General features: G+C 42.3%; 1 protein-coding gene across 2 annotated transcripts; it reads left to right on the top strand.

Moving 5' to 3' along the window:
- The first annotated feature begins 20507 nt into the window (after positions 1-20507).
- LOC138761506 (derlin-2-like) lies at positions 20508-69658 on the top strand. 2 transcript variants are annotated; one of them, XM_069933743.1, is made up of 7 exons: positions 20513-20742; positions 45700-45765; positions 51939-52012; positions 62692-62785; positions 65445-65640; positions 67973-68063; positions 69403-69658. In XM_069933743.1, the coding sequence occupies exons 1-7, from the start codon at positions 20650-20652 to the stop codon at positions 69536-69538; spliced, it is 750 nt and encodes a 249-aa protein (XP_069789844.1). In that variant the 5' UTR covers positions 20513-20649; the 3' UTR covers positions 69539-69658. The 2 variants fall into 2 exon arrangements, with proteins under 2 accessions (XP_069789845.1, XP_069789844.1); XM_069933744.1 differs by lacking the exon at positions 67973-68063 and having other exon boundaries at positions 20508-20742.
- Positions 69659-72089: the final 2431 nt, after the last annotated feature.

The raw sequence follows: 72089 nt of genomic DNA, 5'->3' as shown, positions 1-72089 counted from the left end.
AATGGTGGGTGTGGATAGCACATTCATACTCATCATCAAATGTTAATTTGTAATAAACCTCATTTGCCACTTACCAGTCTGCTTTCCTTTACTTATCTGACCACAGTTTCCTCCCCACTCATGAAAACAGCTCAATACCCCAACTCATTAATGCTGACTCGAATACCTACTTGAGATAGTCTCATTAGCCTGTGTTTGGGCAAATTCCCTTTCAACCATTCCTATGCACTTACCTGGAATTACAATGTTGTAGCCATTGCAGAAACTTGATTCAAGATTCCAGATTATTTTATTTAATGAAACAGAAAATGTTATATTACACAAATTTTTCTTTAGTCTACAAATAGTAAGGCAAAGATTTGCCATCAGCAGAAATTGCCCAGAACCCTTTATAGCCAGAGAAAAAGAAAATGCAAAAGTACCCCCCAGAGTTACTGAGTGTCCGTGGTTTCACCTCCAGCGCTCCCACAGTCTCTACAGCCTTCAGTGTAAACCATCAGCAAGCTGAGCTTCAGGTGCACACCACTGAAACAATCATTAACCCTCCAGAACCCTTCTCATCTCAGTTCCAAAACCTACCTCTTCAGCCAGTCTTTACCAGTTTGCAGCCAGGTGTGAGTCCTTTGTTGCCAGCAGCCTGAGGCCTATGTAGGTTCCTTGCCTCAAGTCATGAACAGCCCACCTGTGTGTTCTTCAGCCTCAGAGCCCCTTGCTGACCCTCCACCATGTTCACCATCTACGTCTCCTCTGCTTCTCCTTCTCAAACTGCCCTGCACCAGTCCTCTGTTTCCCCGGAGTCTGCAACCCCTTGTGGCAATTGCCGAACATGGGCACCACCACCTTTGGTCCAGAACCCATACTTGTGGGATTTTAAAATAAACCACAGTGGGCTCCTTTAATGGGCTATTTAAAGCCTGCACAGAGCAGACAGCAGTCAGACTGGGTGGTTGGAGCACTGTGACATCACTCCCCACTCTCTGTGAGTCTGCACCAGCAGCTTCCCAGAGATGCAAGGACAGGGGTTGACATGTTTCAAAGGGGTAGGGAGGGAGGGGAAAGAGTGGGGGGGGGGGGGGAAGTGGTCCTGATAATTAAGGATGGTATAACCACTGCCCAAGAGGAGGCATCTGTGGGTGGAAACCAAAAACAGAAAGGTAGCAATCACACTGGAGTATTTTATAGGCCCCCCAAATAGCTGCCAGGTTACTGTAGAACAGATAATTAGCCAAATTTTGGAAAAGTACAAAAATAACAGGGTTGTTATCACAGGAGACTTCAACATCCCAAATATTGACTGGTAAAATCTTCAGATGGGGTAGAAGTTGTCAGGTGTGGACAAGCCAATTAGAGGAGATGCCTTTCTGAATCTAATAGTGGGCAATGGACTTTGTCAGGTGACAAAACATCTTGTTTGGTGAGCATTTTGGAGACAGTGACCACAACTCCCTGATCTTTATCATTGTTATGGACAAGGATCGAAGGAGACAAAATGGAAAATTTTTAATTGGGGAAGGGAATAATTACCATAGGATTAGGCAGGTATGCAGGAGAGTCCATTGCGTACAGATATTCTCAGGGGAAATGCATTGCAGGCAGGAATGAGGAGGGACTACATGTGTGGGGTTTTCAATAGGTTTGTTCCACTGATTATGGAAAAGTTGGTAGGGTAAAGGGGCCATAGTTGACAATAGAGGTGGTATTGCTAGTCATGAGGAAGAAGGGAACCTGCATAAGGTTTAAGAAGCAAAAATTAGGAGGGCTCATGAGAATCATATGGTTACCAGGAAGGAGCTTGGGGGGAGGGGGGCAAGAAAGACATTGCAAGTAGGACGAAAGAAAACCCTATGGTGTTCTGTACAAACATGAACAAAAGAATGATAAGACTGGGAGTTAGGCTTGGTTAGGGATAAAGGGGAAACACCTGCCAGAAGGCAAGTCCTAAATCAGTAGTTTACTTCAGTGTTCACTTTGGAAGTGGGGCCTTAGTGAATGTGAGGTCATTGTAGAACAGATTAATGTGCCATGTTCACCATGTCAAGGTTAAGAAAGAAGTGCTGGATCTTCTTAAAAATATTCAGCTAGTTAAGACCTCGGAACCAGATGGAATGTACCCCAGGTTATTTGCAGGAAGCAGGGGAAGAGATTGCTGGGGTTTTGCTGATGATCTTTGCATCCTCCCCCTGGCCACAGGAGAGGTGCCAGAGGAGAATGGCAAATGTATTCCCCTTTTTTAAGAAAGGAAAGAGGGAATTACAGACCAGTGAGTCTCACTGGTCAAACTATTGGAGAGGACCCTTGGGGACAGGATGTACAAGCATTTCGAGGAGGATAGTCAGCATTGGCTTTGAGAGGTAGGTTGAGCCTGAGGAACTTAATTCAGTTTTTCAAGGAGGCAACAAAGGAAATTGATGAAGCTAAGGTAGTGGATGTAATGATCCTGGACCTTGGTAAGGCATTTAATCAGATCCCCCAGCAATAGACTCATTCAGAAAGTAATGAGTCATGGGATCTAAGGAACCTTAGCTACTTGGATTCAGAATTGGCTTGTCTACAAAAGACAGAGGGAACATGTTCTCCCTGGATGTCAGTGACCAGTGATGTTCTGTGGGTATCTGTACTGGAACCACTGCTCTTTGAGTGTGTTTTTTTTAATTAATGACTTGGATGGATAAGTAGAGGGATGGGTCAATAAATTAGTAAATGATGCAAAGGTTGGAGGTGTTATGGATAGTGTGGAAGGTTGCTGTGGGTTACAAAAGAATACAAAGTTAGGCGGCAAAGTGGCAGAAGGAGTTCAATTTGGATTAGTGTGAAATGGTGCATTGTAGCAGGTTGTGCGCGAACACAGTGAAAAGACTGAGACAACAGGCTCTGAGCTCGTTTAACACAACTGATTTACTTTGAAGTTCGCGCTGTGAACTTTAAGGCTGTCCCTGACCCATTCCCTGCATTCCAGAATTGCATCACGTTGACATCAGTGCTCAGACGTTCTCTTGGTCTGGACCAGAAGAGAAGGGCCTGTGATGCCATCTTTGCCGCAGTTGCCCCGCTGACTGCGTGTTACAAGCGGGGCTGGTTCGCCGCTACAACTACGTGCGTCACCACACAAACCCCCCCAGAACTGGCACCAATGGTCTCACGATGCATCGAGGGTGAGGTTTGCTGCCAGTGGCTGACCCCTATGTACCGGTGGGGGAACCTGTACTGGTGTGACAAGTCCACATGGGCCTGTTCCAGTGTGAACAGTTACTCCTTGCCCCTGATGTCGACTGTAAAGGTGGATGCGTTTCTTCAGAGCACTTTGTAGGGTCCCTCGAAGGGATGCTGGAGGGGTTTCCTGTGTCTGCCCCTTTGAACAAACACATAGGTGCAGGAGGTTAAGTCTGCAGGGTAGTTGAAAGGTGGCTGACAATGTCACGGTGGTGGAGCAAGCGAGCCCAATTTGTTTCGAAGTCTCTTCAGTACGACAGCAGTGTTGGCAGCTTGATCTGGTGCTGAAGGGAGGAACTGGCCCAGGTCTGCAAGGGTCTCGCCATAAATTAGCTCAGCTTAGGAGACTTGGAGGTTGTCCTTAGGTGCTCTGTGTATCCCAAGGAGGACCCAGGGTAATTTATCTACCCAGTTGGGCCTCTCGAGCCATACCATCAGCACTGATTTCAGGCGGCAATGGAAATGCTTGACTAGTCCGTTGGATAAAGGGTGGTAGGCTGTGGTGTAGTTGGGTGCCCAGGAATTTGGAAAGCTCTTTCCACAGGATGGAGGTGAATTGGGCTCCTCGGTCGGTCGTTATGTGCACTGAGACACCAAAATGGGAGACCTAGATGGAGAGGATAACGCTGGCACATGTGTCGGTGATGGCGTCCAGGATGGGGACGGCTTCTGGCCATCAAGTGAATCTTTCCACCATTGTGAGCAGGTAGCGCGACCCTCAGGAGACTGGCAAGGGGCCATCTATGTCAAGGTGGATGTGCTGGAACCTGCGAGTTGAAGTATCAAACTGCTGGCTTGATGTGTCATTGGACATTTGCATTCTGGCAGTCCATGCATGTTTTTGCCCACTCTGTAACCTGCTTGCAGGGACCAGGCCAGATGAAATGGGAGGATATCATCTGCACTGTCATTCAGGAGGGATGGGACAAACCGTGTATGGTGTTAAAAACTGTTCTATGCCATTGGGCAGGGACTAGAGTTCAGGGTTGGTCCGTGGAGATGTTGCAGAGGATAGTTGCACCACTGGTGTCCAGAGGAAGGTCCTGGAACTGTGGACATATGACCGCCGTCCTGAAGCTGTGTGTTTCTGGATTGTCCTGCTGGGCTTGAGCCAGGTCACTATAGTCAACATTATAGCCCTGCGACAAGGCGTGGACCGTTAGCCTGGAGAGTGCAGCAGTGACAACGTTCTGTTTGCCCAAGAGGTGACAGATGGAGGTGGTGAATTCTGAGACGTAGGATAAGTGCTGCTGTTAACTAATGTACCATGGAGGACTTGGAGAAGGCAAATGTCAATGACTTATGGTCCCTGTAGACCGTGAATGGCGGCCCCTCCAAGAAATGGCGAACAGCAAGGTAGAGGGCGAGCAGCTCTCTGTCGAACACACTATACTTCAGTTCAGGTGGTCACAGGTGGCAACTGAAGAAAGTGAGTAAAAGAATCTACATGTGTCATCAACAAACTGTTCCAAGACACACCTACCATCGTGTTGGATGCATCGACTGTGAGGACCATTGATACGTCCATGCTAGGACCAGCATTGTTGTGTTAGCCATGGCCTCTTGATTTTTTTGAAGGCGACCTGGGCCTCATCTGTCCATGAGTTCCTTCACGAAGCCCAAGCGAAGAGTGGGCAGATGATGTTGGCGCCCGCATGGGTGCACCGGTTGTAAAAATTCCCATGCCCATGAATTCTTGTAGTCCCTTCAGAGTCTTTGGTTTGGCAAACTGCTGTTTGGCCTCCGCCTTGTCGGGCAGAGGAGTGGTGCCATCTTTGGTAATTTTGTGGCCCAAAAAGTCTATTTCTTTGAGGCTGAACTGGCACTTCGGCGGGTTAAGGGTGAGGCGGAACTCAGCAAGTCGGTTAAAAAGCTGGCAGAACTCAGCAAGTCGGTTAAAAAGCTGGCGAAACTGAGAAATGTGCTCCTCAGGAGTCTTGCTTGCTACCAGGATATAATTGAGATAGATGAAAAGAAAAGGCAAGTCTGCCAACTGTGCTGGAATGTCTTGACTGCATTCTTCAAGCCGAAGGGCATGCGGAGAAGCTCAAAAATGCCAAAAGGGGTGATGATGGCCGTCCTTTGGACATTGGGTGAAAAGGGATCTGACAGTATTCCCCGGATTAGGTCGACCTTAGAGAAAAGATGTGTGCCATGGAGGTTCGCTCTGAAATCCTGGATGTGGGGAATCGGGTAGCAGTTTGCTATTGTCACGTCGTTGAGACATCTGTAGTCTCCACAGGGTCTCCAACTGCCATTGGATTTGGGCACTATGGAGAGGTGAGGCCCATGGACTGTTTGAACAGTGGACGATCCAGAGTTCTTCCATGAGTTTAAACTCTCCCTTGGTGAGGTTGAGTTTGTTAGGAGCTAGACACCAGGCTCACAAATGCAAGGGAGGGCCTGTGGTCGCGATGTGGTACTGGACGCCATGCTTTGGCATGATGGTGGTGAACTGGGGACGCAGGATGGAGGGAGAGCTAGCGAGGAGGTGACTGTATTGGCTGTGAGGAGTCTCCACGGAGGCGAGCTGGGTGGATGGCACATTGGAAGTGCCAAGGTGCACCATCTGAAAAGTCTCTGCATGGACTACTCATCTGCCCTGGAAGTCTACCAATAGAGAGTATACATGTAGGAAATCTGCACCAAACAGAAGCTTGTCCACAGAAACCAGCATGAATGACCAATTGAAAGTGATCTCGCTGAAACGCACAGGAATTCACCTCTTGCCAAAAGTTTTAATGGTGCTATTGTTGGCTACACACAAAATTTTTGTGGGGCTGTGAGGCCTCATGCGTGTCTCAAGTGACCTAGGGGAAATGACGCTCATCTCTGCACCCGTATCCACGAGGAACCTGCAGCCCAAGATCCTGTCCCAGAAGTGGAGTAGGCTGTTCAATCAGCCAGTCCCTTCATACTACGGTGTCCTCTCTTTGCCACTGTTGATCCAGACTGCTCTCATGTCCCCTGCCTTTGTGACCTCTACTGTTTACTGCAACTGCTCCATGTCTGCTCATTGTCCCATTCCCCTTGTCCATTCTCCAGTCTCGTGACTCAGTGACTTCCCCTTTGTCCATTCAATGGTGCTGAGCCTTTTCTCTGTCTCATCTCACCTGACGCTCACTCATCACAGTAACCATTCACATTTCACCATCTTCCTTCACTGTCTCCTGTATCCTCCAATTTCTCTCTGCCTCTCAGTTTCTAAAGTTATCTGTTCTTCATATTCAACATTGGCCTTTGTCCCCAAAATGATATTTTTGCCCAAAGCAGGCCCCTTACCTACTCATTGGTATGACCACTCACCCCCACATTTTGTTATCCCTTGGGTTTTGTTCCCACACAATCTCCTCTCTCAGTGTCTTCACTGGCACCTTGACCTCTCTCTCTCTGGCACCTTTGTTGCAGCTTCTCGCTGTTGATAGTCACTTGCCTGTGCTCTGAACCATCTTTTTTTTTGATTATTTTCTTTTTCTTTCATAGAAAGGCATTTCAAAATTGTCCATTTTCAAAATATATATAAACTTTTTCTTACAAAACAAAACAACCCCTTCACAGTATAAATCCGTACACCATCAGAGCTAACAGTTGGGTTTAAAAAAGAAAGTCTTCATTGGGGAGGTCACTTTTATTTTTATAATAGTACCTTTTTAATTTATACTTGGGCCTCTAAATAATCCAAATATGGTTGCCGTATTTTTTATAAATATTTTATATTTGTTCTTTAAATTGTATAGGATTTTTTTTCCATAGGCGTACAACTGTTCATCTGTCTTCCATCGTGCTATCTGTAGAGAGGAGTCAGATTTCCAAGTAATCGCAATACATTTCTTAGCCACAGCTAAAGCTATTTCAACAAATGAAATTTGGAATTTAGTTAGTTTATTATTTATTTCAATAAAGTTGCCCAAAAGATAAAGCTCCGGGTCATCCACGAAGGCCACCCGTTATCCTTGTTAGTATTTCAGTAGTATCCTGCCAGAAAGGTCTCACCTTCGCACACAGCCACATAGGATATACAAATGTTCCTATTTCTATTCTACATCTAAAACATATCTCTAGTATTTCCAACTTTGATCTATGTAGTTTCTGTCATGTGAGATATAACTGGTGGAGAAAATTATATTTAACAATTCCGTATTTTGCATTTATAATTGACATCATGGTGAATCTGTGGAATCCTCTGCCCAGTGAAACAGTAGAGACTGCTTCATTAAATGTATTTAAGACATACATAGGATAGATTTTTGAATAGAGAGGGAGTTAAGAGTTGGATTTGTAGAACTCCACAGCATTGAAACAGGTCCTTCGGCCCATCTTGTCTGTATTATTATTCTCCCCAGTTCCATTGATTTGTGCTTGGATCTTCATGCCCTACCTATCCATATTTTTGTTAAATGTCAAAATTGAGCCTTCATTCACCACTTCAACTGGCAGTCCAGTTCACACTCTCTCTACTCTGCAAGACGAACTTTCCCCCTAATGTTCCCTTCAAACATTTCACTTTTCATCCTTAAACCAGTCATTTCGTTCTTGTCTCAAATAACCTCAATGGAAAAAGCCTGCTTGAATTTACTCCTTATAATTTTATCAAAACTCTCCTTGTTGACGCTTCTGGGAATAAAGTCCTAACCTATTTACCTTTCCCTTTAACTCCTCAAATCCTGGCCACATCCTTGTAAATCTTCTCTGCACTCTTTCAATCTTATGGGGAGCCGGGTAGTTAAGTGGGGCTGAGTTCAGGGACAGATCATCCATAATCTTGTTGAATAATGGAGCAGGCTCTTGTGCTCCTATTTCTTATTTTAATTTTTGTGTTTCAATTAAACCTCTACCTGCTCCTGACGGCTAAAGCTCCAACATCCCATGAGAAACAAAAACTGAGGAGTCACGTGATGGAGTAGTGGCCAGTAGGGGAACTCCAGCCCTCTCCAGAAAAGTTAAAAAAAGATAGAGAAAAAGCAAAGGCACAAACTTAAAAACCAAAACAAAGTGAAAGTAAAAGTGTGGAGAAAATGGCAGCGAAGAAAGAAAAACCAAAAACAACGGGAAGAAAAGAAGAAGGAAAGACGTCGGAAGAAGAAGGTGAAGGCCTTACCTGTACGAAGAGGCCCGCCACGGAGAGAGAAGCCCGCTCCCGCAGGTCAGTGGAAGTCCCGGGCTCGGGACTAAAAATATGGCTCGCAGAGCCGAGTAAAAGTGCGCAACTGCGCATGCGCAACTCCTCGCGCGTGCGCATGAAAAAAAAACACTGACGGGAGGGGGGAACAGCTGCGGAGTCAATCTCCACAGCTGAGAGAGACACCTGCAGCACAGCAGCAGGTGCAGAACACAGACAATAACGACAACAAGAAAGAAGAGGGTAAAAAGAAAACAAGGAAACAACAGATGGTCAATCCAGAGGAAGAAGAAGAAGAACAGAAAGAAGTGGAAGAAGAAGAGAAAGGCAAGACAATGGATGTATCTTTTTTTAAAGAATATATGGAATCAGTGAAAAAATGGCAATTACAAGAATTTAATGAGATAAAAAGAATTAAGAATGCAGAAGAAAAAATGAATAAAATGGAAATGGCCATATCAGAGTTAGCAAAAAAAGTGGAAAATATGGAAAAATGAGAAACAATTGTAGAAATGGAAGTAGAAGACTTCAAAGAGAAATTAGAAGAATCTAATAAAAAAGTTAAAGAGACACAGGAGCTGTTAGCTCAGAAGATAGATATAATAGAAAACTATAATAGAAGAAATAATATAAAGATAGTGGGCCTTAAGGAAGATGAAGAAGGCAAGAATATGAGAGAATTTATAAAAGATTGGATCCCCAGGGTCCTGGGAAGACCAGAATTACAGGAAGAAATGGAAATAGAGAGGGCACATAGAACTTTAGCCCCGAAATCACAACCGCAGCAAAAACCAAGATCCATTTTAGTAAAATTCTTAAGATATACAACAAGAGAAAATATATTGGAGAAAGCAATGAAGAAAGTAAGAGAGGACAAAAAGCCACTGGAATATAAAGGTCAAAAAATTTTTTCTATCCAGACATAAGTTTTGAACTCCTGAAGAAGAGGAAGGAGTTCAATACAGCGAAAAAGATCTTATGGAAAAAAGGATATAAGTTTATGTTAAGGTACCCAGCGGTACTTAAAATAGTTATTCCAGGGCAACAAAACAGACTATTCTCGGATCCAGAGGAAGCAAGGAAATTTGCAGAACAACTACAAAACAAGCAGAGAGATGAAGACAAGTAATAAGAGTAAAAATGACCACGATCTATATGTATGTGTGCAAAGGGGTATATGTGTGTGTATATATATATATATATATATATATATATAGTGTACATATATATAGTGTCCATATTTAGAGGAAAATATATAGTATAGATAAGAATTAATAAGGGAGGAAAATGGAATAGAGGGAATAAGGAGGGAATTAAAAGAGTGACCTTTGTTACATATGAAAATTGAAATCTTTTCTGAGGGGGGCTGGGTGGGGAGGAGTTACGGTCACTGCAAAATCAGCTGATGTTTGCGAGTGAATTCGCAAATCCAAATGGAGAGGGGAGATGTGGTTGTCCGACAAGGGATAAAGGGCAACTCAGGAGGGGGAGGGGAGAATGGGGTTAAAGAAGTTTTAAATAGGAGAATAGGGAAAATGTTTGATGTTTTAGAAATGTTGTCTTATGAAGTGTTCAAAACAAGAAAGCAGAAATGGATATGAAGGAAAGGTGATGATGGAGAAACGGAAAGGGAAGATAAACAAAGTATAAAATGGCTACGCTGAACTATATGACTTTAAATATTAACGGAATACATAACCAAATTAAAAGGAAGAAACTGCTAAATTTACTGAAAAAAGAAAAAATTGATATAGCATTTGTGCAAGAAACACATTTAACTGAATTGGAGCACAAGAAATTAAAGAGAGATTGGGTAGGACACGTAACAGCAGCATCGTATAATTCAAAAGCAAGAGGAGTAGCTATATTAATTAGTAAAAATGTGCCAATTAAAATAGAAGAGGAAATAATAGATCCAGCAGGGAGATATGTAATGATAAAATGTCAGATATATTCGGAGTTTTGGAATCTACTCAATGTATATTCACCTAACGAAGAAGATCAAAAGTTTATGCAAGATATTTTTTTGAAGATAGCAGATACGCAAGGGAACATATTAATAGGAGGGGATTTCAACCTGAATTTGAATTCAAATATGGACAAAACTGGGAAAAAAATTAACAGAAAGAACAAAGTAACCAAATTTATAATTAAATCAATGGAAGAAATGCAACTTTTGGATATATGGAGGAAACAACACCCAAATGAAAAGGAATATTCATATTACTCGGGTAGACATAAAACATACTCAAGAATAGACCTATTCCTGTTATCAGCTCGTATGCAAGATAGAGTAAGAAAAACAGAATATAAAGCTAGAATATTATCGGACCATTCACCCTTAATATTGACAATAAAGTTAGAGGACATACCTCAAAGAATGTATAGATGGAGATTAAACTCCATGTTACTCAAAAGGCAGGATTTTAGAGAATTCATTGAAAGACAAATTAAAATGTAGTTTGAAATAAATACGGAATCAGTGAAAGATATGTTTATACTATGGGATGCAATGAAAGCGTTCATTAGAGGGCAAATAATAAGTTATGTAACCAAGATGAAGAAGGACTATAATCAGGAAACAGAGCAGTTGGAAAGGGAAATAGTAAATATAGAAAAAGAATTAGCAATGAAGGAAGATACAACTAAAAGAAGAGAATTGGCAGATAATAAAATAAAATATGAAACACTACAAACATATAAGGTGGAGAAGAATATAATGAAGACAAAACAGAAATATTATGAACTAGGGGCAAAAAACGCACAAAATTCTAGCATGACAGCTTAAGACAGAACAAGCTAAGAAAATGGTATTGGCATCAAGGAAAAAAGACAAACAAATCACATATAATCCATAGGAGATCAAGGAAAACTTTAGAGAATTCTATGAACAATTATACCAAACTGAAAACAAAGGGAAAGAAGGGAAAATAGATGAATTTCTAACTAAAATTGAACTACCAAAACTACAAATAGAGGAACAAAATAAATTTACAGAACCATTTGAAATTGTAGAAATACAAGAGATAATAAAAAAATTACCAAATAATAAAACACCAGGAGAGGATGGATTCCCAATAGAATTCTATAAAACATTTAAAGATTTATTAATTCCTCCCCTCCTGGAAGTAATCAACCAGATTGATAAAACACAAAGCTTACCAGATTCATGTAAAACAGCAATAATTACAGTAATACTAAAGCAAGGAAAAGATTCACTCGCACCAGCGTCATATAGACTAATATCATTACTTAACACAGATTATAAGATAATAGCTAAACTATTAGCAAACAGATTAGCAGAGTATGTACCGAAAATGGTAAATCTAGACCAAACTGGATTTATTAAAAAAAGACGCACAACAGACAATATTTGTAAATTTATTAAACTTAATTCATGCAGTAGAAGGGAGTAAAGCGCCAACAATAGCAGTTGCTTTAGACGCAGAGAAGGCCTTTGACAGAGTAGAATGGAATTATTTATTCAAAGTATTGCAAAAATTCAGTTTACCAGAGAAGTATATTAATTGGATTAAAGCATTATATAAGGGGCCATTGGCAAAAGTGACAGTAAATGGATATATATCAAAGCAATTTAACTTAAGCAGGTCAACACGGCAGGGATGCCCACTATCACCCTTATTGTTCGCGTTAGCTATAGAACCACTAGCAGAATTGATAAGAACAGAAAATAAAATAAAAGGGATAAAAATAAAAGATAAGGAATATAAAATCAGTTTATTTGCAGATGACGTTATAGTATACTTCTTTCTTCTTTTCTTTGGCTTGGCTTCGCGGACGGAGATTTATGGAGGGGGTAAAAAGTCCACGTCAGCTGCAGGCTCGTTTGTGGCTGACAAGTCCGATGCGGGACAGGCAGACACGATTGCAGCGGTTGCAGGGGAAAATTGGTTGGTTGGGGTTGGGTGTTGGGTTTTTCCTCCTTTGCCTTTTGTCAGTGAGGTAGGCTCTGCGGTCTTCTTCAAAGGGGGTTGCTGCCCGCCAAACTGTGAGGCGCCAAGATGCACGGTTTGAGGCGATATCAGCCCACTGGCGGTGGTCAATGTGGCAGGCACCAAGAGATTTCTTTAGGCAGTCCTTGTACCTTTTCTTTGATGCACCTCTGTCACGGTGGCCAGTGGAGAGCTCGCCATATAACACGATCTTGGGAAGGCGATGGTCCTCCATTCTGGAGACGTGACCCATCCAGCGCAGCTGGATCTTCAGCTATACTTAACAGAACCAGAAATATCAATAAAAGAATTACATAAGAAATTGAAGGAATATGGAGAAGCGTCGGGTTACAAGATTAACGTAAATAAAAGTGAAGCAATGCCAATGAATAATGCGGATTTCTCAAAATTTAAGAAGGAATCACCATTCAGATGGCAAATGCAAGCAATAAGATACCTAGGTATACAAATAAATAAAAATCTCGGCTAACTATATAAACTCAATTATTATCCACTAATGAAAAAATTACAAGACGATTTAGAGCATTGGAAAGATTTACCATTAACACTAATAGGAAGGATAAACTGTATTAAAATGAACATTTTCCCAAGAATATTATACCTATTTCAGGCATTGCCAATACACTTGACAGAGAAATTCTTCAAGGAGTTAAAGAAAATAATAAGGAAATTCTTATGGAAAGGGGGGAAACCGAGGATAGCACTAGATAAATTAACAGAATGGTATAAACAAGGAGGCTTACAACTGCCAAACTTTAAAAATTATTATAGAGCCGCACAATTAAGATACCTATCAGATTTTTATCAAACAAGGGAAAAGCCAGATTGGACGAGATTAGAATTAGATAAAATAGGGGAAAAGATACCTGAACACATATTATATAAATGGGATGAAAATTTGGTACAACATAGAACTTCTCCAGTATTACATCATCTACTCAATATTTGGAAAAAGATTCATGTAGAAAGGAATAAAACAAATTATCAATTACCAAAACTAATATTGACGCAAAATAAGTTACTCCCTTTTACAATAGATAACCTTTCCTTTAGAGAATGGGAGAAAAAAGGGATCAAAAGAATAGAAAATTGTTTTTCAGGAAATAGATTATTATCCTTCGAACAAATGAAAGATAAATACAATATAACTCAAGATACAGTGCTGGCATATTACCAATTGAGATCCTACTTGAAGGACAAATTAGGAAGCAGTCTGAGTTTACCAGAGGGAAGTAACTTTGAATATGTGATTACAGATACAATGATAATCAAAAGATTTATAACAAATATGTATATTAAACTGCAAGAAAAGGAGAATGAAGAAACAAATGGTAAAACTAAACAAAAATGGGAACAAGATTTAAATATAAAGATAAAAAAGGAAACATGGGAGAAGTTATGTTCTGGAACGATGAGAAATACAATAAATACGAGGTTACGTATGATACAATATAACTGGATACACAGGCTATACATTACACCATAAAAGTTAAAGAAATGGGACCCAACAGTATCTGATAGATGTTTTCGATGTAAAAAAGAAATGGGAACAACAATTCATGCAATCTGGACATGTGAGAGAGTAGATAAATTTTGGGATGATCTCAATCAGATATTAAATAAAATAACAAAACAATATACCAAAGAATCCAGAGATCTTTCTCCTAAGTAACATAAAAAACAAAGAATTTGGAATTGATTTGGAGGATGCACAAAAAAGATTTGTTAAGATAGCCCTAGCCGTAGCAAAAAAATGTATTATGTCAACTTGGAAATTGGAAGATAATTTGAAAATGCAACAATGGTATATAGAAATGAATAAATGTATTCCATTAGAAAAAATAACATATAGTTTAAGAAATAATATTGAAATATTTGAACAAATTTGGGAGCCTTTCATGAAACACAATAGAGAAAACCTACCGGGGACATTCACTACCTAAATTAACGAAAGGAGAAGGAAATGAAAAGAATTGACTCAGTGGAATTTCTTGTTTATTTTTTTGAATGACAACATTGTTTGACTGGTTTAATGTATCCTAGATTTTGTACTTTAAATGGACGGGGGGGGGGGAAGGTAGGGAGGGTGGGATGGGAGGAGGGAGGGGGGGTAGAAAATGGCACTGTATATATTTGAAAAGGAAAAAGTATGTATCATGGTTAATGTGGTTTATGGTGTGAAAAATAAAAAAAATTTAAAAAAGAGAAACAAAAACTACAGATGCTGGATTTTTTTTATACAGGCCATTTCGGCCCATGAATCTGCGCCGCCCAATTAATCTACGCCATGCTGAGGGCACTCTCTCACTCTCTCTCTCACATATATATACATATACACACATACACCATGTCTAGCATGTTTGGTTGTGTTCAATAAAGTCTTTTATTTGGTTTACCTCACCCGCTGACTCGACTCATTATTAAGCACACAATCAAGAACGTCCCGAGCCTGAAGCCTTCCAATTGTAAATTGGTTGCAGTGAGTAACCACAACCATCTTTTGTGCAATTGTCACAATGGCAGGTGGATTCAGGTGGTCTGACCCACTTGCATTTGATGGAAATGTGGCAGAGAACTGGCGCATTTTTGAACGTAAATATGACAGGCCATAGTGTGAAGAACCCAAGATAGATAAGAAGAAGTCTCGTTGGGCTAAAGGCCTTGAGCAAACAGCTCTTCTCAAAGAACTGTTTGGTTGTGAGTTGAGCCAGCAAGGTGGACCCACAATGCTTGGCAGGAGATTGGAGATTGGACACAATCAAGGGACTGCAGGCCTCATTAGCTAACTTAAAGGTTAATGGAAATGAAACAGATGAATGAACGTTGCAAAGTCCCACTGGTGTTATACCAAGAGAAATGCAGAAGATAGAAAGTCAATCAGTGGTATCTGAAAGCTAAGATGTGAATTCTGATGATAGTATTTCCAAGGTTATGAGCACAGGAAGATCTTCAAAGTCTTCAAAGGCATCTAGTGCAAGTACAGCTTTGCGTGCTTCAAGCATATCAGCTATGCATGCTGAGGCGTAAGCAGACTTGGCTACTGTCTGTGCACAATGTGAGTGGTTTGAGAAAAGACATGCTTTAGAAGATATGGAAGCTGAAATGAAGAATCAGCAAGAAGAAGAAAGTAGATCATTGAAGAGAGAAAAGACTAGATCTTGAGGAACAATGTGCTATGAATATGGCCAAAGTAAAAGGATTATCTCAGGCTTCTGCAACATCTATCACTCAAAATGAAATAGCCAAAGGGCTCGCACCTAACATTCCAGCAGATCAATGGGTTCCGCAGCCAGAAGAAATGACTAGATGCAAGCAAGGAGCCACGGGTAGCACTGCTAGTGCTCAAATGACAATGACCAACCCTATGCACAGGGCTAGCGACATTCAATCTCTTCCGAGCGCGCACAATATATGAATCTTCCCGAAAGGAGAGTAATTCAAAAAAGTTCAACTGTCCGAGTTGATCATACTCAACAATTGATGTTTCTTCGTGTTGCTAAAGAACTAGCAACAAGTCAAGGATTTTCACCAATGCCATCACTTACATCCCAAGGATCCCCATCAATGCCATCAGTTACAATTCAAGGTCCTACACTTATTGTACCAGTTCAAGTTCCATATGCTCCATTCACAACAAGACAACCAGTCACAAGTTATTTTGGACAAGACAATATATTATCACTCATAGCAAAACAAAATGAAATTTCTGCTATGTTAGCGCAGCAACAAGGGTCATATGGTTTCCCTAAAAAGGAAATTCTAGTTTTTGATGGAGATCCATTGCAATATCTGACATTCATGAAATCTTTTGAACATCACATTGAAAGTAATATTAAAAAGACTAAAGATTGGCTGTATTACCTGGAGCAGTAAACTGGAGGACAGGTGAAGGAGTTAGTCAAACATTGCCAATATATGAATCCAGACCAAGGTTTTAAAAGGGCAAAATAATTATTGCATCATCATTATGGCAATGAACATAAAATCACAAGGCCCACATAGTCAAGATTCTTTCTTGGCCAGCAATAAAATTAGAGGACACAAATGCTTTACAGGCCTATGCACTCTTTCTGAGAGGATGATGTAATTCAACGGGAATTAGTATAGATTTGCAGGAATTGAATTTGCTTGAGAATTTGTTGATTATTGTAAATAAATTGTCTTATAAGCTGAAGGATTTATGGAGAACCAAAATTGCAGAGCTTAAGATTCATCCCGGAAAGGATGCCACTTTTGAGGATGTTGTACAATTCTTGAAATGGCATATGCATGTTTACACCATACCAGCATTTGGAAATATTGAGGATATTTCAATAAAGATGTAAAGAAGTCTAAATCGTCGTCTCAACAGAAACTGAAGAGAAGGACCTTCATTACTGATGTGTCAGATACAAGCACAAGGTAAAAAAGGAAAAGGAAGATCAGACTGTTCAGGAAAGCTGTTTGTATTGCGAGGATGAACATGCTTTAGTAAAATGTTCATGAATGGAGAAAAAGTCGCATGATGAGAAATTAACCTTTTTAAAGAAGAATGGAATATGTTTTAGCAGCTTGTGTAAAGGACATTTCAGCAAAACTTGTAATAAGCGACTCAATTCTGATTATATGCAGTTTAAACCATCCCAAGTTACTGCATACTCAACGAAGTAAAAATGTTAAACATTCTGAATCCAAGACTAACTTGACAGTTAAAGAGGATGCTTCAGCTTTGGTTCAGACAAACAGTCTGACTGGGGCCAATGACAAAGTTCTTTCAATAGTTCCTGTGCAAGTTAAAGCTAAAAAAGCTTCATACTGAAGACCTACGCATTTCTTGATCCAGGAAGTTCCACCTCATTTTGTACTGTTGAATTAATGAATAAACTTAATCTTCATGGTAAAAGATCATTGATTTTGTTGAAGACAATGATGAAAAAAGCCAACACTTTCGCAATCTCAAGAAGAATGGTCTCAAAATCCAGAAGTTAAAAAAATTTTCAGTGGAAGACCCAGAAATCCAAAACACTAACATGAATACTACTCAAATATCTAATGAGAATGATCTGAAGGTGCTCGACAGGGCACAGAAGGTAAGCCTGCAGCTCAACCCCTGAAGTGCAGGTTCTGTCTAAATCAAGTCAGCTATGTGGGCCACGTGTTCATCAGTAATGGCCTTCCAAAACGAGGGCCATCAGTGAAATGCAGGTGCCAACGGACGTGGCTGCTCTACAACAGTTCCTGGGCATGGTGAACTACTTGGGCAAGTTCATCCCCAACTCCAGTGAACTGACGGCTCCGTTCAGGCAATTGACCCATAGAGATGTTGAATGGAGCTGTCATGAACAACAAAATGCCTTCAATGCCCTAAAGAAACACACATCCTGCCCTCCAGTCCTCACCTATTATTACATACATAGACTGGTGATGCTGACCTGTGACACCTCACAATATGGTCTAAGGCAGCATGCTTTCAGGATGGAAGATCAGTGGCGTACATTTCCGGGTCACTTACAGATACAGAAATGTGTCACTTACAGACATGGAAACGAGGTATGCTCAGATTGAAAAAGAGCTACTGGCAGTATTTTTCACCTGCTCAAAATTCAATGATTATACGGGCCACTTACCTCTGGTGACCATCATAAATGCCAAGGCAATTCATGCAGCACTGGCGAGACTGCAGCATATGATATTCAGGCTCCAGAAATACCATATTACCCTAGTACACAAATGCAGCAAGGAAATGTATTTAGCCAATGCTTTATCATGGGCTCCCAGAAAATGCACTGCCCAGCAGATTGAGGTAGAGAACAGTTTCGATGTGATGACAGTAACCCATACGTCCTCGGTCCAGCTGGACAAAATAAGAAAACATGGCAGAAGACACAACCCTAAACACCCTGGGCACCTTCATTAAAGGCGGCTGGCTGGCTGGCCAAGCAGCATAGGCTATCACCAGTGGTGCAGCCCTTCTCTCCTTACCATGACGAACTGCTTATTGATGAAGGGATAATCATAAAGGGCAGTCATCCGCAACACACTTGACAATATATACGTGGAGATCCTGCACAGAGGGCACACTGGTGCAGAAGTGATGAAACGCAGAGCGAGGGACATCGTCTTCTGGCCAGGTATGACAGAGAACATAGATGAAGAGGTACCAAGCCACACCAGCAGAAAGAGCCACTGCAGCTATCCTGGTCAACCGTGGCTACCGACATCTTTGAATGGCGAAGCCAACAGTACCTGGTACTAATAGACCAGCTCTGGGACGCAATCTCTGCGGCTGTCATCACCAAACTAAAATGGCACTTATCGATACATGAGGCAACTCGTACACTTCTCTCGGACAATGGCAGACAGTTCACCAGCCAGAAGTTCTGCAACTTTGCAACAGCATGGGACTTCGCCCACATAACCAGCAGCCCAGAATACTCAGAATCAAATGGGATGGTTGAAAGAGCAGTGAGAATTCCCACAGAGAGAAGATAGACATCTTCCTCAGTCTACTGAACTTAAGAAATGTCCCTCGTGACACTACCCTGGGCTTGCTGGTGCAATGGTTAATGTCAAGACAGACCAGGGCTACCCTACCAGTGGTAAGGAGACTTCTGGAGCCCCAACCAAGGGACCCACAAGACATCATTGCAAAACAGAAAGCTGGCACAAAAGAAGTTACGATAAAACCAGCCGGCCGCTTGTGTCAAGTCGTAAGGATGCAGACTCCACAAGATTACAACCGCCTGGAAATGAGCTTCCAGGAACCCTTTTCTCACCTAGTTCAGTTAAGGGGGCACCCCCATCCCAGATAAATTCATATTTTTAGAGTGGGAACATGACCTCGGGATCAATGAGAGCCTCCCCACAGGGAGACAATGGACGATGCCCCTGAGACTTTGGACAGTAGAGACAATCAGGACAAGACACCCAAGCCCGCACATCAGCAGAGGGCTATTACAAAACACGCACTGGGCACATCTGTAAGCCCAACCCAAAAATACTGGGACTGAACTGGATTGAATGTATATATTGTTGTACTAGTGGAAGTTATATATATTCATTGTGATGTGTAGAGGGTAGCTCAAGAAAGGGGATGTAGACAGCCTCTGCCATTGGCTGCTCTGTGCCTGCTGCAATTGAATTGCAGCCACCATACTTGCAACTGCTCAAGCACCGCAAAGGCATATTAGTTAAATCGAGTATTGGCAGGGAGCAGACACCACGTTGAAGGCTCTCGCGCTCTCTCTCATGTCTAGCATGTTTGGTTGTGTTCAGTAAAGCTTTGTTTACCCGCTGACTCAACTCGTTATTAAGCACGCAATAGAGAACACCCCTCTCCCTCCATGAACCCCTCAGGGCAGGGGCGACTGACAGGGTCCATCAGGGCAAGGCTGGAAGAGCCATCGGGGAGGCCGGGCAGGGCGTGACAGCCCTGCCGGCCACTCCGGCACCCCACCGGGCCACTTCGGTCTTCAGGGCTGCTCGTTGGCGCCAGCAGTTCAATACACAGAATCCCCATGCAATTGGAACCGTTCTGGGAAATGCAGAGCGGTTCCAGCTGCATGGGGAATTATGGGTAGGGAAGATGGCCATTTCTCTGCCACATATTTATGACAGGCGGCACAATGGCAACAGTCATCATGCCTACAACGGATCTACTGGAGGAACCATTTAGGGCTGCTCCGTAAACAGATAAATTTAAAATTTTTATCCACTTTTGAAGCGGAGACCTGGCATAAAAAAAGCCTTTTGGCAAATAGTCTTGTTAAAGAGTCCTGACCTTAAATGTTGACTGGATATTGCCTGATCCTGTGTGTTCCTCCAGCATCTCATTGTTTGACTCCCCAGTATTTCCACACTGGTCACCATCTTTCTTTGACTGTCTTTACTATCACCTCCCTCTCAGTCCCCTCACTGACCACTGTGACCCCACTGTGGGTCCCTTCACTGACCACTGACGCAACTCATTGAGACCCCTCCTCTTCAGTGAGGACTGAGACCCCTCTCTCGGTCCTACCACTGACCTCTCCCTCACAGCCCCTCGCTGACTACTGAGACCCTGGTCTCGGTCCCAATTGGTGACCGTTCCCTCGCCATCACGATTCACTGCAAGCCCTTGCCCTTGCATGCAAGTCCTTGCAGTTCGCTTCCTCGTTTGCTGCGAACTGACGTGCTGTTGTTCCTATTGGTCGAATAGGATGATTATGTGTGGCCCCATTGGTTAGTCAGTGGATACGTGGCCCCAGCCAAGGACCGGCCCCTGAAACTCCGCCGTTTGAGAAGTAGCTGAGAAGATCCTTCCTGTGCGATTGAAGGAGCGCCGCGTCAGTCGAGCGTGAAGCCGAGTGAGCGGCAGGGTGTGTCGCCATGGCGTACCAGAGCCTGCTGCAGGAGTATCGGCAGATACCGGTCATAACGCGAGCCTACACTACTGCCTGTGTGCTGACCACTGCGGCCGTGGTAAGGATGCACCGTTCGTGACCTCGCTGTCGCCGGATGCGTGTTGTGCTCTCTCCACGAGAACAGAAAGAGCCTGGGGTGCTCAGCAGCAATGGTGGCGAGGACCCTTTTCGTCGGCGCCGGCTGTAGATACTGGCGTGACACAGTGTAGAGCGTAGCTCCTTGGGTCCAAGCTCCCGAAACATCTTAACCCTTCGGATTCCGGCCAGTTTTAACCATTCCTATATACTCCGGACTGGTCCATGGGTAAACTACAGTACGAACCAGCTGGGTATTGTTACATAGTCCAGAGGACCCCAAAAACTAGCAGCAAGAGATATGCACCACGCACAGGGTTATTTAAACAAAAGTAGTTTTTAATTTTATTTGAACAAGAAAACAATTAAACTTTAACTTATTACTTGACCTACTTAATCCCTCCTCTCATACGAAGCGCAGGTGTGTATAATGTGTATTTAAGATTAGAAAAGTTCTTTGGATCACAGTCCAATCTCACAGTTAGCATTGAGAAAGTTCACCAGTCTTTGGTGCTTAACAGGTAAATGGTTACCACTCTTGCTGGTTTTCAGAGAGAGAGAGATTCTTTTTCCAGGATATTTGCAACTGACTCCTTGCTGATGGCACTTGCCTCCTTCAGGGTTCTCCAGATGATCCTCTTTCTTTCAGGTCACCTTTCAGACCACCAGTCTTCTTTGACCAGACAGCCTTCCAAAGTTTGCCAGCTTGTCCCTCTGGAACTGATTTCTGTGACTCCTTCTCTCTCTGTTTCACATCCTCCCTCTCCGAGCACAAAACTGTTCTCCCCTACCTGCAAAATATCACATGCTCTCCCAGGCAAGCTGTATCCTGCAAATTTGTTGCTCTTTCTACAAAAAGCATTCTGCAAAAGTCCTGCAAAAATTCTGTATTTTGAAATATGTGTGTGCAACCTGCTCTAGCAATTCCTCCCAAGCCACCTCAAAATACTCTGTCACAGTATATGAAATCAGGGACTCAGAGTATATGCACTTGGTGGTCATCCCTGAAAACAGGGACACTGAGTCCAAAGGGTTAATAATTGAATAACAAGGTGAATACGAAGTTGGAAGCCATTGGCACTATTCACAGTGGCATTGAACATCCTTGCACTGCGAGGGAGTTGGAAATGTTGTGGGAATAACCTTGGGGCTTCTGGTTCAGATTTCCCAGCCTGAGAGAAACACAAAAGCTGCAAATGCTGTGATCTTGAGTAAATATTTGCTGGATGTCACACAGATAGGATGATATGTTCATGGGAGCAGGCTTCTTCCCATGTATCAGGAGGGAGGAGAACATGACTCATTGAGGGCTCAATAGAGGAGGGGGGGGTCAAGAACTTCAAATTCTGGGGTGCCAACATCTCTTGAGGATCTGTCCTGCAGCCACCATGTCGATGAAATCATGAAGAACGCTCGCCAGTGGCTATACTTTGTGAGGTGTTTGAAGAGATTTGGTGTGGAAGACTCTCAAAAATTTATGCTGGTGGAACGTGGAGAGCATTCTGGCTGGTGGCATCACTCTCTGGTACGGAGGCGCCAAATCTCAGGAGAGGAACAAAAACTCCAGAGGGTTGTTAACTTGGCCTGCGACATCACAGGCACCAGACTTCACTCCATCGAGGACCTCTACATGAGTCTTAAAAAAGTAGCCTCTATCCTCAAAGACCCAGGCCATGCCCTCTTCACTCTGCTACCATCGGGGAAAAAGGTAAAGGAGCCTAAAGACGAACACTCAGCAGTACAAGGACAGCTTCTTCACTGCTGCCATCAGATTCCTTTTCTTTTTAATATATTTATTAAGTTTTATTATAAACACATACACACATATAAATCCAATACTTCTCAAATAATACCTGAATTGTTTGCACCCTTCTCAACCAAACCCATTTTATCAAAATATCTCAAAAGAAAAAACCCTATTAATCGAACCTCTCCCTCTAAACAAGATGACATTTAGAAACCAGACAACACTGTTCAGGAGCATCTAATTGGTTAAATTAAATTATGGGTCCTCTTTTCTTCTTTGGCTTGGCTTCGTGTTCGAAGATTTATGGAGGGGTATGTCCACGTCTGCTGCAGGCTCGTTGGTGACTGACAAGTCTGATGTGGGACAGGTAGGCACGGTTGCAGCGGTTGCAAGGGAAAATTGGTTGGTTGGGGTTGGGTGTTGGATTTTTCTTCCTTTGTCTTTTGTCAGTGAGGTGGGCTCCGTAGTCTTCTTCAAAGGATGTTGCTGCCCGCTGAACTGTGAGGCGCCAAGATGCACGGTTGGAGGCGATATCAGCCCACTGGCGGTGGTCAATGTGGCAGGCACCAAGAGATTTCTTTAGGCAGTCCTTGTACCTCTTCTTTGGTGCACCTCTGTCACGGTGGCCAGTGGAGAGCTCGCCATATAACACGATCTTGGGAAAGCGATGGTCCTCCATTCTGGAGACGTGACCCACCCAGTGCAGTTGGGTCTTCAGCAGCATGGATTCAATGTTTGCGGACTCTGCCAGCTCGAGTACTTCGATGTTGGTGATGAAGTCATTCCAATGAATGTTGAGGATGGAACGGAGACAGCGCTGATGGAAGCGTTCTAGGAGCCATAGGTGATGCCGGTAGAGGACCCATGATTCGGAGCCAGACAGGAGCGTGGGTATGATAACGGCTCTGTACACGCTGATCTTTGTGTGTTTCTTCAGTTGGTTGTTTTTCCAAACTCTTTTGTGTAGTCTTCCAAAGGCGCTATTTGCCTTGGCGAGTCTGTTGTCTATCTTTTTGTCGATCCTTGCATCAGATGAAATGGTGCAGCCGAGGTAGGTAAACTGGTTGACCGTTTTGAGTTCTGTGTGCCCGATGGAGATGTGGGGGGGCTGGTAGTCATGGAGGGGAGCTGGCTGATGGAGGACCTCAGTTTTCTTCAGGCTGACTTCCAGGCCAAACATTTTGGCAGTTTCCGCAAAACAGGACATCATGCGCTGGAGAGCTGGCTCTGAATGGGCAACTAAAGTGGCATCATCTGCAAAGAGTAGTTCACGGACAAGTTGCTCTTGTGTCTTGGTGTGAGCTTGCAGGCACCTCAGATTGAAGAGACTGCCATCCGTGCGGTACCGGATATAAACAGCGTCTTCATTGTTGAGGTCTTTCATGGCTTGTTTCAGCATCATGCTGAAGAAGATAGTAAAGAGGGTTGGTGCGAGGACGCAGCCTTGCTTCACGCCGTTGTCAATGGAGAAGGGTTCGGAGAGCTCATTGCTGAATCTGACTCGACCTTGTTGGTTTTCGTGCAGTTGGATAACCACGTTGAGGAACTTGGGGTGGTATCTGAGGCGCTCTAGTATTTGCCAAAGCCCTTTCCTGCTCACGGTGTCAAAGGGTTTGGTGAGGTCCACAAAGGTGATGTAGAGTCCTTTGTTTTGTTCTCTGCACTTTTCTTGGAGCTGTCTGAGGGCAAAGACCATGTAAGTAGTTCCTCTGTTTGCGCGAAAGCCACACTGTGATTTTGGGAGGACATTTCCGGCGACACTAGGTATTAGTCTATTAAGGAGAATCCTTGCAAAGATTTTGCCTGCAATGGAGAGCAGCGTGATTCCCCTGTAGTTTGAGCAGTCTGATTTCTCGCCTTTGATTTTGTACAGGGTGATTACGAAAGTCCTGAGGCAGCTTTCCTTGGTCCCAGCAGAGCATGAAAAACTCGTGCAGTTTGGTATCCAGAGCTTTGCTGGCAGCCTTCCAGACCTCTGGGGGGGATTCCACCCATACCTGCTGCTTTGCCACTTTTCAGTTGTTCAATTGCCTTATATGTCTCTTCCCGGGTAAGGACCTAATCCAGCTCTAGACTCAAGGGTTGTTGAGGGAGCTGGAGCAGGGCGGATTCTTGGACTGAACGGTTGGCACTGAAAAGGGTTAGGAAGTGTTCTGACCATCAATTGAGAATGGAGATCTTGTCGCTGAGGAGGACTTCGCCGTCTGAGCTGTGCAGAGGGCTTTGGACTTGGGGTGAGGGGCCGTACACAGCCTTTAGAGCCTCGTAGAAACCCCTGAAGTCGCCAATGTCTGCGCTGAGTTGGGTTCGTTTGGCGAGGCTAGTCCACCACTCATTTTGGATCTCCCGGAGTTTGCGCTGAAGATGGCTGCATGCGCGATGGAAGGCTTGTTTCTTCTCTGGACAGGACGGCTTTGAAAGGTGAGCCTGGTGGGCATATCGTTTCTTTGCCAGTAGCTCCTGGATTTCCTGGTTGTTTTCGTCAAACCAGTCCTACATCTTATAAAAATTCACCTTTACATTTTTAACATTTTATCTATTTTTTTCTGAACTTAGAAAGGACATAACCTCCTGTTACTATTGAGTATGAATAAGTGGAGTGCTGTTTTTCCAGTTCTTCAAAATAGCCCATCTAGCTCTCAATGAGGTAAATACTAAAATTCACTTCTGAGATGGAGTCGGTAATATTTCCTCTTCTTGAGAAAAAACAACTAAGGGGCCTGGTTCTAATATGACCCTAAAAATGACTGATAAAGCTTGAAATAATTTTTCAAAAAATTTTCTAATCTAGGGCAAACCCAAAGATATGTATCAATGAATCCTTGAAAATATAACATTTACCACAGAATAAAAGCGAGATAGTTTAACTTTTGAAATATTGCTCAATGCACCACTTTGAATTGCAACAAACAATGTCGCACATGGAAGGAGGATTCAGTAATCAAATTTAGAACAATATCCCAGTTCTCATCTATAAGAGACAACTCCAAGTCATGCTCCCAATCACTCTTGATATTAACTAGCAAAGCTATTCTCAAATGTATCAAATTACTATAAATAATCGATGAGAACATTGAAAGTCAAAAAGTAAATTAAGAAGATTTGTTTCAGAAATCCGTGGAAAATCAGAAAGTTTGGACTGAACAAAATGTCTGACTTGACATACCTGAAAAAGTGACAACTGAAAAAAATGGGTCGTTTAAATTTTTTCCTCAATTGTTCAAAAGAAGCAAAATTATCTCGAATAAAAAGATCTTTAAACATTTTTGATACCCAGTCTATGCCACTCCCTAAAACCTGTCTCTGAAGTTTAAAAAAAAAGATGATTAGTTATAATGGGACTGGCAAGAGAAAAACTGGATCCCACTGCCATCAGATTCTTGAATGATCAATGAACCAAAGACACTGCCTCACTTTGACTTTGTGTGCACTTTTTAAAATTGTTTTAAGGTGGTTTATTTGGATGTTTGCACAATGATACTGCTGCATAACATCAAATTTCGTGGCTTGTTAATGGCAATAAATTCTGATTCTGATTAGTGCCCTACCTGATTAGCTACCTCCTGCTGCTTTCTATTTTCTCTTCACTGCCAAGGTATTTCAGGGTATAGGTCAAAACATCTCCAACTGCTTCACAGCTTCCTCCATCTGAAATGGAAGCCTGCATTTACCAGTGAACCTGTTCACTACTCAATCTGGTAATGAAGCTGTTACTGTGCTCGTAGCCTCAGGCAATGCCAATCTCCAGGAAGAGAGCAAAATCACTTCTGCTTAACCCTCAATAGCTTTACTTTTGCACAATTTCCCCCATTGACAACATCCTGTGATCGTTCATCAGCCACAAAGTTAACTAGATCAGCTCCATAAATATTGTGGTGGCACGGATAGCGTAGCAGTATGCACAACGTTATTACAGCACCAAGGGCCCAGGTTCAAATCCCGCATTGTCTGTAAGGAGTTTGTACATTCTCCCCATGTCTGCGTGGGTTTCCCCCCGGTGCTCAGGTTTCCTCCCACCCTTAAAATGTACAAGGATTGTAGGTTAATTGGTGTATTTAGGAGCGGGGGTTCGTGGGCCGGAAGGGCCTGTCACTATTCTGCATACTTACATTTCTTAATTAAGTTAAAGAACAGATTGGAAACTTGGTATTCTGAGACAGAGAATCACTGCCTTGCTTTCTAATGCAAGACACTGTCAAAAATGAGATGACGTGGTCTTCAATTTTTTTTGAAGTTGCAAAAATTCAAACAACTGAATAGATAGGAGAAGTGAGTGGGCAAAGGTCTGGCAGATGTTGGCAAATGTGAGGTTATCCACTTTGGAAGGAAAAATTGAAGATCAGAATATTATTTAAATGGCAAGCAATTATAGCATGCTGCCATGCAGAAGAATTTGGGAGGGCTTGTGCATGAATCGCAAAAGGTTGGTTTGCAGGTGCAGCCAGCTATCAAGAAGCCAAATGGAATGTTGGCCTTCATTGCTAGAAGGGATTGAACTTAGGAACAAGAGGTTATGCTGCAAATGTACAGGGTACTGGTGAGGCCACATCTGGAGCACTACGTGCAGTTCAGGTTTCTTAACTTGAGGAAGGATGTACTGGCTTTTGAGGTGGTGCAGAGGAGGTTCACCAAGTTGATTGTAGAGATGAGGGGGTTAGCCTATGAGGAGAGATTGAGTAATCTTGGACTGTACTCACTGGAATTAAGAAGAATGAGAGGGGATCTTCCAGAAACGTATAAAGTTATGAAAGGCATAAATAAGATAGAGGTAGGTAAGTTGTTTACATAGGGGAGACCAGAACTAGGGGGAATACCCTCAAGATTCAAGGTAGTAGATTTAGGATGGAGATGAGGAGGAACTGCTTTTCCCAGAAGGTGGTGAATCTGTGGAATTTGCTGCCCATTGAGGCAGTGGAGGTTTAAGACCAGGTTGGATAGATTTTTACATAGTTGGGGAATTAAGGGATATTGGGAAAAGCCCATCATCAGATCATTGAATGGTGGGACAGGCTTGAAGGGCCGGATGGCTGACTCCGGCTCCTATTTCTTGTGTTCATTGCTCATCACCATCCAGACAAAGCAGCTTGCTTGATTGCCAACTTGTTCTATACTGGCACAGTGTGGCTAGATTATGTGCCACTTGCAAAATGTACACTTACTGCTCGAACTGAAAACCTAAACGGTTGCCTTCTGCATTCTGTGGAAAAAGGATCAAATGGCACAACTTGAAAATTCCTCTTACAAGTTGTTCACTATTCTGTCTTCACCGTTACTGGGCAAAATCCTGGATCTTCTTACTTGACAGGTTGGGGTTATAGAACATGACAGCACAGTACAGGCCCTTCGGCCCTCAATGTTGTGCCGACCATATATTCCTAAAAATAACAAGTACTAAAACCCACCCTACTCTGTAACCCTCTATGATTACCCAAACTGGTTCATAAACAAGTTAATATAATTCCTACTGTGTACAATTGTACAAAGTGACTTGTACAGGAGGTCAGCTAGTGTGTAAGGCAGCAAACAGCAGTGACACTCCCTAGTTGCCTTCTTGAACTGAAACTGTTAAGCTAGTGCAGGGCAAGACGAGTGTCTGTTCCTCCTCTGTTCCACAACCACCAGTTTAAATATCTTATTCCTTGGGGCAGTCATGACTTTCCCCAACTCTGGCTTCATTCTTACAATGCTTGTGTACACAGTTGTCCCATATGAGAGAATTCCTGGGGCCCACCTTAATCTTTTATCTATCTGCATGCATCCTAAACAAAGCCTTGTTGTAGTTTCAGTTGATGTATTCCGGTGGGGTGGGGTGGGGGGGTGTCACCAAAGCACAGTCAGAATCAGAATTTATTGTGGTTTTGCAGCAGTGTTACAGGTGCAAAAATTGCTATAAATTACATTTTAAAAATTAAATTGGTGTAAAAGAAGAGAAAAAGAGAAGTAGTGACTGTAGTTCATTAACCATTCAGAAATATGATAGCAGAGGGGAAGAAGCTATTTGGGTGTTTGTCTCCTTCCTCACGGTAGCAGTGAGAAGAGGGCATGGCCTGGGGGGGTGAAAGTCCTGAGGATAGAGGCTGCTTTCTTGAGACACTTCCTCTCGTAGATTTCCTCGATGGAGTAAAGATGATGGCGCTGGCTGAATTCACAACTCTCTGTAGCCTGTTTCTGTCCTGTGGATTGGCACCTCTGTACCAGACAGTGATGCAGCCAGTCAGAATGCTCTCCATGGTCCACCTGTAGAAATTTACAAGAGTCTATAGTCCATCACAAATCTCTAGCCGGAAACATGCTGCTGTGCCTGAGAGTCTGAACTAATTTCATGTCCATTAATAATTTGGACTATAAGATTTTGAAATTTCCTGTCATCCTCTGAAATATACTTGGAATGGGCAATAAATTTGGCCTTTGCCAGCAAAAGCTACATCCAATTGTTACGGAGGACCCCAAAAACCAGAAGCAATAGATATGCACTACAACACAAAAGTAGTTTTTAATTATATTTGAACAAGAAAACAGATTTAAACTGTAACTTATTACTTAACCTACTTACTGAACCTACCTAACCCACTTAATCCCCCCCTCTAATACTAAGTGCAGATGTGTGTAATGTATATTTAAGATTAGAAAAGTTCTTTGGATCACAGTCCAATCTCACTGGTTGCAGGCAATCCTTGAACTGTGCACAGAAGTTAGCGTGAACAAAGTTCACCAGGCTTTGATGTTTAACAGGCAAATGGTCACCACTCAGGAGGCTTCTTGCTGGTTTTCAGAGAGATTCCTTTTCCAGGACATCCACAACGGTTGCTGACAAAACTTACCCCTTTCAGGGTTCTCCAGATGATCCACTTTCTTTCAGGTCACCTTTCAGACCACCAGTCTTCTCCTTTGACCAGGCAGCCTTCCAAAGTTTGCCAGCTTGTCCCTCTGGAACTGATTTCTGTCTCTCTCCTCTCTGTTTCATACCCTCCCTCTCTGAGAGCAAAGCTGTCCTCTCCCAGGCCAGCTGGATTCTGCAACTTGGTGGCTCTTTCTGCAAAAAGCACCCTATAAAAGTCCTGTAAATCTTGTTTTAAAATGTTTGTGTGAAAGCTGCTCTAACAATTCCTCCCAAACCACCTCTAAATACTCTGTCACACAATGCTGACCCCCTCCAAGATAGATATTGCCAATAATCATTTGTGGATGTCGATAAATACTGTCGGATGCTGGAACATGTCACATTGGAGCCTGATCTAAAATCCATGTACAAACACTGTTTCACTGAACTCATGACTTCTGCATCAGTTTGTCAGAGTGATGCACCTCTGAATGTAATCAGTCTCTCGGCAGTATTTTGAATAGGTCCATAGTTGGTCTTGAAAACCGAGTCACATGTCTATCAACTATCATCTAATTTTTTTAAAATCTCTAAACTGTACTGTACCCAGTAGCCAATGAACTGACCAACTTTCTAATTTTAAAGGAAGCTGCATCATCCGACAGAAACCCGTGAAATCATGGGGGAACTCCCAAAGCTGAAGAGTAAAGCACCCAATATCAGGATTGAACCATGTCTCTGGAGTTGTGAGGTGGCTGTGTAAACTTCTCTTCTGTGGAACTGCCCATAGTTAGTTCATCTGGTTCATTCATACAAGACTCAAAAGAAAAACTTGCATTGCTGAAATATTTCTTCATGGAATCATAGAACAGAACAATATGGGGCCTTTAATATAATTTTTAATATTTTAATGATAATTTTTAATTTGGACATACAGCATGGTAACAGGCCCTTTCGGCCCCATGAGCCTGTGCTACCCAATTACACCGAATTGACCTACATCCCCAGTCCATTCTTGAATGGTGGGAGGAAACCCATGCAGACATGGGGAGAACGAACCCAGGACCGGTCCCAATCGCTGGCGCTGTAATGGCATTGTGCTAACTGCTGCGCTAACTGGGCCGCCCTTTGGCCCACCATGTCTGTGCTGACCATGATGTCAAATTAAACTAATCCCTTCTTCCTCTTTGTAGTCTATCCTGCCATTCTCTACCCCTCATAATCTTGTAGAGCTCTATGAAGTCGCTGTGTTGTATGGAAGGGTTCGTGGGGTGCAGCAGAAATCAAGCCCCAAGAGTTGAATCACAATCACCAATGATCTTTATTAGATAACCAGATGAACAGTAAAACAGTGCAACGGCTCTCCCATTCACACACTCATGCTGACTCGCACCCAACCATGGGATGCGTCAGAGAAGGAAGGGGCTCAGTGTAGTGGGAGGCAAGAGGGTCAGACCCCGAGGAAATATGTGCCCTTGTGTCAGGGGATTTCACAGCCTCCCAGCCAGTGAATACAGAGGACTGTGGCTCTGTTCCGGTATCTCCATGCACTGGAATACCCTGACTAGCCTTAGGGAGTACAGTGCCCCATTACCTGCGGTGCTCACGGACAGTGTCCACTGTAGCGACCATAATCCAGGCAGGGAGTAGGAGCATTGCCATATGGAGAAAAAACCACTCAGACTTAAATATGTCCCGTCTGCTGAGCAGGGATCAATGATAGTGCTTGAATTTCCTGCTTTGTAGAGCAGGGGCCAATTACTGGGGCCAGCCAATTATAGCGAGTGGACACCTAATTGGCTGGTTGCTGGACATTGGGGTGTGGCTTTCGATGAAAGGAGATCACTGATTGGCCAGCTCCAAAGATAAAAGCCCAAGCTCTGTCAACCTTGCTTCATTAGATATGCTTTCCAATCCAGGCAATATCCTGGTAGGTAAATCTCCTCTGTACCCTCTCTAAAACATCGATATCCCTCTTATATTGAGTCAACTACAAGACTCCCAAGTTTTAGAGAGCTGCGAACGCCATCTAATGTGCATCACGTGCCTCCTTAACCACCCAATCAACTTGCACGGCAACCATGAGGGATCTATCAATGTTGATGCTTTTTTAAAAAATTCTCGCCATGTTCTTATCAGCTTCCCCCAAATTTTTTCACTCACCTACACAGTAGAGGCAATTTGCAGTGGCCACTGAACCTGCCGATCTTCACATTTGGGGCTGAGGGAGGAAATCCACATGGTCACACAGAACAGAACATGTAAAGGCAGAATCGAACTACAATTCTGATGCAGTAGTTCTACTGGCTGCCCTGTAGCTGAAGTGTGTATCATTGGGTGCTGAGCACAATACTCCAGATGTGTCCTAACAAGTCTTTTGTACAGTTCGAGTGTGAGTCTGTGCCAGATATCCCTTGTCACCGTGTTCTGTTCACCTCTGCAATCTGTGAATGTGCAATATGAAGCTCCTTTGCCGCTCTCTACTTCTTGGTTATTGTGAATTCCTTCCTCTTTCCCAAATGCATCACTTCACACTTCTCCAAATTAATTTCCATCTGCTGCCTTTATGTTAACTTATCTTGTCCATTGATATCTTCTTGCAGCATTGGATTTCTTTCTACAAATTTTCTTTATAATTTTGGTATAATTTGCTCCCAACATTAAATTCAAATTGTATTTCAGAATTTACAGTACTGAGCCTCCCTGCTAAATCTGTCCAATCGTTAAAAACTCCCACCAGTCACTTTTGTCCCTTTGATTTCTCCCACTGGGCCAATTTTTAATCCCACATATCCCTGTCCATTAAATACTTCAAAAGTATTTCATGAAATTTTTTTGGCACCTTGTCCTTAATAGTCAATGGATTACTTTTGAACTGGGCTGCATTTAGTTATAACACAATGGACTATCTCCTCAATAACAAGTATACCATTTTGGATTCTGTTGGGGGGATGACCTACAAGGCACAAGCCATGACCGTCTGGTCTCTGGCCTTGAGGCTAAGAAGGGAAGGGAGAAGAAGAGGCGAGTTGTCATGAAAAGGGATTCCATAGTTAAGGGGACAGATTAGAGGTTCTGTGGAAGAGATCGAGTATCCCGGATGGTATGTTGCCTCCCTGGTGCCAGGGTCTGAGGTACTTCAGATCGTATTCACACCATTCTCAGGAGGGAGAGTGAGCAGCCAGATGCCGTGTCCTGCAAGGAGAGTTCAGGGAATTCGGCACTAGGTTGAAGGACAGAGCCTCTAGGGCTGTGATCTCAGGATTGCTGCCTGTGCCACATATCAGTGAGTTTAGATATAGGAGGATTATGCAGCTTAACGCGTGGCTGAAGACATGGTGGAGGTCGGAGGGCTTCAGGTTTCTGGATCACTGGGCTCTCTCCCAGGGAAGGTAGGAACTATTCTGACGGGATGGTTTGCACCTGAAATGGAGGAGGACTAATATCATTGCAGGAAGATTTGCTAGTGCTGGTCTGGGGTGGGGGTTTGCAGGGGGATAGGAACCACAGTACCAGAGTAGATAGGGGAGTGGAGGGGGTCTAAGATGAAGTGAAGATTGCATGTAATGTCATAGGTCAAAGTGCTGTACATGATGACAATGATCTCAGGTGCATCTTTTTCAATGCAAGAAGTTTTGTAGGAAAGGCAGAGAAGCTTAGAGTGTGGATTAGCATGTGGAATGATGACATTATGGCCATCAGTGAAACTCGGTTGCAGGACGGGCAGGATTGGTAGTTCAATGTTCCGGACTTCCGTTGTTTCAAATGTGATAGAACGGGGGAGAAGAAAGAGAGTAGAGGGGCATTGCTTGTCAGGGAAAATATCACAGCTGTGCTCAGGCAGGAAAGACCAGAGGGTTCGTCTATGTGGGTGGACCTGAGGAACGGGAACGGTATGACCACACTCATGGGCTTGTATTATAGACCACCCAATAATCAGCGAGAATTGGAGGAGCAAATCTGTAGAGAGACAGCAGACGGCTGCAGGAAGCATAAGGTTGTGATCGTAGAGGATTTTAATTTTCCACATAGTTACTGGGACTCCCATACTGTAAAAGGGCTGGATGACATGGAGTTTGACAAATGTATTCAGGGAAGTTTTCTAAATCAATATATAGAGGAACGAATGAGAGAGAGAGTGCAATACTAGATCACCTATTAGGGAACAAGGCAGGACAGGTGATGGAAGTATGTGAAGGGGAACATTTTGGGTCCAGTCATTAGTTTAGCAAGGGCTGAGGCAGCACACAGCGAGGAGCGTCCTGTGGCTGTGGGCCCGCTGTTCGAGGATGCCCATTGCCTGAGTTAGTTTAAAGTAAATTATGGATAAGGATAGGTAATTTTGAGGAAATGAGAAAGGATCTAGAATGAGTGTATTGGGACAAGTTGGTTCCTGGAAAGGAGGTGCAAGGTAAGTGGGAGACCTTCAAAGCTGGCATTTCGAGAGTACAGTGTTTGTATGTTTCTGTTAAGATTAAAGGCATGGTTAGCAAGCATAAGAAAACCTTGATTTTCAAGGGTCATTAGGGATCTGGTTCGAAAGAAGAGAGAGATGTATAACAGGTATAGGCAACAGAGAGCAAATGAGGGTCTCGAGAGGTATAAAAAAATTCAACAAAAAACGTAAAGAGATCAGGAGGCCTAAAATAAGTCATGAGGTTGCTTTGGCAGACAATGTGAAGGAAGATCCATTGGGTTGCTAAAGATATATTAAGAGCAAAAGGATAGCAAGGGACAAAATTGGCCCCCTTAGAAGATCAGAGTAGTCGGCTATGTCTGGAGCCAGAAGAGGAGCGGGAGATCTTAAATGGGTTTTTGCATCAGTATTTACTCAGGAAACAGGCACAGAGTCATGGGAAGTAAGGAAAGCAAGCACTGAGGTCATGGAACCTGTACAGATTAAAGAGGCTTGCTGTCTTAAAGCAAATAAGGGTGGATAAATCCCCATGGCCTGACGAGATATTCCCTCAGTGGCTCTGGCATAAATATTTAAAATGTCCTGAGGTGAGGTGCCAGAGGATTGGAAGGTAGCTCTGTTGTTCCACTGTTTAAAAAGGTTCCAAAAGTAACCCTGGAAATGATAGACCAGTGAGCCTGGTGTCAGTAGTAGACAAATTATTGGAAGGTGTTCTTAGGGATCAGGTATACAAATATTGGATAGCTGATTAAGGATAGTCAACATGGTTTTGTATGTGCAAGGTTGTGTTTAATCAATCTTTCTGGGTTTTTTGAGGATGTTACCAGGAAAGTTGATGAATGATAGGCTGTGGATGTTATGTACATGCACTTTAGTAAGGCCTTTGACAAAGTCCCACATGGAAGGTTAGTCAAAAAGCTTCAGATGCTAGGTATTCAAAGATTCAGACTAGTTATCCAGGTAGTCAACTGGATTCAACAATGGCTACACAGGAAAAGCCAGAGTTGTAGTTGCTCCTCAGAATGGAGGGCTATGACTAGTGGAGTGCCTCAGGGATCAGTGCTGGGACCATTGTTGTTTGTCATCTATATCAATGATCTGAATGATAATGTGGTAAATTGAATCAGCAAGTTTGCAGATGATGCAAAGATTAGAGGTGTTGTGGATAGCGAGGAAGGCTTTCAGAGGGATCTGGACCAGATGGAAAAATGTTTTGAAAAATGGCACAAGTGTGTGTGATGTGGTTGCATTTTGGAAGGACAAAGCAAGAAAGGACATACGTGGTAAATGGTAGGGCACTGAAGAGTGTGATAAAACAGAGAGATCTGGGAATACAGATACATAATTCCCTGAAATTGGTGTCACAGGTAGGTAGGGTTGTAAAGAGAGCTTTTGGCATGTTGGCCTTCATAAATCAAAGTATTGAATACAGAGTTGGAATGTTATGGTAAAATTGTACAAGACATTGGTGAGGCTAAATTTGGAGTATTGTGTGCAGTTTTGGACACCTAACTACAGGAAAGATATCAATAAGATTTAAAGAGTGCAGAGAAGATTTACTAGGATGTTGCCCGATCTTCGGGAACTGAGTTACAGGGAAAGGTTGACAGATTAAGACTTTATTCCCTGGAGTGTAGAAGAATGAAGGGAGATTTGATAGAGGTATTTAAAATTATAAGGGGGATAGAGAGAATAAACGTAGCTAGGCTTTTTCCACTGAGGGTAGATGAGATGCAAACCAGGGGACATGGGTTAAGGGTGGAAGGGGAAAGGCTTAGGGGGAACATGAGGGAGAACCTCTTCAAATAGAGAGTTGTGGGGATGTGGAACAAGCTACTAGCTGAAGTGGTAAATGCATCGTCAATTTCAATTTTTATGAAGAATTTGGAGAGGTACATGGATTGGAGAGGTTTTGAGGACTATGGTCAGGGTGCAGGTCAGTGGGACTAGGAGGATAATAGTTCAGCACTCACTAGAAGGGCCTAAGGGCCTGTTTCATAGAAACATAGAAGATAGGAGCAGGAGTAGGTCATTCGACCCTTCGAGCCTGCTCTGCCATTCAACGAGATCATGGCTGATCTTAAAGTTCAGTACCCCGTCCCCGCCTTCTCTCCATAACCTTTAATACCCTTATACTGAAGAAATATATCTAATTCCCTCTTAAATATATTTAATGAACCTGCCTCTACTGCCCTCTGTGGCAATGAATTCCACAGATTCACCACCCTCTGGGTAAAGAAATTCCTCCTCATCTCAGTCCTAAATGGTTTGCCTATTATCCTCAAACCATGGCCCCGGGTTCTGGATTTTCCCATCATTGGAAACATCCCATCTGCATCCATTCTGTCCAGTCCTGCCAGAATTTTATATGTCTCTATGAGATCCCCTCTCAATCTTCGAAATTCCAGCGAGTACAATCCCAATTTGCGCAATCTTTCCTCATAAGTCATTCCTGCCATTCCAGGTATCAGCCTGGTGAATCGCCTCTGCACTCGCTCCATTGCAAGAACATCCTTCCTTAGATAAGGTGACCAAAACTGCACACAATACTCCAGGTGTGGTCTCACCAAGGCCCTGTACAGCTGCAGTAAGGTATCCTTGTTCCTAAACTCAAACCCTCTTGATATACCATTTGCCTTTTTAACCGCCTGCTGTACCTGCATGCTCACCTTCAGAGACTGATGTACAAGTACCCCAAGGTCTCTCTGCACTTCCCCATCTCTTAATCTATTGCCATTCAAATAGTAATCTGCCCTCCGGTTTGTATTACCAAAGTGGATAACCTCACATTTATCCACATTGTAGTGCATTTGCCATGTATCTGCCCAGTCCCTCAATTTATCCAAATCACACTGGAGCTTCCTGACCCCCTCTTCCGTGCACACAATCCCTCCTAGCTTAGAGTCATCTGCAAATTTGGAGATATTACATCCAATCCCCTCATCCAGATCATTAATGTAAATTGCGAACAGCTGGGGTCCCAGTTCAGATCCCTGTGGTACCCCACTGGTCACCGCCTGCCACTCAGAAAACGAGCCATTTATCCCAACTCTCTGTCTTCTAGCTGCCAACCAGTTCTCAATCCACATCAATACTTTGCCCCCAATCCCATGAGCCTTGATTTTGGAAGCCAGTCGTTTATGTGGGACCTTATCGAAGGCCTTTTGGAAGTCCAGGTACACCACATCCGCTGGCTCTCCCCCATCTATTTTACCTGTCACCATCTGAAAGAATTCCAATAGATTTGTCAAGCACGATTTACCTTTTGTAAATCCATGTTGACTCTGTCCAATCCATTCTCTGCTAGTCATATGCTCCGCTATTACATCCTTAATAATAGATTCCATCATTTTGCCCACTACTGATGTAAAACTCACCGGCCGATAATTCCCCGCTTTTTCTCCAATCCATGGGTACTGATCCTGAGTCTATTGAGTTCTGGAAAATAATTCTTAAAGCATCTGCTATCTGGAGTCACGTGATGGAGTAGAGGCCGGTCAGGGAATTCCAGCCCTCTCCCGAAAAGTTAAAAAAAAACACACAAAGCACAAAGGTACAAGATTAAAATTTATAATAAAGTAAAAATAAAGGTGAGAAGAAAATGGCAGCGAAGAGAGAAAAGTCGAAAACAACGGGAAGAAAAGAGGAAGAAAGAACGTCGGAAGAAGAAGGTGAAGGCCTTACCTGTCCGAAGAGGCCCGCCGCGGAGAGAGAAGCCCGCTCCCGCAGGTCAGTGGAAGTCCCGGGCTCGGGACTACAAAAATGGCTCGCAGAGCCGAGTAAAAGTGTGCAACCGTGCATGAAAAAAAACACACTGACGGGAGGGGGGATCAGCTGCGGAGTCGATCTCCACAGCTGAGAGAGACACCTGCAGCACAGCAGCAGGTGCAGAACACAGACAATAACGACAACAAGAAAGAAGAGGGTAAAAAGAAAACAAGGAAACAACAGATGGTCAAACCAGAGGAAGAAGAAGAAGAACAGAAAGAAATGGAAGAAGAAGAGAAAAGCAAGACAATGGATGTATCTTTTTTTAAAGAATATATGGAATCAGTGAAAGAATGGCAATTACAAGAATTTAATGAGATAAAAAGAAGAATTAAGAATGCAGAAGAAAGAATAAATAAAATGGAAATGGCCACATCAGAGATAGGAAAAAGAGTGGAAAATATGGAAGAACGAGAAATAATTGTAGAAATGGAAGTAGAAGACTTAAAAGAGAAATTAGAAGAATCTAATAAAAAATTTAAAGAGGCACAGGAGCTGTTAGCTCAGAAGATAGATATAATAGAAAACTATAATAGAAGAAATAATATAAAGATAGTGGGCCTTAAGGAAGATGAAGAAGGCAAGAATATGAGAGAATTTATAAAAGATTTGATCCCCAGGGTCCTAGGAAGACCAGAATTACAGGAAGAAATGGAAATAGAGAGGGCACATAGAACATTAGCCCCGAAACCACAACCGCAGCAAAAACCAAGATCCATTTTAGTAAAATTCTTAAGATATACAACAAGAGAAAATATATTGGAGAAAGGAATGAAGAAAGTAAGAGAAGACAAAAAGCCACTGGAATACAAAGGTCAAAAATTTTTTTTCTATCCAGACATAAGTTTTGAACTCCTGAAGAAGAGGAAGGAGTTCAATACAGCAAAAACGATCTTATGGAAAAAAGGATATAAATTTATGTCAAAGTACCCAGCGGTACTTAAAATATTTATTCCAGGGCAACAAAACAGACTATTCTCGGATCCAGAGGAAGCAAGGAAATTTGCAGAACAACTACAAAACAAGTAAAGAGATGAAGACATGTAATGAGAGTAAAAATGACCACGAACTATATGTATGTGTGTAAAGAGGTATATATGTGTATATATATATATATATATATATATATATAGTGTGTATAGCGCCTTTGGAAGACTACACAAAAGAGTCTGGAAAAACAACCAACTGAAAAATCTCACAAAGATAAGCGTATACAGAGCCGTTGTCATACCCACACTCCTGTTCGGCTCCGAATCATGGGTCCTCTACCGGCATCACCTACGGCTCCTAGAACGCTTCCACCAGCGTTGTCTCTGCTCCATCCTCAACATCCATTGGAGCGCTTTCATCCCTAACGTCGAAGTACTCGAGATGGCAGAGGTCGACAGCATCGAGTCCACGCTGCTGAAGATCCAGCTGCGCTGGGTGGGTCACGTCTCCAGAATGGAGGACCATCGCCTTCCCAAGATCGTGTTATATGGCGAGCTCTCCACTGGCCACCGTGACAGAGGTGCACCAAAGAAAAGGTACAAGGACTGCCTAAAGTAATCTCTTGGTGCCTGCCACATTGACCACCGCCAGTGGGCTGATATCGCCTTAAACCGTGCATCTTGGCGTCTCACAGTTTGGCGGGCAGAAACCTCCTTTGAAGAAGACCGCAGAGCCCACCTCACTGACAAAAGGCAAAGGAGGAAAAACCCAACACCCAACCCCAACCAACCAATTTTCCCCTGCAGCCGCTTCAACCGTGTCTGCCTGTCCCGCATCGGACTTGTCAGCCACAAACGAGCCTGCAGCTGACGTGGACTTTTACCCCCTCCATAAATCTTCGTCCGCGAAGCCAAGCCAAAGAAAAGAACATGAATGTATCCGTATTTAGAGGAAAATATATAGAGTATAGACAAGAATTAATAAGGGAGGGAAAGGGAATAGAGGGAATAAGGAGGGAATTAAAAGAGTGACCTTTGTTACATATGAAAATTGAAATCTTTTCTGGGGGGGGCTAGGTGGGGAGGAGTTACGGTCACTACAAAATCAGTTGACGTTTGCGAGTGAATTTGCAAATCCAAATGGAGAGGGGAGGTGTGGTTGCCCGACAAGGGATAAAGGGTAACTCAGGAGAGGGAGGGGAGAATGGGGTTAAAGAAGTTTTGAATAGGAGAATAAGGAAAATGTTTGATGTTTTAGAAATGTCGTCTTATAAAGTGTTCAAAACAAGAAAGCAGAAATGGATAAGAAGGAAAGGTGATGATGGAGAAACGGAAAGGGAAGATAAACAGTATGAAATGGCTACGCTGAACTATATGACTTTAAATATTAACGGAATACATAACCAAATTAAAAGGAAGAAATTGCTAAATTTACTGAAAAAAGAAAAAATTGATATAGCATTTGTGCAAGAAACACATTTAACTGAATTGGAGCACAAGAAATTAAAGAGATTGGGTAGGACACGTAACAGCAGCGTCGTATAATTCAAAAGTAAGAGGAGTAGCTATATTAATTAGTAAAAATGTGCCAATTAAAATAGAAGAGGAAATAATAGATCCAGCAGGGAGATATGTAATGATAAAATGTCAGGTATATTCAGAGTTTTGGAATCTACTCAATGTATATTCACCTAACGAAGAAGATCAAAAGTTTATGCAAGATATTTTTTTGAAGATAGCAGATACGCAAGGGAACATATTAATAGGAGGGGATTTCAACCTGAATTTGGATTCAAATATGGACAAAACTGGGAAAAAAATTAACAGAAAGAACAAAGTTACCAAATTTATAATTAAATCAATGGAAGAAATGCAACTTTTGGATATATGGAGGAAGCAACACCCAAATGAAAAGGAATATTCATATTACTCGGGTAGACATAAAACATACTCAAGAATAGACCTATTCCTGTTATCAGCTCGTATGCAAGATAGAGTAAGAAAAACAGAATATAAAGCTAGAATATTATCGGACCATTCACCCTTGATATTGACAATAGAGTTAGAGGACATCCCTCCAAGAATGTATAGATGGAGATTAAACTCCATTCTACTTAAAAGGCAGGATTTTAGAGAATTCATTGAAAGACAAATTAAAATGTAGTTTGAAATAAATACAGAATCAGTGAAAGATAAGTTCATACTATGGGATGCAATGAAAGTGTTCATTAGAGGGCAAATAATAAGTTATGTAACCAAGATGAAGAAGGACTATAATCAGGAAACAGAGCAGTTGGAAAGGGAAATAGTAAATATAGAAAAAGAATTAGCAATGAAGGAAGATACAACTAAAAGAAGAGAATTGCAGATAAAAAAATAAAATGAAACATTACAAACTTATAAGGTATAGAAGAACATAATGAAGACAAAACAGAAATATTATGAATTAGGGGAAAAATCTAGACCAAACTGGATTTATTAAAAAAAGACACACAACAGACAATATTTGTAAATTTATTAACTTAATTCGTGCAGTAGAAGGGAGTAAAGCGCCAACAGTAGCAGTTGCTTTAGAATCAGGGAAGGCCTTTGACAGAGTAGAATGGAATTATTTATTCAAAGTATTGCAAACATTCAGTTTACCAGAGAAGTATATTAATTGGATTAAAGCATTATATAAGGGGCCATTGGCGAAAGTGACAGTAAATGGACATGTATCAAAGCAATTTAACTTAAGCAGGTCAACACGGCAGGGATGCCCACTATCACCCTTATTGTTCGCGTTAGCTATAGAACCACTAGCAGAATTGATAAGAACAGAAAATAATATAAAAGGGATAAAAATAAAAGACAAGGAATATAAAATCAGTTTATTTGCGGATGATGTTATAGTATACTTAACAGAACCAGAACTATAAATAAAAGAATTATATAAGAAATTGAAGGAATATGGAGAAGTGTCGGGTTACAAGATTAACGTAAATAAAAGTGAAGCAATGCCAATGAATAATGTGGATTTCTCAAAATTTAAGAAGGAATCACCATTCAGATGACAAATGCAAGCAATAAGATACCTAGGTATACAAATAAATAAAAATCTCGGCCATCTATATAAACTCAATTATTATCCACTAATATAAAAATTACAGGACGATTTAGAGCATTGGAAAGATTTACCATTAACACTAATAGGAAGGGTAAACTGTATTAAAATGAATATTTTCCCAAGGATATTATACCTATTTCAGGCATTGCCCATACACTTGACAGAGAAATTCTTCAAGGAGTTAAAGAAAATAATAAGGAAATTCTTATGGAAAGGGGGGAAACCGAGGATAGCACTAGATAAATTAACAGAATGGTATAAACAAGGAGGCTTACAACTGCCAAACTTTAAAAATTATTATAGAGCCGGACAATTAAGATACCTATCAGATTTTTATCAAACAAGGGAAAAGCCAGATTGGACTAGATTAGAATTATTTAAAATAGGGGAAAAGATACCTGAACACATATTATATAAATGGGATGAAAAATTGGTACAATGTAGGAGTTCTCCAGTATTACATCATCTACTCAATATTTGGAAAAAAGATTCATGTAGAAAGGAATAAAACAAATTACCAATTACCAAAACTAATATTGACGCAAAATAAGTTACTCCCTTTTACAATAGATAACCTTTCCTTTAGAGAATGGGAGAAAAAATGGATCAAAAGAATAGAAAATTGTTTTTCAGGAAATAGATTATTATCCTTTGAACAAATGAAAGATAAATACAATATAACTCAAGATACAGTACTGGCATATTACCAATTGAGATCCTACTTGAAGGAGAAATTAGGAAACAGTCTGAGGTTACCAGAGGGAAGTAACTTTGAATATGTGATTACAGATACAATGATAATCAAAAGATTTATAACAAATATGTATATTAAACTGCAAGAAAAGGAGAATGAGGAAACAAATGATAAAACTAAACAAAAATCGGAACAAGATTTAAATATAAAGATAAAAAAGGAAACATGGGAGAAATTATGTTCTGGAATGATGAGAGATACAATAAATACGAGGTTACGTATGATACAATATAACTGGATACACAGGCTATACATTACACCTCAAAAGTTAAATAAATGGGACCCAACAGTATCTGATAGATGTTTTCAATGTAAAAAAGAAATGGGAACAACAATTCATGCAATCTGGACATGTGAGAAAGTAGAAAAATTTTGGGAAGATCTAAACCAAATATTAAATAAAATTACAGAAAACAATATACCAAAAAATCCAGAGATCTTCCTCCTAAGTAACATAAAAAACAAAGAATTTGGAATTGATTTGGATGGTGCACAAAAAAGATTTGTTAAGATAGCTCTAGCCGTAGCAAAAAAATGTATTATGTCAACCTGGAAATTGTAAGATAATTTGAAAATACAACAATGGTATATAGAAATGAATAAATGTATTCCATTAGAAAAAATAACATATAGTTTAAGAAATAATATTGAAATATTTGAACAAATATGGGAGCCTTACATGAAACACAATAGAGAAAACCTGCCGGGGACATTCACTACCTAAATTAACGAAAGGAGAAGGAAATAAAAAGAATTGACTCAGTGGAATTTCTTGTTTATTTTTATTGAATGACAACATTGTTTGACTGGTTTAATGTATCTTAGATTTTGTACTTTAAATGGGTGGGGGGTGAGATAGGGAGGGTGGGACGGGAGGAGGGAGGGGGGGGAGAAAATGACACTGTATATATTTGAAAAGGAAAATGTATGTATGATGGTCAATGTGGTTTATGGTGTGAAAAATAAAAAATTTAAAAAAAAAAAGCATCTGCTATCTGAATGGCCACTTCCTTGAGTACCCTAGGATGTAGATTATCAGACCCTTGGGATTTATCTGCCTTCAATCCCATCAATTTCCCCAAGACCATGTCCTTAGAGATACTGATTTCTTTCAGTTCCTCCCTTGCATTAGTCTCTATGTTTCCCAACATCCTTGGGAAGTTATTTGTATCCGCTCTTGTAAAAACAGAACTAAAGTAAGAATTTAATTGGTCTGCCATTTCCTTATTCCCCATTATATATTCCCCTGATTCCGACTGCAAAGGACCTACTCTGGATTTCCTCTTGACATATTTATAAAAGCTTTTACAGTCGGTTTTTACAGTTTGGCGGGCGGCCACCTCCTTTGAAGAAGACCGCAGAGCCCACCTCACTGACAAAAGGCAAAGGAGGAAAAACCCAACACCCAACCCCAACCAACCAATTTTCCCCTGCAACCGCTGCAACCGTGTCTGCCTGTCCCGCATCGGACTTGTCAGTCACAAACGAGCCTGCAGCTGACGTGGACTTTTTACCCCCTCCATAAATCTTAGTCCGCGAAGCCAAGCCAAAGAAAGACTTTCGTAATTTATTTTTGCTCTCTTAATCCCTTTGTCCTCCTTTGCTGCATCTTGAACTGCCCCCAGTCTTCGGTTGCGGTACTATTTTTGGCCAATTGATATGCTCTTTCTTTGGACCCAATGGTGTCTCTAATTTCCCTTGTTATCCACGGTTGAGTCACCTTTTATGGTGTATTTTTATGCCAAACTGGTATAAACGATTTTTGCAATTTCTCCATTAGATCTGTGAATGCTTTCCATTGTCTATCCACAGTCAACTCCCCCATAAACACCACCCAATCAATCTTACTCAACTCCCGTCTCATACCATCATAATTCCCTTTATTTAAATTCAGGACCTTAGTCTCGGTTTTAATTTCATCACTCTCCATGTCGAGTGAGAATTCGATCATATTGTGATCGCTCCTACCCAAAGGGCCTCGCACAACAAGATTGCTGATTAGCCGCTTATCATTGCATAATACCCAAGCTAAAATGGCCTGCTCCCGAGTTGGTTCCTCGACATATTGGTCTAGATAACCGTCCCGTAAACATTCAAGGAATTCCTCCTCCTTTGTATTTTTACCAATTTGACTAGTCCAATCTATATGCAAATTAAAGTCTCCCATGATGACAGCTGTTCCCTTATTGCACGCTTTTCTAATTTCTCTTTTAATGCCTTCCTTCACCTTTACACTACTATTTGAGGCCTATATACCACCCCCACTAACGTTTTCTGCCCCTTGCTATTCCTCAGTTCTACCCATATAGATTCCGCATCTTCTGAGTTAATATCCTTCCTGTCAATCGTGTCGGTCCCTTCTCTCACCATCAATACTACCCCACCCCCTTTTCTTTCTTGCCGATTCCTTCTAAATATCGTATACCCCGGGATGTTAAGTTCCCAGGCTTGCCCACCTTGCAGCCATGTTTCTGTAATTCCAATCAAATCATATTTGTTTATCTCAATTTCCACAGCTAATTCATCTACCTTGTTCTGAATGCTTCTTGCATTAAGATATAAAGCCTTCAGATTTGCTTTTTTCACCCTCCTTGCTCTTTCTGATTTTTTACTTTCGCTGCCTAACCTAACTTTTCCTGTTTTATCTTTTCTGTCCTTTGCCCTATCGTACAGGTTCCCATCCCCCTGCCAAATTAGTTTAAACCGCACCCGACGGCTGTACCAAACCTAGCTGCCAATATATTGACCCCTTTTGGGTTTAGGTGTAACCCATCCTTCTTGTAGATGTCATGCCTTCCCCAAAAGAGATCCCAATGATCCAAGAAGCCAAAACCCTGTCCTTTACACCAGCCCCTCAGCCACACATTCATTTTTCTTAACCTTCCATTTTTGTCCTCAGTTGCATTTGGCACAGGTAGCAAACCAGAGATCACCACCCTGGCTGTCCTATTTCTTAGTTTCTGTCCTAGCTCTCTGTAATCCTTTTTCAGTACTTCCTCCTTTTTTTCTATGTCATTGGTACCCACGTGTACCAAGACATCAGGCTGTTCGCCTTCCCCTTTTAGAATACCCTGGACCCGATTTGAGATATCCCGCACCCTTGCACCAGGGAGGCAGCACACCATGCGGGCATACCTATCTGGCTCACAGAATCTCCTGTCTGTATTTCTGACAATGGAGTCCCCAATGACCACTGCATTCCTCTTTACCTTTTGGTCCACCATGCTGTAATGTTCTATAGTGCTAATTGGGTAATTGCCCTGTCAATATTAATGAACACAATGTCACAAATGGATGTTTGTTTTTTCTAAACTTAAGTTCATGATTTTTTTTTTGTCCAAACTTGGGTTCATGAGTGAGATAATGCTTACTGCTATGTTCTTTCTTCTCTTTTCACAGCAGCTGGAGTTCATCACCCCTTTTCAACTATATTTCAATCCTGATTTGATAGTTAAGAAGTATCAGGTAAGGTGCAAGATGTGTTATTCCACACTTCATAATTATTGTCCCTCATCTATTTATCAGTTTCATAACATACAAATGAATCTCAACGAAATCTAAGGAGAGTTGTGGTTAGTTGGACCATGATTTTGTTGAATGGTGGTATAGGCTAGAGGGAACACGCGGGGCTAGATGGCCCATTGTGCCTACGTGGAGTTGTACAGAATAGTTGTACACTATTCACCAGCCCACCACTTTGATGCTGACTGTTGCATCCATTTACCTGCTTTGCTCTGCAGCCTTCCCTTGCCTTGGTGAATCATGAATGTCACATAGTCATACAGCACAGAACAGACCTGCACCCCAACTCATCCATGCTGACTAATGTGGTATTTTGGGCTCATTCCATATTTCTGCATTGGTCCATATCTCTCCATGCCCCTCAAAACCATAAATGTGTACAGATGTCTTTTGAATGAAAGAATTGTTCTCACTTCTACAGTTCCCAGGTATCTCATTCCAGATGCAGACAACACTCAAAATTTGTCTTGGTTCACTCCTAAAGCTTTCCCCTTTCACCTCTGGTTCTAGAATCATCCTGGGGAAAAAGACTGTGAGCATTCACTTTAACCTCATGATTTTGTAAACCTCTGTAAGATTACCCTGCAGCTTCCTTCACTCTAGGGTATAAAGACCAAACCTACCCTCTCCCTTTACTTCAAGCCATCCAGTCACACAACATCCTGTTAAATCATCTCTACATATCTTCCAAGTTATTGTTGTCGTTCCTATTGCTGGGTAACTGAGACTTGCATACAGAACTCTTAAGTGTTGTCTCACTAATGTCTTGTACAGCTGAATCCCGACTTTTGTACTCTATACCCTGCCCAAGTGAAGTGCAGTGTGCCAACTGCCTTCTTCACCACCTTGTGCATCCGAGTTCCATAAGATCCTGAGAGCAGAAATAGCCCATAGAGGTGCCTCACTATTCAATCATCTGATCCATTTTCCCACATCCCCACTGCCTGGCCTTCTCCTCATAACCTTTGATGACCTGGCTAATCAAAAACCTTTCAATCTCTATCTTAAATACACTCAACCCATTGACTTGGCCTCCACAACCACCTGTGGCAACTAATTCCACCCTTTGGCTAAAGAAGTTCCTGTGCATCTCTGTTCTAAGCAGATGCATTTCAATCCTGAAGTTGCCCCCCTCTTGTCCTTGACTCTCCAACCATGGGAAACAACCTTTCTACATCTACTCTGTCCATGCCTTTCAGCATTTAAAATGTTTCAACAAGATCTCCCCTTCATTCTCCTAAATTCCAACTAATACAGGCCAAGAGTTGTCAAACGCTCCTCATACGATAGCCCTTCCGTTCCTGAAATCATCCTTGTGAACCTTCTCTGAACCCTCTCTAATGTCAGCACATCCTTTCTGAAATGAGGAGCCCAAAACTGCTCACAATGAGGTCTCACCAGTGCCCAATAACGCCACAACCACATCCCTGTTCGTATATTCTATCCTCTTGAAATGAAAGCCAGCATTGTATTTGCTTTCTTCACCATTGACTGAACCTGCAAGTTTACTTTCAGGCTATCTGGCACAAGGACTCCCAGGTCCCTTTTCGTCTGCTGACTATCTTGTAGAAGTTGTAGAAACATTAAATTAATTTTATTGAATTTAGCATGGTTAATCGCATAATGATGCTGACACATGGTGCTAGTTCAACTGACCTAAATGTTTTGCCGCTGATTTTTGTTTCTACTCAGCGTCTGATGCCTGTCACCAAATTTACAACTGAAGTAGAGCTCATAGACTTTCTTAATAAGCGCAGTCAAGCTGCATCTTTGAGCCTTAAGCTCACCACAAATGTAACAGAATGTTTCGCAGTTGTTGCGACATTGACGAGACACTTCTGCTGTATTGAATCTTCCTGAAGACAATAAATGCTATTGACTGAAGAGCATCTGCATCAACATGCGTTTAATCAATGTAATGGACAGCATCTAGGGGTATAAGTGAGGTGCTTTTATTAACCTGACTGCATCTATCCTCACTAAGCAGGCCCAGGCCTAAGACAACATTTGCATAGCCCCAGCACTAAGTGCACACCCAAGCTTGTTTGGACTGACCAAAACAGCTTGCTTTGTGGGCAATATAAGAGTTGACAGAAAATCACAAAATGGGTTATATTTAAAAAAAAGAGCTACATGATAGGAGAATTTTAAGGTGATTTTCGAGATCAGCAGCCCAAAATCCATAAAATATACTCATAAGAGTTCAGGAAGCAAAATCTTTGTTGTCCAGTATAATTACACTCCAGTAACACTGGACAACAAAGATTTTGTAGTTGGACATCTCCCCCAACACCCATCAGAATGAACAAAGCTCCCATTTTCAAGGGACAATGCATCTGTACCTCGAGGCCTTGCCATTTGACAAACCTCTCCAGGGCTCTACCATTCACCATGCAAGTCCTGCTCTGGTTTCACTTGCCAATTCGCAACATCTCACACATGTTAGAGTCAAATTCCACTTGCCACTCCTTGGCCCATTTACCCATCTGATCTAGATCCTGTTATAAACTTGGAAATCCTTCCTATTTTGGTATATTCTGCAAATTAACTATCAGAAAAAAAGATTTTTCCACTCCTACCCTCTTCCTCCTTCCACCTTGGATTCCATGTGGGTTAACCTTCCAGAGTAGTCTTATATACGGGAACTTGTCAAAAGTCTCACTAAAATACATACGAACAACATCCTCTGCCCTGTTCTCATCAACCCTTCTTGGTTACCTCTTCAAAAAACATAATATTCATGACACACAATCTGCCTCACATGAATCCATGCTAACTACTCCAATCAATCCCTGATTTTCCAAATGTTGGTAGATCCTGTCTCTCAGAATGCTCTCCAGCAATTTTCCAACCACTGATGTCAGGCTCACTGGCCTGTCCTTGGCTTGTCCCTGAAGCCCTTTTTAAATAACAACACAACTTCACCCATTCTCCAGTCTTCCAGCACTTCACTCGAGACCATTGTTGATGAAAATATCTCAGCAAGGGAGCCTCTCCAATTTCTTCCACAGCTTCCCACACGATGCGGGGATGGACTTCATCAGGTCCTGGGGATGTGTTCACCTTAATATGCTCCAAGGGTGCTGTGACCTCCTCCCTAGAAGGAGTTCTAATATGGTTCAGCACCTTACCATTTGTTACCTCGAATTCCTTGGCTTCCACAGGAAAGACTGAGGAGAAGTAGTCATTCAAAATCCACCCATCACCTGTGGCTTCACACAAGGATGGCCACGTTGATCTTTAATGGGTCCAATTCTTTCCCCAGTCCATTTTTTGCTCTTAAATGAACCTGATTCATGAACATAAATAGGAGCAGGAGGGGGCCCATCAACCTCTCCAGCTTGTTCCATCATTCAATAAGATCTGTCTGTGAACTCGCATCCACCTCTCTGTCATCTCCCCATAACCCCTTGCTTTGTATTTTAAATATATTCAAGAGGGAGGGTGAACAGCCAGGTGTCTTGGTCTATGTAGGGGGAAGTCTTTCTTCACACAGAGAGTGGTAGGAACTAGCTGCCAGCTGAAGAGGTGAATGAGAGCTCAGTTTTAACATATAAGAAAAATTTGGACAAGTACATGGATGGGAGGGGTATGGAGGGATATGGAATGGGTGTAGGTCAGTGGGACTAGGCAGAATAATAGTTTGGCACAGACTAGAAGGGCCAAAGGGATTGTTTTCTGTGCTGTAATGTTTTATGATTCTCAGTAGCTGCCACTGCTGCCCTTGCCAGGATGGGGGAAGTTGAGTTATTGTGAGAGACTGGAAAAACTTGGCCTGTTTTGCTTTTGAGTGTCAGAGGTTGAGAGAGGATTTTATTGAGGTCGATAAAATCACGAGAGGCACTGTTCAGGTGTGTATGAGATTCTAACAGAAGGTAAGGGGTGGAATTTAGAAGGGTCTTGAGGGGACATGGGATGAGCTACTAGACAAAGTGTTGGAGGCAGGTACGAGAGCTTCCTTTAAGAAACACTTGGATAACTTCATGGATAGGTGGGGATTGGAGAGGTCTGGGCCTAATGTGAAACTAAAGCAGGAGGGCAGGTTGTTGGGCACGGACTTGTTTCTGTGTTGTAAGACTACAACTTTGTCCGGCTGCTCTGGATATAAAGGCCAAAGCTTCGTGAGCCTTTCTTTATTTTCTTAACTTTCACGATACTTAAATGACACACATCAAAATAAAATAAAAACTGTTTTGAACTGCCAATGGTCTAGTCTTCAGTTATTTATAGACCTATGTTCAGATTCTTTTAGGTTCAGTGTAACTATGAAGTTGTCTGTACTAAAATTTTTTTGCTGCATTTTTGTCCATTTATTAACATGCCAATACAGGTACACAATCCTTTATCCTGAACCTTTGGGGGACAGTGTGTTCCGAATTTCAGAACAAAAGCCAGCTACCCAAGATTTAAGCCCACCCGAATTGTACTGCCGTATCCACCCCCTTCCAGTCGCGCTGGTGTCTCTCACCCCCTCGCCCACCCGAGTCACGCTCCCATCTCTCCCCCCGCCCACCCGAGTCGTGCTGCCATCTCTCTCCCCCCTTGACCAACCGAGTCTCAGTGCCGTCTCTCTCCCCCCTGCCCAACCGAATCGCGCTGCCATCTCTCTCCCCCCCTCACCACCCGAGTTGTGCTGCCGTCTCTCCCCCTGCCCACCCGAGTCGCGCTGCTATCTCTCTCCCCCCTCGCCCACCTGAGTTGCACTGCCGTCTCTCTCCTCCCCTCGCCCACCTATCTCGCTGCCGTCTCTCTCCCCCGCCCTGCCCTGCTCTCTCTCTCTCTCTCTCTCTCTCTCTTTCTCTCTCTCTCTCTCTCTCTCTCTCTCTCTCTCTCTCTCTCTCTCTCTCCCCCTCTGTTGTACCAACACCAGGAAAAAAATGCTGGTGTTTGGTGCTTTCTGGATTTTAGATGTCCGAATGAAGGATTATGTACCTGTATTTCTTTACTGCCTTCATAAATGCTATTGAAAATGTTATGCTTCATTGAAGTACACGTGGCTTTGTGACTTTCTTTCACTTTATTTAAGTCTTTAGTAAATGAACAGAATTGATTGAGGCTCGCAGGGATTGATAAGACACCTTGTAATCATATTCTGGCAGCTATCTCAAATGTCTCCTGCTCTTCTGCTTCTTTCTTGGCTAGAATCCTAATTTGTCTTTGATTCCATGAATTTCTATTTTAATAATCTCCTGTCAAAGCCTTCAGTTCATCACAAGAAATAACATCAATGAATCTCTGTTTGGAACACTAGGTACAAAATATACCATGTGGTTCATCAGATTTCAGTGTCATTTATATCAGCTGTGAATAACTAAAATATTCATTCACTCAGACATTAAACAATCTGAGAGTTTTGAGGAGTTTTACAAGGATTATTCCGGGAGTAAAATATTTATCATATCAGGAGCGCCTGACAGCTCTTGGCCTGCACTCGTTGGAATTTTGGAGAACAGGGGGAATCTCATCGAAACGTTTTAAACGTTGAAAGGCGTGGATAGAGTAGATGAAAAATCTTGTTTCCCACAGTGGGAGAGTCGATGGCAAGAGGGCACAACTTCAGGATTGAAGGCAGTCTGTTTAGAACAGAGATGGGGAGGAATTTCTTTAGCCATAGGATGGTAAATCAATGGAATTTGTCACTTCAGTGGTGTGGAGACAAAGTCATTGGAGAGATTGATAGGTTCTTGATTAGCCAGGGCATCAAAGGTTGTGCGAAGAAGGCCAGGCAGTAGGGCTGAGTGGGAAAACGGATCCATTAATGATTGAAGGCTGGGACAGACTCGATGGGCTGAATAGCCTATTTCTCCTCCTATGTCATGATTATTTCCTACAGCCTCTAGAAGACTGATTGGTCTACAATTCCTTGGTTCCTCCTTACATCTACTTTCACCTTTATTACCAAAGAGTTGTGCACCTTTGTCCCAGCTATGGTAACGATTCCCATCTAGTAAATCAATGAGACAAACTTGCAGTTCTAAGTCAAACAACTTCCCTGTGTAATCTTCCCGAGAATATCATCTAACATTCTCATTCAACTCCTCGTTACTGCTGTTTTAAATTAAATCAATGCTTGTATGTGCTTTGTTTTAATTAATTAATCTCTTGTTTTGTTGCAGGTTTGGAGACTATTAACCAATTTTCTTTTTTTTGGTCCTCTGGGGTTTAGTTTTCTGTTCAATATGATCTTTTTGTATCCTTTTATAAGTTTTGGATAGATATGCAAAATTAGCTCATCTAATTTTTGATTTTAGCAAAATTAGCCCATCACTGTGAAGTCTGTGCTGGAACTGATGTAATTGATGTTTTAGGGCAGTGGTTCTCAACCTTTTCTTTCCACTCACATACCCCTTTAAGTAATCCCTCCACCATTGGTGCTCTGTGATTAGTAAGGGATTACTTAAAGGGATAAGTGAGTGGGAAGGGAAGGTTGAGACTCTCTGCTCTAGATCCAATTGTTACTGAAATATTTTGCTGGAGAAAAATTGCCATTGGCCCATTTCCTGTTGAGTTATGAAACCGGGCACATAACGAGTCAATGAGGGACGATTAAAACAGTGGTTTTCAAACTTTTTCTTTCCATCCACATCCCACCTTAAGCAATCCCTTACTAATCACAGAGCACCTATGGCTCAGGGAATAATTAAAGTGGTATGTTAGTGGAAAGAAAAAGGTTGGGAACCACTGTTTTATGGTAACAACACTTGGTCCAGGAATCTAAATATCAACTGATGATATAAGGGTTATTACTGAACAGTATTTGCTGCACTAGGGTCACTCTAATGAACTATGAGTTAGATAGAGTGAACATCGTCAAAGGGTGTGGACATTGCTCAATGGGAAATGTAAGACAGTGCAATATAAGGTGCAAAAGGAAGAGCACTAATGGTTCTAAGATGCTAGTTTTAATATAAAGTTAATCTCAGACGGTGAGGAAGCTCCATGGCCATGTAAATTGGCAAATGTGTACATGGGTAGAGTATCAAAATATTAGAGTGAGATGCTCATAAAAAGAGTTTAAATCTGTCCAAACACCTCTCGATTAAAGTAAAGCACAAAAGTCTGCAGAAGCTGTGAAAACACACTGAAATGCAGGAGGGACTCAGCTGGTCTTTTCAGCATCCCTAAAATGCAAAGATACAGTGCCAATATTTCAGGCCTGAGCCATCGTCAAGGGATAAGCAGAAGTATTTCTTTTATAGATGCAGAAAAGATGGGCTGAGTTCCCCCAGCATTTCGGTGGGTTTTTACCTCTGTATTAAAAGCAGTGCATCCAAACAAAGCCAACATCGTGAACACATTCAACCTGAAAGGTTGGTTACTCTTTACAGTACTTCCTATGAATGCTGCAAGACCTGGTTTGTAACCTGATGATAAACACCTCAGCCAACGGGGTAAAGCTTCCAGTCCTGTCACATTAGTTCTCCAGTCCTCTCCCACTCTGAACTTTCTACGGTTAAGGTAAAGGTTCCATTATTGTCACGTTTAGAATGTGACTCACATGACATTCTTTAACTTTTATCTACTTAAGATAGACAGTCGCCACTTTGTCCAGCGCCCCTCACAGAAACCTACAGCACCTGGTGTTCCTAGGCGGTCTCCCCTCCAAGTACTGACTAGGCCTGAGCCTGCTTAGCTTCCAGATTGGACAATTCCAGGTGTATTCAGGCCATTAGGAAAAGTTCACTTACTATTTCCCCTGCCTATGCCCATCATAATTTTGTACACCTGTATCAGGCCATTCTCCTAATCCAAGGAAAACCATCTACCCTCAGCACAGAGACCATCCATGCCAAACAGGTCCTGGAGAATCTCATCAGCACCCTGTCTAGTGCAATGTCTTTCTGATACCGAGGTGATCAAAACTGCACACAATATTCCAGCATTGTGTTTTTTTGCACTGCCAAACCAAGGCCACCCATAAATTAGAGGAGCAACATCTGATATTCCATCTGGGCCCTCTCCAACCAGAAGGCATTCACTTCGACTCCTTCGTTTTCTGCTAGCCACATTCTTCCTCTTTTCCCCATCCCTCCATCCCTCCATCCCCTTGCTCTCTACTCCTTCCCTTTTCATTCACAGACCCTCCCCTTGTTTGCTGGTGTGCCTTCTCTCTCTTATCCTCTTGCCTGTGGGACTGTGGCCCCTCTTCCACCATCATTTTGTTCCGGCGCCTACCTACATTTTGTTCCTACCTTGATGAAGGGCTCGAGCCTTAAACATTGGTTATGTATCTTTATTTTTGCACTGTTTGACCTGCTGAATTTCTCCAGCATTGTGTTTTTACTTCAATCACGGTGTCTGCAGACTTTGCGTTTACTTCACACAATATTATTGATAATGCCTCACCAAGGTTTGCTGCTCTCAGAGTCACATAGCTTCCCTGCTCTCAGAGTCACATAGCATAGAAACAGGCCCTTCAGCTCAAATTGCTCTCACTGTCCAAAATGCCCCACCCATGCTAGTTCCATCTGCCTGTATTAGGCCCATATCCATAAACCTATTCTATCTTCATTCTGTGTAGAATTTACTTAAATATTACAATGGTACCTGCTTCAACCATATCCTCTGACAACTTGTTCCATACTCTCACCATCCTCTATATTTAAAAAAAAGCAATTTACCTGTCAGGTTCCTGTTAAATCTCTTTACGCTCCCCTACCCCCCACCTCCCAATCTTAAATCTACTCCACGTCCTGTGGTTACAGAATCCCCTCCATTGGGCTTCTCTCATTCTTTTGTGCTCCAGCCTGCTCAACCTCCCCTTGCAGCTCGGGCCTCCTTGACAACATTCTCTCCAGCTTGACAATATCTTTCCTGTAGCATGGTGATCAAAACTGAACACTACATTCCAAACATGACCTCATCAACATCTCGTACACCTGCAATGTGACCTCCCAACTTCTGTCCCAGTACTCTGACTGATGCCAATGTACGAAAGTCCTTTTGACCACTCTATCTACATGTGATTCCACTTTCAAGATGCTATGTACTTGTACTCCTAGATCCATCCCTGTGCTCTACAACACTCCCCAGATCCCTACCATTCACTGTGCAAGTCCTATCATGTGAGACTTCCCAAAATGCAACACCTCAAATTCCATCAGCCATTCCTCTGCCAATCGATCGAGACCCTGTCTTCACTATCTACAATACCAGACACTTTAGTGTTTTCTTGTATTCTGTGCTAATTATAGCACCTCCATTCTATTAGCCTGTGTTGCCACCTTCAGTATCTTTGTGCTTGTCTACCAACATCCCTCTGTTCCTCAGGCCCTACCATTCATTGTATGTCCTCCCCTGATTTGACCTCAAAAAATACATCACTGCGAGATTATCAAGATGAACTGCCATTGTACTGCCCAATTTACTGGCAAACAACGTCGTTCTGCAGCATGAGTCTATCCTTCTCTCTGTCCACAACACCAGCAATATTATGTGTCATCTGCAAACTAATTAATCACATCTTTTTTTTAAATACTTTATTTTAAAATTTTAAAACCACAATAACATCAATTATAATAAAATTCATATACAGAAAAGTATTTGTGGAAAGTAACAAAAAAACCCTCCCCAACCTCCCTCTCCCTCCTCACTAATACCCACCCTCCTTCCCCAATATCTACCCACTAAAAGAAAGAAAAGGATATAATTAATTATACATATAATTCATCTACTCAGCTGTGAGACCAATACATCTCACCGGAATGGATTGAGAGCTCAAATCTTCAAACCAAGAATTTTCAAATATGGGCTCCATACTTCTACCCAAAAAAATGATATTTGTCCCTCAAATTATACATTATCTTTTCAAGAAAGATATGAGATTTCATTTCAGTGTGCCATCTTTGCATTCCTAGAGCCAAATCAGATTTCCAAGTAATAGCCAAACATTTCTTAGATACAGCCAAAGCTAAACGTAAAAATTCAATTTGATACCTAGTCAATCTTAATCTTAAAGCCATCGTCTTAATATCTCCTAATAAATACAACATTGGATCAAATGGAAGTTCAACTTTTAATACTTTTTCCAAAATGTATTAAATCCAAATGGATTAATCAGATCTCTGATATAAACATCTTAATTATTTTATATAACAAGCAATAGGGTTCCAGCTACTCTACTTGCACACCACTGATCAGAAAAGCACTTTCCACTCTGCCTCATACTACCAAGCCAGATTTAGATGCAGTTTGTCTCTGCTCTTAATCTTTTGGACCAAAGGCCAAAGAGCATTCAGTAGTGTTCTTCATTGTATCCTCAAAAAAAAGTACTCAGTCGATTTATCAGATAAATTAAATTTCCCATCGTGACCATCCCAGATCAGTCCCTACCTTTGTTGCTATAGACTGGTTCTCAGATTTTTTTTTCCCAATAATTTTTCTATCACTCATGTTAGACTCAGTGGTGTGTATTTCTATGGAGTATCCCTCTGCTACACTTCTTAAATAAAGGAACCAAAATATCCTCCAGTTTTTTTTAGCACCTCACTAGTGGCCAATAAAGATTTAAATATTACTGTTGGACCTCCAGCCTTGCCTCCAGCAACCTGGGATACCTCTCATTAGGTACATGAGATTTATCCAGCTTCTAGTCCATTAAGATATTAAACACCTGCTTTTTAATAATATGTTCTATAATATTAACAAATCCCTCTCTGAAATCTCAGTGACAATGATTTTACCGAATAACAATTACAGCAGGAAACAGGCCGTCACGGCCCTTCTTGTCCGTGCCAAAACACTTATACTCTCCTAGTCCCACTGACCTGCATTCTGCCCAGAACCCTCCATACCTTTTACATCCATATACTATCCAAATTTCTCTTAGAAGATAATATTCTACCTGCCTCCACCAGAAGCTAATTAAGAAGCTTCCCCTTGCGTTGCACCTAAACGTTTGCCCCCTAACTCTCAGCTCATTGTCCTCTTGTTTGAATCTCCCCTATTATCAATGAAAAAAAGTCTATCCACATCTACTCTATCTATCCCCCTCAAAATTTTAAAGACCTCTATCAAATCCCCCCTCAGCCTTCTGCGCTTCAAGGAATAAAGTCCTAACTTGTTTAACCTTTCTCTATAACTTAGGTGCTGAAACCCAGGTATCATCAGGTGAATCTTCTCTGTTCTCTCTCTATTTTGATCAAATCCTTCCTATAATATGGTGACCAGAACAGAACATAATATTCCAAATTTGGCCTCATCAATGCCTTGTACAATTTTAACATTACCTCCCAACTCTTATACTTTGATTTATAAAGGCCAGCATTCCAAAGGCCTTCTTCACTACTCCATCCACCTGAGATTCCACTTTTAGGGAACTGTGTACCATTATTCCTAGATCTCTCTGTTCAATTGCATTTTTTAACGTTCTACCATTCATCATGTATGTCCAATTTTGATTAGTCCTACCAAAATGTAGCACCTCACACTTGTCAGCATTAAACTCCATTTGCCAACTTTCAGTCCACTCTTCTAACTTGCCCAAATCTCTCTGCAAGATTTGAAAACCTTCCTTACTATCCACAGCACCACCTAATTTAGTATCATCTGCATAACTACGAATCCAATTTACCACCCCATCATCTAGATCATTAATGTATATTATAAACAACAATAGACCCAGTACAGATCCTTGAGGCACACCACTAGCCACCAGCCTCCAACCCGACAGTTAACCACCCCCACTCTCTGGCATCTCCCATCCAGTCACTGTTGAATGCATTTTACTACTTCCATATTCATTCCTAACGATTAAACCTTCCTAACTAATATGTGTGGGACTTTGTCAAGGCCTTACTGAAGAGAACTGTTCATTTAAGGCCTTACAACATCTAGTGGCTTGGAGCTCAGATTGCCCTTTGGACCCTCTTGCTTGTAATCATAAAATGCCTTGAGATTTCCCTTACTTTTACATGCCAGTGATATTTCATGGCCCTTTGTCCACCTTTTTTATGCACTCGCCTACACTGTCCTCCTGAGGGACTTCCCAGTTTTCAGTGTTCCATACCACTTTATAGTGGTTTGACTACAAACAAAAAGGATGTTTATAAAAGCCTGGAGTAGTGATCAAGAACTTCAAATTCCTAGGTATCAATATCTCCGAGGATCTGTCCTGGAGTCTCCACATTGAGGAGGCAATCACAAAGAAGGCTCGCCAGCAGCTATACTTTGTGAGGTGTATGAGGAGATTTGGTACGTCACTGAAGACTCTCGAAAACTTCTACAGGTGTACCATGGAGAGCATTCTGGCTGGTTGAATCACTCTCTGGTACAGAGGTGCCAACGCTCAGGACAAGAAAAAGTTCCAGAGAGTTGTTAACTCAGCCTGCGACATCACGGGCACCAGACATCACTCCATTAAGGATATCTACATGAGGCATTGTCTTAAGAAAGCAGCCTCTATCCTCAAAGACCCCCACCACCCAGGCCATGCCCTATTTACTCTGCTACCATCAGAGAAAAGGTACAGAAGCCTAAAGGTGAGCATTCAGCCGCATAGGGACAGCTTCTTCCCCACTGCCATCAGATCCCTGAATGATCAATGAACCAAAGACACTGGCTCACTTTGACTTTTCATGCACTATTTTATTTATTATTGAAAGTTGGTTTATATGAATGTTTGCCCTGTGATGCTGCCACAAAACACCAAATTTCGTGACTTGTTCATGACAATAAATTCTGATTCTGGATGTGACTTGACGTCTGGTGTTACCTGGACTTACTCTTCACCATTTTTTTGTATATTTTGTTTAATATTTTTAAACCACAACAGTAAATACATTCTTTCAACAAAGAACTTTCAAACTTTATACATGTGGTATACAAAATCCCCCTATCTCCCCAAACTCCCAAAAAAGAAAAAAGGAAGAAAAAGAAAACAGAAGAGAGAAAAACTGGAGAGTGTCAAGAGGATAAACGATATACTGTATAAAGCTTTTAATAATATAATGATGCTGAAGGTTACCAAGAGATGGGGCCTTCAGAGAGTCTGTTAAACATTCATACCCACATTTTGCAAATAATGGCACCATTTTTTCAAAAATACCTGATATTTATTTTGTAAATTATATAATCTTCTTGTGGAATACAACTACGAAGTTCCTCATGTCATCTCTCCATCCCTAAATCTGTATCCGATTTCCAAGTGATAGCTATACACTCCCTAGAAACTGCTAAAGCAATTTCTACAAATTCAATTTGATACATAGTTAATTTCAATTTAGGTCTTATAGTCCTAATATTACCCAACAAAAATAACATCGGATCCTGTGGGAACTTAACCTCTGCTATTTGTTCAAAAAAATTTCCAATCCAACCAAAAGTATTTAATTTTAGGACATTTCCAAGTAGAATGCAGAAATCATCCAATCTCTTGACCATATTTAAAACATAAATCTGATAATGTAGGGTTCAATTTTTTAATTTTTGAGGAGTTAAGTATAACTGATGCAACCTATATCTAACATTAATAACTATTGTCATATTATCTCTGCATTATTGCATCCAATATTTTTCATCTATTTGTCTATTCAAATCTGCTTCCCATCTTAATCTTGACTTATGCATCCTATTTTAGGGGCTTTCTTTTGAAGTAAATTATACATTACAGAGATAAATTTATTTACATTACTATTAGTAATCAATAATTCCAATTCACTCTGACTAGGTAACGTCAAACTCAGACCTATTTTATCAGTCAAAAAAAGCCTTTAGTTGATAATAACAGAAAAAAAGTATTATTTGGCACATTAAATTTATTCTTCATTCATTCAAAAGTAATAAATCTTTCAGCTTCAAAACAATCCCCTATTGTCTCAATACCCATCCTCATTCAAGTCCTCAGAAATTGATTATCCAGAGAAAATTGAATGTCTATTTTGACATAGAGGCATTTTTTTTTGTGAAATTAAACCTTTCCACCTATTTCATAATCAATTTTATTCCATAATTCAATCAAATGTTTCAAAACAGGTCTATCTCTTCTTCCCACCAACAATTTTGAATTCCACTTGTAAATAAAATCCTGTATATTAAGTTCTTTTTTTACTAAGTTCTATATTAACCCAAGTAGGAATTTTATTTACACCAAACAGTACATTAATAAATCTCAATTGAGCTACTTTATAATAATTAAAGTGGGGAAGTTGTAAGCCTCCCAATTCAAGCTTCCAAGTCAATTTTTCAAAGAAACTCTCACCATTTCCCTTCCATAAAAACCTTCTAACACTCATATTCAAGTCCTTAAAAAATGTTTTTGAGGAATTGAGATGGGGATCAACTTTAAAAAAAATTTGAACTGTAGGGAAAATATTCACTTTAATACAACTAGCTCTACCTACTAAAGTTATAGGTAAGTTATTCCACCTTTTCAAATCCTCCTTAATTTTATTAAGTAATGGTAAATTGTTCAATTTATATAAATTATTTAAATCATTATGGACCCTAATACCTAAATATTTAATTCCAGCATCTGGCCACCTAAATTGAGTGGCCTTTCTACACTAAGTATAGTCACCCTTAATTAAGGGCAAAATTTCACTTTTGTCCCAATTAATCTTATACCTGGATACTGCACCATATTCTTCCAGTCTTATAATTTTATTTTTAAATTTTATTTGCAACATGATAGAAGCCAATTCCAGTCATTTAAACCCGTGCTGTCTAATTACACCCAGTTAACCTTCAACCCCACATGCTTTGGACACTGGAGCATCCAAGGGAAAAATCCACACAGATGCAGGAAGCACGTACAAACTCCTTACAGACAGTGCTGGATTCGAAGCCACCCCTTGAACATGTTGCCCTTGAACGCTCACTCCTTTACTTTCAAAGATTCAGAATTTTCAGAAGATTGGCCCACAAGTAGGTTGGCCAAGGCCTTTACTAACAATTTTGAGATCACCCCTCCACCACCCCCAATTCAGAATTTTAATATCCTGACCATCATTGTCCCTTTCCATAATGACCTTAAAACGTGCACCGTTCTAGTCACTATCCCCAAAATGCTCTCCCACTCACATTTCAACTGCCTGTCCAGCCTCATCCCCTCAGATTGACTCTATCACTGCCACATTCCTGATTGAAAGTGGAAAGGCATAGAGTTATTGGAGGTAGTCATTGTTTTACAAACTTGTTTTTGAGGAGGAGATGAACATGGACAATGAGAGTAGGATACTGTTCATATGGGCTTTAGTAAGGCATTACTAAACATGGGATCCCTCGCTGATTCTTGACAGTGTTTTCAAAAAGAATTCTTTCTGAATGGGAAGTCAACCCTGGATCCTTGTGACTGACTGAAGTACATGAAATGCACCAGTCAAAGGTGTTGTGAATGTACAGCCTGCCACTTGCTACAAGTAGTGAGGCAATTAGCAAAGAGGCTTCTAATGGAAGCTTTTACACAATGACTTCTGACGCATACTGCTGAATTCCAGTCGCCTGTCCATTGCTGAGTTGGACAAGACAAAAGATCTTGGCTCAGATCAGACTAGTTTCCTTCTCTCTTGACCTCTGGCTCTTTGAGAGGGGTCAGACTTCAGATTATTACTCTTGTAATTGCTGTTAAGACCTGCCAAAGTGTAAACCCAAAGTGCCCCTTCTATCAAAAATAAATTAGTTTAATGGGTCTTGTGCAATTCCATTGTGGTGAATTGAGAATGACAATTCCATTGTGGGGAATTGAGAATGACAGTTAACATAATAAATAAAACAAATGCAATTCAGAGGGAGCCTGAATGAGTTCCCTGTAGGTTTCTGTGAAGGGTGCTAGACAAAGTGAAGACTCTCTGTCTACCTTACGGTTGACAAGAGTCAAAGAATTTCATGCACGTTATACTCTAAATGTCTTCTTTCTTTGGCTTGGCTTCGCGGACGAAGATTTATGGAGGGGGTAAAAAAGTCCACGTCAGCTGCAGGCTCGTTTGTGGCTGACCAGTCCGATGCGGGACAGGCAGACACGATTGCAGCGGTTGCAAGGGAAAATTGGTTGGTTGGGGTTGGGTGTTGGGTTTTTCCTCCTTTGCCTTTTGTCAGTGAGGTGGGCTCTGCGGTCTTCTTCAAAGGAGGCTGCTGCCCGCCAAACTGTGAGGCGCCAAGATGCACGGTTTGAGGCGTTATCAGCCCACTGGCGGTGGTCAATGTGGCAGGCACCAAGAGATTTCTTTAGGCAGTCCTTGTACCTTTTCTTTGGTGCACCTCTGTCACGGTGGCCAGTGGAGAGCTCGCACCAACCCTCTTTTCAATCTCACTCTAAATGTAGTATTACATTATAGAACCTTTACCTTTACTTCGGAATTGGAATCAGAATTTATTGTCATGCACACATCATGAAATTCATTGTTTAACAGCAGCATCATAGTGTAAACATCTGTATAAATCACCTTACAAAATAGTGCACAAGAAAGAAAAGGTCAAAGGCAGTGTGTTTGATTCATTGATTATTCAGGAATCTGATGGCAGTGGGGAAGAACCTGTCCTTGTGCTGCTGAGGGCTCGTCTTTAACCTCCTGTACCTTTTTACCGATGGTAGCAGAGTGAAGAGGGCATGGCCTGGGTGGTGGGGGTCCTTAAGGATAGAGGCTACTTTATTAAGATGTCGCCTCATGTGGATATCCTCGATGGAGTGAAGTCTGGTGCCGGTGATGTCGCAGGCTGAGTTAACAACCCTCTGGAGTTTATTCTTGTCCTGAGTGTTGGGACCTCCCTACTACATCACCATCAGACTGAATCAGGATAGCATCTGGGATTGCTCCTGTATGGGCAGGGTGCTGGTAAATTCCTATATCAGGTTGCTTTGTCTGGAACTGGAAGGATTCAGGTTGGATGCCCACAGATGGAATTGTATGCTATCCTCTTTTACTAGTATTCCAGATACAGATATTGTCGAATGTTGGAAGAAGGATCATTCAGGGGAAGAACGGCTGATTTTCTGCTCATGTTTATTTTTGGCGGTTTTTTAATGACAGTATCCTTTTGTCAAATGTATTTGTCTTGTTGTCATTGTTGACATCAGTCTCAGTCAGATACCCATGATTCAGGTTGACTTGCATTCTCACTGGGCTTTGGGTTCTGACATGAACTACATGTGGGACAGGTGGTTGTTTGAGGTGGTCCACACTGCCAAGTGCACCATATTAAGGTGGGTGTTCCATGGACTGGAGATTCCTGGTCCTTTTTTGAGTGATCCTGGGCCAGGGATTTCTTGGAGTCAGTGAGGATGTTGCACTGGGTTTGAGTGTCTGATGAGCAAGGATTTGGCTCCGTTGCAGACCAGCTGTTTAGAATTACAGCTCGCAAAGTGTCCCAAAGCAAATCAAGGTTCTGCAGACTCGAGGGGATCTATCTGTAGACAGTCAGATTTGAGGAGCCTATTCCTTAGTCCCTCCCAGTAACACAATCAGTTTCTTTTGTGTCCAACAATGCTCCTTGAATCTCTCTTGGAGTTTCCATGCTACGAAGATGTTGTTCACCCTGCCACTAGAGGGACAGATTCCGCAGTGATTCAGAGAGCAGCTCCAGGCAGCTGAGGAGGATCTGAGTGATGACTTTCCTTTACAGTCTTCTGTAGATACCTTGATTGATTTATGTCTCCCTATGGGTCTCCTAAGGAAGCCTGGTACATCCTCATCACAGACACATACCAGGGGACAATAGAGATGTCAGAATTATAACCATCTTCAAGAAAGACTTTTCTGACATATTAACCAGCAAAATGTGAACAAAATTCGAATAAAAGGTAACCGACCTCGTCCAGCCCGCTTGCCAGACCCTGAATGTGCATATTTGGAATGTTCCCTAGAGCCAGGATACACCCTGATCCCTCTCCAGGGTAACCTGAGCATGGACACATCCTTGGAAATGGGGGCAGGAAATCAGCTTGTATGGAACCTTTGATGGCTCACTGCCTGCCCTATAAATGGCCACCGTGGCCAGGCCTGAGGGCAGGCCAACGTGGAGAGCATGAGCCCCTGGTGCCCAAACAGGGGAGTGGGGCTGGTGCAACCAGAACTTGCAGAGCAGCCTCTTCAAGCACGCAAACCTCTCCATGTATACATGGAGTTGCCCGTCACTCTTCACTCCCTCTGTAGCCCAGTGAGGAATGACTTGAACTGGAACCATCCCTGTGCCCCTCCCCATCTCTTCGAGGCCAAGATAGATCCCCTTGAGTCATGCTGGTTCTGACCTGGACATTACAGCAATCTCTGTTTTTTTTTCCAAGAAATCCCATAGATTCTTGAAAGCAATGAGGAGAGACTCGGCAGGAGGATGTTTGTCCATTGCCTTGATGGCATTTTCTCCATTTCCCACACCAAGTCACTGCCCATCCCTGTACATGCACAGCCAGTGACAAGCACGCACAGTGCAGGGTGTCATCAACCCCTCTGTTGCCATCGTCAGGGACAGGAATCCTCCCTGGGTCAATTAGCTCCCTCAGGTTGGGTGGAGCACAGAAAGTTTCAAGATTATTTTATTGTCATGTAATAAAATAGATGTGATCATACACAAAATTTCCTTTAGTCTACAGTAAGGCAGATAAAGATTCACTATCAACAGAAATTGCCCGGTGGCCCTTACAGCCAGAGAAAGAAGGAAAAGAGTTTCCCCCAGAGTCATTGAGTGTCCGTGACTTTTCCTCCAGTGCTCCTGTAGCCTTCAGTCCACCATTGGCAACCCAAGCTCCAGATGCACACAATCAGGAAGCCTCCAGCGCCTTCGGCACCCTCTCGCCCCTTGGTTCCGATACCTGGTATCCCTTCAGCTAGACTCGAGCCAATCTCCAACAGTCCGCAGCCCGGTCAGTGTGAGTCCTTGACTGCAGCTGACAGCAGCCCGCATCCTATGTGGGTACCACGCCTTGTATTGCCATCAGCCCGCCTCCTCGGTGTTCTTCAGCCTCAGAGCCCCTCACTGGTTCGCCGCCAAGGTCACCTTCCTAAGGGTCGTCACCTCTGCTTCTCCTCAAAGGGAGTTCTTCACATTTTCTGGTGCCCTGTGCCAGTCCTCTACTTTCCCAGAGTCTGCAGCCCCTCGTGGCAGCTGCTGAACATAGGTGCCTCTGTACCAGGCTAGACCCCTGCGGACACAGGATTTGAAAATATACCACTGCCGGCTCCTTTAACAGGCCGTTTAAAGCTGGTACAGAGCCAATGGTGTTCGGACTGGGTGGTTGGGCCCCGCAGGGTGTGCTGAGACTTTGTTCCTTGCTCTGCACGGGTCCACACTGTTGGCTGGGCTGCCATTACAACAGCTTCGACAGCGCCACCATTTTTTTTCCAATCAAAATTGCTGCCATCTTCTAAATGTCCCCTTCGCACTGACCGCCCACGTTTCATGAAGAAACATGCGAAAGGCTGAGTTGAACAGTACGAGGGAAGGGTGGTCTTGACTCACTGCAGCGGCTATGCCATTACCTGGAGCTGGCTGGCATGGGAGGGAGAGGTGGAGAGTGTCTTTCTCCGGGCACCTCGAGTTGGTCCGAGCTTGTCAGATACACTGGATACAGTGAGGGAGGATGGTGAACAGAGACTGATGCTGAGGTTGCCACCGGCAATCAACGCTTCACTGCAGAACTCCTGACGAGATGCCCCTTCACATTGTGTAATCCTTGACTCTGTAGAACTCAGCTGTTTGGAGTTTTTGCAAGCTTGTTTTTTCTTGGTCAGGCCTTCACGATCATGCTGGTTTACATCTGGAGCAGGAGGAATCCATTTGTACGGATGAATTTCTTTGGGTTGCTCAATTTCCAGGCCCCGTTCTTGCCATGGGTGTTAATGGGATTCTCCCTGCTTCTGGGAAATTCTGTCATCGTTGACTTGTTGGGTAAGTTGTAGGTAACGGTTGCAGGACTGATGGCATGCTGTTGGGTGGGTGACTGATCTCTGCACATCTAAAGGTTGCACCTCTGGCGAAAGTACAGCATCAAGCCATACAACATGCCATTTACATCTCAGTTACTGGTGCAGCATCCACTCCACGATAGTCCTTCCTGTACCTAATCAGACCTGCTCACTGACCCATGCTTGTGATCAGCCCTCATGATGCCAGTAGTAAAGACCACCTCTCACCCACCCAAACACACTTCCACTATGCCTGAAGTCTGACTATAGTTGATCCAGGTGACCAGGATCTGTGATTCAACTTCTAGTCAGTAGAAATGCCAGCGTTATTTAAAGTTCTGTAAATCATTTGCTGTTGTCACTAATGTTCCCATTGGAAGAAGATTGAAACTATCCTATGGCAGGTTAGAATTTTAAACTATAGACACACTTTTAATCTACCGCTGGGAATTCTGTTCTCCTTCCCTGAGGCCAACAACCTTTTTTATGTAGTTCCTTTTAAATGAACATTGTTTTATTTTGTAGATTTGGCTTTTAAAATGGATCTTATTATGTGGATATTGTAACATTCACATCACGCAAGTGCCAGGCAATAACCATCACAGAATCATCTACAGTCACAGAAATGGGCCCTTCAACCCATCTAGACCATGCTTAACTATTATTCTGCTTGATCCCATTGACCTGCACCCCGACCATAGCCCTTTGTACTCCTCCCGTCCCTGTATTTTTTATTAAATGTCAAAATTGAGCCTGCAATTTCCACTTTAACTGCCAGCTCGTTCCACACTCAAGTCATTCACTGAATGAAGCATTTCTCCGTAATGTTCCCTTCAAACATTTTCCCTTTCATTCTTAACCCATGTCCTCCAGTTCTTGTCTCACCCAACCTCAGTGGGAAAAGCCTGCTTGCATTTACTCTATCTGTACCCCTCATAATCTATCAAATCTCCCCTCACTGCAGGTAATAAAGTCCTAACCTGATTAACCTTTCCCTGTAACTCAGTTCCTCAAAGTCTCGGCAGTACTTTTTGTAGATCTTCCTGGGGATTAATGTTGACCTGAAGCTGAACTAGAGAAGCCTCACTTTTGAGGGCTACAAGGGCAGGCCAGAGGCTGAGAATTCCACCCCCCCACCCTTCCCCTGCCAGGGGTCAGAAGTGTGAAGGTCATCATAGCTTCAAGAAACCTAATAGCACAAAGGACACAGCAGCCCATTTGATGGGAATCCTGTCCATAACCATTCACTCTCTCCACCACTGACGCACGATCACAGCAATTTGTACCATCAACAGGATACACTGCAGCATCTCACCAAACCTCCTGAGGAAGAACCTTCCAAACCCATAATTTCTGTGGGACAAGAGCAGCCAAAGCATTGGAATGCCTCCGCCTGAAGTTGCACTCCAAGCCACACACCAGCCTGACTTGGATCTGCATTGCTATTCCTTCATTGGGTCAAAATCCTGGAACTCCCTTCTTAACAGTATAGGGGCTGTTCACCTGCACCTCAGTGACTGCAGTGGTTGAAGAAGGCAGCTCCCTCAAAATGGAGCAGATTCGATGGGCCAATTTGCCTACTTCTGCTCTGATAGCTTGTGATCTTGTAAAGTGCTGGCTCAGCCCCAAGCTTTGAATGAAAAATATACATTTATTCCATACGTCAACAGTACAATCTTAGTTTAGGAACATTTTTTGGTTTCTCTAAATGTAAATCAAATTACAAAGATCTGCTCCTGGTAGCGCTGAATTAAATTTGAAGATGAATTGGGCAGCTGACAATCATTTGGAAAAATTTTGTCTGAAGAACATTTTTAAATGTTTGATTATCTCATGATGGTGTAAAATGAAAAAGCCATTTATAATCGCAAAACATACATTTTCTTTCACATATATTTTGAGAATTTAATTTGTTTTAGAGACTCACACATATAAGTTGTTACACCAAGTGTAGGTTAATCGGGTGTAATTGGGCACAGACTCGTGACCAAAATAGCTTGTAACCATGCTGCATGTCTAAAAATTTAAATTTAAATTTTATTAGAATATCATGGCTGAAATTTCCCACAATCGTTGGGTTCTGAAATGTATTAAACTTAATGGTAAAGGTTGTTTCGGCTGGTGGGGAATATGGGGAAGGGGCTGGTAGAAGGTGATGTGAAGCAACTTAACATGATCGTTGGCATCGTGTCCTGGACTCTGACCAACATCCGGGGAGACGAGGGTGTGAGGTACGAGATGCTCCATACATTCTGTGCCATGGGGGTCAGTAATGAGAAAGCTGAGTAAACCAGCTGCGTCTGCCCTTGTTTCAGGGATTGTGGTCGGACACATCTATTACTTTCTGGAAGATGTATTCCCAAATCAGCCAGGGGGAGTGAAGCTGCTGGTGACGCCAGGCTTTCTGTAAGTCTTGCCTCTTCGGAGATTGTACAGCACAGGAGCTGCCCTTCAGTCCTCGACGACTGTGCTGAACATGATTCTAAATTAAACAAAATCTTGACTCCTCCCACACAATCCATATTCCTCCATTCCCTGCATATTCATGTATTTATCTTAAAAGCTACAATTACACCTGCTTCCACCTCTACTCCTGGCTATCCTTGCCCCACCTAAACAGATGTCCTCGAGTGTTATATTTTTACCCTGACAAAGCAGATAAAGATTCTGCAGCAGCCTACTTAGATCGGACTGGCTTCTGATGTACTGTGCTCCACTAAACACACAGTCGTCATCTCATCAATTACGAGGCCTTTTGCTGGCCTCTCTTTCAAAGTTGGCAGACTGAATATGATGTTCTGAAAGCTTTTCCTTGATGCAGGGACAAGAATGATGTGCAAATGCTTGTATTAGAAAATTTACTTCAAAAATTTACTTCCCTTGAGGCAAATCATGTGCTTTTCAAATCATTATTCTTCCACAACCCAGGTCGGCAGCAATTTCCACTTCACTGCCGTTTTCCTTCCTGCACCACTGCTCTTCATCCCATCATCTGCCTAAATGAAACCATCAGCTAATGGGCTTTTTAAAAAAAATTCACCTTAAGACCTCCATCAATCTTGATTCCCCCTCCTATTAAATCTTTCCTGTGCTCCAGGGAGCAGAGTTTTCCCAGCCTCATGTTGAACGAAAACCTGAATCACTTTGGTAATTGCCCTCTACAACATCTCCAGGATCTTTGGATCTTTTCTAAAATTCTCTGCATCCTCAAATTGTGGTTATAATGTTTCAATATAACTTCCTTTTTACTTCCTGTTTATGAAACCTGAGATCCCAAATTGCCTCTCCTCTGCTCTCAACATGCATGCTTGAGCAGAAACTATCAATTTCACGAGGTATTGGTTGTGCTTGCAAAACTGTCTTGGTGCAATGTCATTCACTAATGTGGGATGAGGCAGAAGATGGCTTCACTGCCTTGATTTGTTTGTTTGTTTCAGCTGATTTACATTTGGGCAGCTCTGACACCCTGCCCCCCCTCTCCCACACTTTGTGACCATTTCATCTCCTGCACCACTCCCTCCTCCCCAAACAGCACATGCCCTCTGTACATCATGAACCCCTTCCCCTCCCCACATCCCTTGTCTCATCCTCACCCTTGCACTGCCATCCCTGCACCTCTTGTACCTTATCCTTTGTTCCCCCACCCCATATCTTGCCCACCTGGTAATTCCACACCCCCCCCCCCTCCCCCCCACCATGCTGGGGTCTAGATCCAAATTCAGTGATCCTGCTCCCTGATTTGCAGGAAGGCGATATTTGACGTTGGGGAGGAGGATCCCAATTACGACACATTGCCCGAAGATGGGCCTGCTGGATTCGACTGGGGTCGTGGGCAAAGACTCGGCAATGGGAATGAACACAACCCCAATGCTCAGCAATGACACTTCGTATCTCGACAGAATGGATGTTTCTAAAATGAAGAACATTTATTTTTTATTTTATTTTGCATAGAGTTGCTTTCAGAAAATTATTAAAAGTGATAATTATTTGCAATTGTTTAATCAGCATCAAAGTGAAGAATATTTGTTGAGGGTCTTTGAACACATCTGTCCACCAGGCTCATAATTTACAGGGGGACCCTCTAATTTCCTAAACTGCCACAGTGGATTCCTGATGAAGGTGGTCTGTTTGATATCGACAGTCGTAATGCTGAGCGTATCAACAACTTCTCTTGTGGGAGTCAAAGCAGACAAACAAAGCCACAATGAGATTCATTAAGCTTCATGGGCTTCAAGAGAATGCAGGAAGGAAGGAAGGTTGTACTTCGAAGTGGAGGAGGGAAATAGCCTTCAGGATGGAATTCCCAGTGTCAAGGTACTGGGCAGAGCTCAAACAGCTCCCAGAAGCCAGAAAGGATGGATATAATGGAGCTGACAGTGGTTACAGAGACAAGATGCAAGATCACGAGGATCTGACAGTCAGAAAGAGTATTTTGCTTTGAGTCGTGATCAGTAGGAGACATAACCACAGAGGAAGAGAGGAAGGGATGTACAGTAGAAAGTAGGCAGCAGAACTTTGCATTGTGGTCAAGAGGTGTCAGACTGGGCAGCAGATAAACAAACATTTTTGAAAGTTCCTCTTTGTCTCAGAACAACAAGGTACAAACAGTTGGGATTCAATTTCAAGCAATTTACATTTTGAGATGGAGTTTGTGCAGAGACCGAGGTGTTTTTAGTTGTCCTCTTGGTAAAATAGCCTGGCAATTTGAAGAGAGGGGTTCCACTGAGGTGGTGCTGAGGGCAAGTCAGAGGCTCAAAGCACAGTAGCAGGATGACACTCGTTTACACCGAGGCCATTTTATAGTTTCAACTCCCCCCAGATTCTACTCTCACCTGCACCAGGGATGTATGCAGCCCTTTAACCCGCCGTGGGAGGAGTCTCACAGGGAGAAGGTGCACTGACAGTGCCGATGGTCACTGGAGCTGCGAGGAAAGAGTCTACTATCTCAGTCATTGAAGATGCAGTGGGGAGATTACACGGTTAAAATATCGGTCCTCTTCCCAGGCAGAACGCCACTGAAGGAGGAAAGTGGAATTAACCATATCACAGGTCATGAATGGGTTAAAGGACAAGGAGGAGATAGATGATTGCGATTGGACCTGGGGTGGCGAGTGGAGCAAGTCGTAGAGAAGAGCTTACAATGAATGGTGAACAAGAAAATGTAATTTATACCCTTCCCATTGAGGATTTGTAATACCCGCTACTTAAATATGGTTAGGAAAGGAATGAAAAGGACATAGGATTAATACAGGAAAGTGGTGCTGGCATGAAAGGTGGATGGATGCTAATCTTATAGAGCTGCCAGTGTCTATAACCAGCCAGCGCTCAGCTGGTCTCCCAATCTTTCACTTCATTCCTTGCAACATCACTCTCCACTTTCAACTTGCTATTTTGTATTTCCAGGCAACCTCTCCCCAAAGAGGTAGGGCAAGAAACTCCTACACATGTTACAATAGATGACTCGTATGTTTTTATAAACATACCCACCCATTTCAAGCTCTCTCGCCTTCTCCCACACTTTGAACATATCCTGAGTCCTTGTTCTCCAGGTTCATTCTCACTCTTCAGGGATCATTTGCTTGCTTTGTTCTGGGTTTCAGTCCACTGTATAACCAAAGAATATTACAGCACAGAAACAGGCCCCTGTAGTCTTTTTCGCCTAGTCCCACAGAACTGCACCCACCCATAGACTTCCATACCTCTCCCATCCATGTACTTGTCCAAATTCTTCTTAAATATTAAAATTGAACCCGCATTCATGACCTCAGCTGGCATCTCATTCCACACTCCCTCCACTTTCTATGTGAAAAAGTTCCCCCTCATGTTTCCCATAAACTTTTCCCCTTTCACCCTTAGCCCATGTCCTCTGGTTTGTATCTCACCTACCCTCAGTGGAAAAAGCCTATCAACATTTACTCTATCTATCCCCCTCATAATTTTAAATACCTCTATCAAATGTCCCCTCATTCTTCTACACTCCAGGCAATAAAGTCCTAACCTGTTTAACCTTCCCCTGAAACTCAGTTCCTGAAGTCTGGGCAACATCCTAATAAATCTGCACTCTTAGAAGTGATCAAAACTGCACACGTACTCCAATTTTAGCCTTGATCTTACCATTACATTCCAACTCCTGTACTCAATTCTGATTTATGAAGGCCAATGTCAAAAGCTCTCTTTACAAACCCATCCACCTGTGACACCACTTCCAAGGAATTATGTATCTATTCCCAGATCCCTCTGTTCTACTATTTACCATATATATGCTACCTTGTCCTTCCAAAATGCAACACCTCACACTTGTCTGCGTTAAATTCCATCTGCCATTTTTCCAGCCGGTCGAGATCCCTCTGCAAGCTTTGAAAACCTTCCTCGCTGCCCACGCCTCCAATCTTCGTGCCATTTGAAAATGTGCTGATCCAATTTACCACATTC

The sequence above is a fragment of the Narcine bancroftii genome, chromosome 4 (genome assembly GCF_036971445.1).
Source record: "Narcine bancroftii isolate sNarBan1 chromosome 4, sNarBan1.hap1, whole genome shotgun sequence".
Taxonomy (NCBI): Eukaryota; Metazoa; Chordata; class Chondrichthyes; order Torpediniformes; family Narcinidae; genus Narcine; species Narcine bancroftii.
Note: the sequence above shows the minus strand (reverse complement) of the source record. Positions and strands in the feature narration are given on the sequence as shown.

Bases quoted from the DNA above. Each gene is read 5' to 3' on its own strand.
- LOC138761506 (XM_069933743.1), top strand. From the start codon at position 20,650: ATGGCGTACCAGAGCCTGCTGCAGGAGTATCGGCAGATACCGGTCATA. The intron at 62,786-65,444 runs GTATCCTTTTGT...TGTAGAACTCAG, and splicing joins TTGGCGGTTTTTTAATGACA to CTGTTTGGAGTTTTTGCAAG. The intron at 65,641-67,972 runs GTAAGTTGTAGG...CCCTTGTTTCAG, and splicing joins TGTCATCGTTGACTTGTTGG to GGATTGTGGTCGGACACATC.